The sequence below is a fragment of the Danio rerio genome, chromosome 21 (assembly GCF_049306965.1).
Source record: "Danio rerio strain Tuebingen ecotype United States chromosome 21, GRCz12tu, whole genome shotgun sequence".
NCBI classification, from domain to species: Eukaryota; Metazoa; Chordata; class Actinopteri; order Cypriniformes; family Danionidae; genus Danio; species Danio rerio.
Window position 1 is genome coordinate 44,863,901 of NC_133196.1, and position 68,600 is coordinate 44,932,500.

The following is a 68,600-nucleotide window of genomic DNA, read 5'->3' on the forward strand; positions in this document are numbered from 1 at the left end:
TATTATCAGCATTTTATAAAAAATATATGTAATTTTATTTAAAATTAATTTTAAATAAAACGAAAACTATATATATATATATATATATATATATATATATATATATATATATATATATATACATATAGTTTTAGTTTTATTTATAATTAATTTTGAATAAAATTACATTTATTTACATATAAATTATAGAAATATATAATTATATTTAAACCATATATATATATATATATATATATATATATATATATATATATATATATATATATATATATATATATATATATATATATATTTGGAATCCAGCTCTGTTGTGGTCAGTTTAATCATGACAGTTTCCATTTGTATAATGTTTTTATTAGTAGTTTAGATTTGTCCACCTCTCGGGTGTTGGAGATGTATTCATTACCATATGGGCCATAGAAATAGAATGAGTGTTTGGACATAACTCATTTCTTTGTTTGCTGGAATTTAGAACTGATTTGTTTTGAAACAAATCTTTGCGCTTAACAGATAAAATCATATAATTAAATATTTAGGCTAATGGATGTCTTCAGCGCAGTGCATGTAACACTGTTTCCTTACTCCACAAAAGTAAAGGAGTTAAGTAAAGGCAAAGCAAAGAGACCAAATGATGAAAGCTTGTTCTGTAGATGGTCTTTATCGTCACGCAGATGGTCTTTCACTGTTTTATTGTTAGTAAAGCATCCAGTTTTTCCACTTTGCGCCAATATCAAATGCGCCATGGCTTGATGCTACTGACTCATAAAGGGAAAAGGAGATGAGACTCTGATTGGTTTAATACATTGAGAAATAAAAAGAAAAATAATAATTTTTGAACAAGCAGTGAATTAAAAAAACATACATATTTAACAAATAGTCGTAAAAATTATGGATTCAGACAAATATATTCCTATTAAACATCATACTGTTTCAATAAAGATTAATAATCATGATTATTACTTTGATTATCAACTTTTATTCACTTGTGTACTCTTATTGCATTTTATAGCCACAAATAAACCAAAAAGAAAAAGAAAACCCATCTCTGGGTTGCACTGAGTTTTTGTTTGTTAGGTGGCAAGGCTTGTTCAGCAGTTTTAAAGTAGCTTCCTAAAGTCATTTTCTTCTTTGGAGCACTTCCAGCTTCAGCATCCTCCCTCTTGTGTTTTCATGCTGATTCTGGGGCTGGCACCTAAACACAGAAAAAGACAAGTAGAACAAACTAAAACTCAAAGCACTATATAAATTTCAGTGCAGCTCTTATTTTACTGCCATCACTACCACAGTCTGCATCTAAGCTTTCAGTCTGGACTGAACTGATGTTTTGTTGTAGTCAGCGTTGTATCTCATCTTAAAATGTGGATCCACAGTAGATGCTATGTCCAAAAGAGCTTGGATATCTGGGTCACTGGCTGTTTCTCAATTCCAAGAATGCTGAGACCATTCTTCCCTGGTCACCTCGGAAGAACGAACTCGGGAGACTCGAAAGAACAGAGCGCATCTTTTGGGAAATGATATGCTGTGTTCTTCCTGAAGGTCATGTGATTTTCACAGGTTTTTAACAGACAAATATTTAAACATTACAACATTCATACAACGATTTTGTCATGATCACCAGCTATCTACTACCAAAGATCTCATTCACATGAACTACAAATCTGACGGTTTATGGACTACAGATCCAGTCATGCAACACACACAGACACCTGCTCCAAGTCACCATTGATTAGACACTCCTATCGGACTGATTACTTCACTATATATACAGCACACTAACTCACAGTTATTGCTGAGTCTTGTTATCTGTTCTAGCTGCATATCAACGCGTTTTCTTGCTTTACCGTGTTTTTGATCCTTGCCTTGTTTATTTGTTTAATCCTGTTTGCTGCATGCCTCTGACCATCTGACTACCTATTGACTATAAATCTGGATTGACTTTATACATCTGTTTGCCCCTGTGTTGGCGATTGCTGGCATGACCTCGCCAATAAACCTGCATGTGGATCTGCACCTCTGTTGTCAGTGTCACTTCTCTTGCTTACAGATTTATTGATTATCCTTTTCAATATATACAACATTCACAAAAGCCTTACAAATATACTTTGCACAATACAAATAAAACAGATTTTAATATGCATTTCAGCAAATAAACGCCATTAAGGTGTTTGTGCTTTTATTAAGATTATTATATCTTTGAACTTTAATAATAAAAATGCTGCCCTTTCCACCTTTTTCATTCAGCTGCAATGACTTCTGGGACTTCTAGAGTGAGTTCTGTAGTCTGTTCACTGTAGTGAGGTCTGCATCAATGCATCCTCGATATTAAGAATGCTTCCGGGAACTTTTATGCGTCCCCCGTTCTTGTGGTCTTAAGTTTGGCGGTTGATGATGATGTTACACGAGAATACAAGGAAGCGAAAACGCTGTAGAATGTATATTGAGAAACAGCCACTGTGTTTTTAATTTAGGTAGTCCAGGATTTTAGATTTGATTGCTGTTGACAGGTCAGTATCCTCATCCTTAACTTTCAAGACTGACCAGTTAAAAGAGATGTAGAAGAAGAGGCTGGGGGAATTTGTTCATTGCCTCATGTACATTCTCCATGTCTGGTCATGTTGGGATAAGTTGTTGAGACTTTTTTCAGAAGACGCAATGTGCAGTGGCCTTTTGCTGCTCTATGATTCTCTTTATCATGGCCTGAGGTGATCCCCAACTTGTTGGACACTTTGTTTTTAGTGAGTCCTCTAGACGTTTCAGCTCATTTTGTGCAGCTAAAAACTCTTTCTTATGTTTCTAGCCAACCCAATATCAATCTGGCTGTACTCAGGTGACTGTCATGACTGTGTTTGTCCACCAGATGCCACTGTAGTTGGCCAGCAACCCCCAGCGGACTACAGTGGCTTTAGAACTACATTTCCATACATTCTTTCGCACACACACCCGGTCTGTCATCTACACTGATTTACAACCACAGCTGTCTCCGTTCTCCGTGATTACCTGGACTATATATTCAGTCATTCAACCACATTTTGTCATCGCGTCGTTTACTTTCTTGTTCCCAGTAAGTCTGATATTCCGAGTTGTTGTTCCTGACCTTGTTCTAGTATCCTGGTAAAGTCTAGTTCGTGTTTTTCTGTCATAGTTTCTTGTTTTGCTGTTTATTTGTTACTTTGCACTTTGGTATTTTGGATTTTTGTTTACATTTACATTTTACGTTTACATTTAGTCATTTAGCAGACGCTTTTATCCAAAGCGACTTACATATGAGGACAAGGAAGCAATTTACACAACTATAAGAGCAACAATGAATAAGTGCTATAGGCAAGTTTCAGGTCTGTTTACTGTCGCTGCACTATTTATTGTTAAAATCTGGGGTCCGTTCTTCGTACCTCGCTTAAATGATGTAAGATTATTTGGCAGATCCTGGATCTTTTAATCTTGATAACTGATCTCTCGCTAATTTGGTTCTTCAAACAAGTTCGTGAATCAGATTAGAATGTCTGGATGAACTGATCTGAGATCGCTGCGTGTGTTAAGAAAGACAGATCTATCGATCCTCGAAATCATGATCAGCAATGCAACGATTGGCTGACGGCACAGCAGCGTAATGACATCATCTGATTAATATTCAATTATCCATGTGAGCAAAATTACATCAAATTAGCAGTAAACGGTTTGTTAAATATGACACGCAATACCTTTCCACATTTGTTGTGAGCTGCAGGCTTTACACTTTCATTTGTCAAGACAAGAGTATTCATCATGTATTTCAATGCAAATCAGTGTATTTAGTTCTACATTTAGAAAAGATTTTCTTTATTATTGTAGCCGTTTTTTAATCGTTGTAAAGAATAACTGGTTGTTTACAAAAGCATTTTCATATTGATAAAGGTGTCTGCAACTTTTGTGAAGCATCAAATCACTGGCATATTAACTATCAAAACATGTTCATGACTGCTGACATGTATTATTGTTTTAAAAAGTCACATATTGTGCATTTCTATTATACACAATTTGTACTAAAGGTTTGACCTAGCAGAAATGTTGCCATGACAACAACTCTCGGATCAGCTTTGAAGAACGAAACGATCCTGGATCGTGTCAAATCGTCAATATCCAAATCCAGCTAACTGAGTAATCCACGTATGAAGAACGGACCCCTGTACTTGGATCCGCACCCTTTTGTTTCTCTGTTTTGATCACGCCTAACGTGACCGTGACATTGCGGAAGTTTCCCTCCATCCTCCCCATCACCACCACCAACACAAGGTCGGCCTCGTCTTCACTCAGGGGGTTGACTTCACCTTGCCTTCATCTTCAGGCAGGATCTGCCAGCTCATCCAGAGTTCCGCACTATAGACGGGGCTTACGCCAAAGGACTTTATGAAAGGACCGTAACGAACTGGCATTTATGCAAACAATTCACAATAAATGTTCAAACGTTTATCTGTTTCCTAAAGTCTTTCTGGTAGAACTGGTATTTGTCTAGTCCAGGGGTGCTCAATCCTGTTCCTGGAGATCTACCTTCCTGCAGATTTCAGTTGCTACCCATATCAAACACACCTGAATTAATTAGGACTTGAACACCACATGATAATTACAGGCAGGTGTGTTTGATATGGGTAGCAACTGAAATCTGCAGGAAGGTAGATCTCCAGGAACAGGATTGAGCACCCCTGGTCTAGACTTTCCATGTTAAAGCAGCTTAGACCATAAATTTAAGTCTTCTTACCTCATGATGAAAAGTATATAATTATTGTTATCATACAGTTTGTCATCCTACACTATCAGAAATAAAGGTACAGGAGCTGTCTCTGGGGCAGTACCTTTTCAAAAGATACATATTTGTACCCAAAGAGTCCACATTGGTACCTAAAAGGTGCTTATTAGTACCAAAATGTACCTAAAAAGTACTTTTGAAGTACCATTATGGACCCTTCAGGTACAAATATGTACCACTTAAAAAGATATTGCCCGAGTGACAGCTCCTGTACCTTTATTTCTAAGAGTGTACTAAACTGTAAGATTATTTTATTCTATGGAACATTAAAGGGCCATGAAACCCCCTCGTTTCAGCAGGGTGTTTTCACACCTCTACTTTCGAAAAAGTCAGAAAAGTGGGCGTGTCCAGCTCTGTTTAGGGGGGAGTGTCGGAGGAACTAAAGTGGGATGGTGTGGGAGTGTCTATTTGTGCACGCGCGAGTTTCAGAGTCAAAATACACACCCACACAGACAGGAGAAAGCGATGGTGTTTAACCTACATGGACATCTGTAGTCGAATTATTTGCTGAATTAGTAAATGTTGGACTTTAACTGCAGTTTGGCTCTTTCATTCAGGGAATTCATTCATGCCCCTCGCGACAAACGAGATATTTGATTCGAGGATCTGCTCTAAGCGTGTATTTTTCATGCAATGTTTGATACCGCACGGCGAATGAGAGAAAAAAAACTCCGCATTTCCCGGAAACTTAGATGCACATGGCAGGTAGCGTCAGAAAGCCGCGTGTGTTATTCCGGTCACTAAATGCGGTGCTAACATTTCTGCACTCAGTGCTATAGTTAACTTAATTCGATATGAACAAACTGAATAAACAAAGAGCACTGGTCGCTCACTTACCAAATCTGTAGAGACAGGACAATCACCAGCAACTAGAGCCGCGTCTTTATGGAGAGAATACTACAAGCAAATCCAGATTTCAGCGTTTGCAGATGAGAACAGCTCTCAGGTAAACAATAATCCTCCTTAGACACGTAAGTTATTGTTGTCGAGCGTCGCGTACACTGTTAATCCTCACGTGATCCAGATAAGCTCTCACAGAGAGAAAATGAAAACGAAACTTAACGGCAGCAAACTATAAAAGCAACACTTCACGCTTGTTTTGCCAACACAACGTGGCGTCTTTGTGGTGTAAACACGGTGACACAAATGAATATTAATGAAGTTGCACAATAGAGCGCGCTGATTGGTTTGAACCAAGCCTTACTCATGCATTAATGTATCACACTGTAAGACGTAATAAGACTCACTCAGGCACAGACGCCCAGTCTGCACGCTGGAATACACGCTATTATGTCATGACTGTGACGCAGCTTCAAAAATTCGTTTCAAACAGGAAGTACGAATTTGCTTGAAATAACGCAAAAACAACCAATTTACACTTTTTAGTGAAATATAGGTGTCCTAATAGTGTTTTTAGCAGTGTGGGACACATATACGACTGTCAACAGCTCAAAAAATGTGTTTTGGTGTTTCGTGACCCTTTAAAGCAGTCATTTTACTACAAAACCCATGGCTTTGAAAATGTTTACATCAGGAACGTTAAGATTTCAGGACGGCACACAATTGTGGAAATTGTACATTGGATGCTTATGTTTCCCCTCCACTTGTCAGATATATTTTGGAGTGCGAACAAGTTCTTTGAGGAGAGCTTGACAAGTGCATCTATGCTGTCATGTTGCCTGTCAAGTATTTTTAAGCACAGTGTACTTGCTCACAAGTCAAAAGTTGAGAGATGTGCACATACAGTATCTGCATTTGTGTACGAGCGAACAGTTTCTCTGTAGCTAGGTGAATCTTACTCTTGTTTACCTCCTAGGGAGAAGGTGTCACAGGATACAACGGTGCATATGAAATGAACTTGTACAGCAGCAAAGGAAAAGATGACATAGTATTAGTTAAATGTCAGATATCATAAGTCACCTATCTGCACACCCGCTGCAAATTGCTTTGGGGAATACATTGAACTTGATTCTCTTAAGCATGACAAGTGTAAATTAGGGGAATTGTAGTTGGTCGGCCTTCACTCTCAGTTGCCTAGCAGCGTAGTCTGATGCAAATTCAAAGTCACTTTGTTTCCTATTGTTGAGAGGCTCAGGGAAAAAATCCCTTCTGCATCAAAGCTTTTCATGAATACAAACAGAGAAGAGCAATACTCTATCCTCCCACACAAATTGGGCTTTTACATTTACATCACATTGTATTGTAATCGCGAAAGTGTTGTTGAAATGGAGCGCAGTTTAAGTGGCGTGTTTGGTGGTACGCGCACACACACACACACACACACACACACGTGGGTGGATTAATATCACCATAGTGATCACATTATGCTAGGCTTTTACAGATCTCAGAGAACAGGTGCTCTCTGAACAATTTAAGGGATTTTTTCCCATAATGTTCGCAAGATACATCCTGTCCAAGGGCTTGAGTTCATATTTCACATGTAGGTGCTAAAGAAAATAATAATAATAATAATAATAGAGATGATCAAAAGTTTTTCCTGTGTCCCTTTTGCATTTTTATTAAGTGTTAAAGAAATAAAAAGAGCATTCAAAGCAGAAGAAGGTGTGTTATATTATATATTAAAACCATTATATATAGATTTTATGTAACAAAACCATTGTAGAGATATTTGGTTGGTCTCACGTAGTACTTAAGTTGTTCCAAAACTTCATGAGTTTCGTTTTAGAAAAGAAGATATTATGAAGAATGTTGTAACCATTGTATATTATGAAAAACAAAAACTATGGAAGCCAATGTTTCAATCTAGGTTCATTGTTGATACACACCACTATATACATTTCTGGAGAGCGCCAAATATATCCCAGGAGCTACTTTTTTTGCAATTTCTGTTTTCACGAATTCGCCAGAGGTCGCTGTTTAAACTTGAGATTTCAAATTTCTAGCTCTTGTGCCATTCAGCTTGGTGTTCTCGCTTAAATCCACCAGAGGCCACTGATGACCGACTGACTGACTGACCAATACCTCTTCCCTAAACCCAACCGGTGCTTTTGTTTAAAATGCGATTTTATAACTCAGAATTCTGACTTTAAAACTGGGAATTTTGATTTTATTACAGGGAATTGTAACTCAATAACTGGGAATTGCAACTTCATGACTCAGAATTGTGACTTTATAACTCAAAATTGCGACTTTATAACTCGTAATTGCGACTTTATAACTTGGAATTGCGACTTTTAAAACTGGGAATTCTGACTTTAAAACTCGGAATTGTGACTTTATAACTTGAAATTGCGACTTTATAATTCGAAATTCTGACTTTACCACTCAGAATTTTGACTTTTTAAACTAGGAATTCTGACTATATCGCAATTGTGACTTTAATACTTGGAATTGTGACTATTGGAATTGCGTCTTTATTACTTAGAATTGAGACTTTATTACTCAGAATTAAGACTTTATAACTTGGAATTTTGACTATGTGGGAATTGTGACTTTACAACTTTGAATTTTGAGTTTATAACTTGGAATTGTGACTTTACAACTCGGAATTACAACTTTATAATTAGGAAGTGTGACTGTAAAATTCGCAATTCTGACTTTATTAGAATTGTGACTTTATAACTCGGAATTTTGACTATTACTCAGAATTGCAACTTTATAACTCAGAATTTTGACTTTAAAATTCTGAATTTTGACTATTGGAATTGTGACTATCACTTGGAATTGCAACTTTATAACTCGGAATTCTGACTTTATGGGAATTGTGATTTTACAATTTGGAATTCTGACTTTATCACTCGGAATTGTGACTTACTTGGAATTGCAACTTTATAACTCGGAATTCTGACTTTAAAATTCAGAATTCTGACTTTATTGGAATTGTAACGTTATAATTCGGAATTGTCACTATATCTGGGAATTCTGACTTTATAACTGAGAATTGTGACTCACTCAAAATTGTAACTTTATCACTCGGAATTGCGACTTTATAACTTGGAATTGCAACTCAGAATTTTTACTTTATGGGAATTGTGACTTTACAATTCGGAATTTTGACTTTATCACTTGGAATTTTGAATTTTTGTCACTCGGAATTGTGACTATTACTCTGAATTGCAACTTTATAACTCAGAATTCTGACTTTAAAATTCGAAATTTTGACTTTATTGGAATTCTGACTTTACAACTTGGAATTTTGACTTTATCACTCGGAATTGTGACTTTATAACTCAAAACTGTGGCGTCATAACTCCGAATTGGGACTTTATAAATTGGAACTCTGACTTTATCACTTGGAATTGCCACTTTTTAAACTTGGAATTCTGATTTGAAAACTCGGAACTCTGACTTTAAAACTTAGAATTCTGACTTTATTGAAATTGTGACTTTATAACTAGAAATTGTGACTTTATCACTCGGAATTCTGACATTATCACTCGGAAAAACACTAGCTGTGCATATACCCCATTGTACAATGTTTTCCACAAAGCATGGTGTGCTTATAAGAAAGTGTCTGATGCATATGGAGAGGAAAACAGTGTCACCTACAGATGGTTTGTCAAGCCCACTCACTTGTGTCAAGAACGCTAAGAATTGCTAGATGCTTTTCCAGAAGTGTTGGTAAGAAAGTGTCAGGTGCATACAGAGATGAGAGAGTGCACCGCCTATTCCTTTTGTGTTTATCTGTTTATTTCTGTGTCACTGGCATTGTCAAATGTATGTTGCGGTATAAAAAAGTAAACACTCCAAGCTTAAGGTTGCGTTTGCTGTAATGTTCTCTGGCAGTCTCCTTCTAAAGCTAAACAGCATTCCTCCTCTTCATTCCAGCAGCTCCATCTGTCCCAGCAGGAGGCTCGGGTCTGTCAAAATGATGGGAATCGGTGACAGAATTTATTCATGGTGGATTATGCCATGCTAATAATGATAGTCTCTGTTCTCTTTCATTTCAGATTTGCTTGTGTTATACATAATTGTCTCGGAGAAATGTCTCTGGATTGGCAGACTAATTACTTGTATTAGACCGAGGGAGGTCAGCACACAGGAGCATTATATTAATGTGGGATATGAGTTTGCCTTGCAGATGAAATGACAGTTTTTATGTGGTAAAGAAGTGAAATTACTCTGACTAATTTAAAAATACATATATTTTAAAAAGGGCACGGTGGCTCAGTCGATGGCTGGGTCAGTTGGCATATCTGTGTGGAGTTTGCATGCTCTCCCTGTGTTCACGTGGGTTTCCTCCAGGTACTCCAGTTTCCCCCACAGTCCAAAGACATGCGCTATAGGTAATTAGTAAGAGTATGTGTGTGAATGCGAGAGCGTGTGTGTTTCCCAATACCGGGTTGCGGCTGGAAGGGCATTTGCTGTGTAAAACATATGCTGGAATAGTTTTTGCGGTTCATCAAAATGAATGTATGAATGTATATTTTAAGAGAATAATTGTGAAATACTGCAAGCCATTTGCTACTCTGTTTTTTTTCCTTTTATGCTAAGATGCAGTATATTTGCTTGACCGCATGTGGAAGGATGTTTGTCACATATGGTTATAAATGCATTCTTGGTTTACCTTTGCAAAGCCAATAGAAAACAAAAAGAGTAATCTCAAGTCAGGGTTAGCATCCAATATTAGCATACCGACAATTAATTAGCTTCTTAGCTTGTCATATTCCACACTCAGTTTTTCATACTCCTTTTTAGTTAAACAATCCATTCATTTTCTTTTCAGCTTAGTCCCTTTATTAATCTGAGGTTGCCACAGTGGTATGAACCGCCAATTTATCCAGCATATGTTTTATGCAGCAGATGCCCTTCCATCTCTGGGAAACATTCATACCACTCATTAACACTCATACACTCTGGACAATTTTAGCCTACCCAATTCACTTATACTTTATGTCTTTGGACTGTGGGGGAAACAGGAGCACCCGGAGGAAACCCATGCGAATGCAGGCAGAACATGCAAACTCCACACAGAAATACCAATTGACCCCAGCTGTGGCAAGAAATATGGCAATTACCTAGTGATGAACTTTTTAGCACAGTTGCCTAATGTCGAGTTCAGACTGCATGATTTTCAAAGTAATCGTCTGTAACGGGGAAGTGACACTGACAAACCAAATGCAGGTTTATAGAGATAGAGATGGTCAGGAAAGCAATGATCAACACAGGAGCAAAGAAATGTATGAGGACAATCCAGAGTCATAGTCTAAATACCAGGCAGGTGGTCACAAGGCAGGCAGCAGACAGCTTAATACAAACAAGGCGAGGTGAGGGACAAAAACACGGCAAAGCCGTATATATGTGCGTGTAATCAGTATTTGAGCAGCATCAGCTGTTTGTTTGCAATCAGTCAGGATCCTGTTGTGTGTGTGTGTGTTGCATGACTGGGATTGTAGTCCATAACAAGGCGGATTTGTAGTTTATATGAATATGAGTGTTTACCAGCGATCTCTGGTTGTTAGATCGCTGCTGATCGAGACATTGTGTTACCGATGTTTTCACACTCCATGACTATCTGGGCTAGCGTTTTGTCTCTGCTTTGTTTACACTGCAAGATGGATCAGTGACAGGCTTTCACATTGCATGAATTTACAATAGGAAGAATCGCCGACAACTATGTCCAAAACATGTCTCACAACCAAAAACACATAGTGTATCTTTTTTTATTAACTACATAACGAAAAAGAAGCCTTTAATGGGGTAGAAAATTGACATATTTGCTCACCTGGATTTGAAGAGAATTAGCGATTTTTCCTCAACTTTTTGAACCGGTTGTGATATTTCTCACATGACATGTTAAACAGACACGAGTACTCCTGCCAATTTTCCACTAGTTTTTCCTCCTTTTCTTGGGTCCAAATAAACTGAAAATGAGCCCTTTTAACTTCTCCCTCAACCTCCCGCTGGCCTGCAGGTACCCACACTAGTGAATGCTGCTTTCTCATTGGCTGTTGGTAATTGCAGATGTTAATTTTAGTCAAAACTTATTTCACACGGCATGACAGCTCCAGATATTTAGTATGCCAAATATCTCACAGGCATCAGCGACTCATCTGCGATTCTCTCAGATTGCATCTTTGATAGTTCACATTGTATGATTATCACTCACGTGCACGAGCACCGATTTGCCTGTAATTGTGAATTTATCACTCGGAACTGTGACTATTTCTCTGAATTGCAACTTTATAATTTAGAATTCTGACTTTAAAATTCGGAATTGTGACTTTATTGGAATTGTGACTTTATAATTTGGAATTGTGACTTTATATCTCGGAATTCTGACTTTACAACTCAAAATTGTGGTGTAATAAGTTGGAATTCTGACTTTATCACTCGGAATTGCGACTTTTTAAACTTGGAATTCTGATTTTAAAACTCGGAACTCTGATTTTATTGAAATTGTGACTTTATAACTCGGAATTGTGACTTCATCATTCGGAATTCTGACATTATCACTCTGAAAAACACTAGCTGTGCATATACCCCATTGTACAATGTTTTCCACAAAGTATGGTGTGCTTATAAGAAAGTGTCTGATGCATATGGAGAGGAAAACAGTGTCACCTACAGATGGTTTGTCAAGCCCACTCACCAGTGTCAAGAACGCTAAGAATTGCTAAAATCATGCAGTCTAAACTCTGCATAACACCAAAAAGGTTGACCCACCCATAACTCATTAAGAGAATGAGCACAACCCTGTTAGACCTTATGCCAGGTTGCAGATCATATTTTACTTTCCTTAAAATACCAAAAGTGGATTCGAACATGGCCTTAATGCTTTTGCGCCATGAGCTTTAGACTTAAAAGTTTAGACTAAATTGTTAAAATAGAAGCCAAAATAAGATATTTTATAGAAATCTGAAAACCTGTAGCCATTGATAGGTTTTCAGCTTTTGTCAAAATATCTTCTTTTGTGTTCAATGAAAGAGACTTATAAAGGTTTGAAACCATTTGAGGGCGAGTAAGTGTTCATATTTGGGTGAACAACCCAGTTAGCTAATTAACAAACTGATTAATAAACAATTTTACGTCCCACTTTATATTAAGTGGTCTTAACTAATATGTACTTGCATAGTAATTAATAATTTGTTACAATGTACTTATTGTGTAAAATACATGTATTTACTATGTACTTATGCTTGATTAAATACAAATATGTCATTACATTTGTAATTAACTTTTGTAATTACATTTGTAAATACACTGTTGACCATCCCTTACACCTTAACCCACCCTTAAACCTACCCATACCACCAAACCTGTCCATAACCCAACCGCTATCCCAACTCAAAAGCACCACAAGTGTTCTCAAATACATTATAAACACTGTAAGTACATTGTATTTTTTTTTTTTTTTGATGTAAGTATATATTAGTCAAGGCCACTTAATATAAAGTGAGACCCAATTTTATTTTAGTATTGGATTGTCAGTTCATGTAAACTTTGGTTATAGTTAAATCTATTGCTAATAGAGTGCAATGTACAGACTGTGGTTGTGAAACTGTTGTGTGGGTGGTAGTTTCACGAATCATGAATGGCAGTATGACAGACAGAGGTGAAGGGGTCAGCAGAAGCGTAATGAGTCTAGAAGACAGACTGACACCTGGAAAATAGAGGTCAATTTGTCTATCTGCGGCAAAAGCTGGAAGCCTTCTCATATCTAGCACACACTTAAACTGTTGAAGATGAATGTAATATCCTTTCAGAGATCGGAAAGATTTTATATAACTCATTTTAAGTGAAGCAGAAGGTGTCTCCAGAAGCAGCATACAATAAATTATATGCTAAGTATAATCACAATCACAAAAAAAATGATAGTTTTAGGGTGGTTTTGATCTGGCATTTCTTAACAAAGCCCAGAAGCTGTCAGCAGCAGGTTGGCACACTGCATGTGAACATGGTGATGATGTAACTGTGAACAGGGTGCGGAGATACTGTATACAAATCTGCATAATTTGACAGTTTAAGCTGCCTATCGTAATGATTGGCCTGAATATTTTGATTGGACGAACAATTCATAGTCTTGTGCCTTACCCAGAACATTAAAAGACATAAACAAATTTAGATCACTTTAATGATTAACTATTAGAATTTTAAGAGACTTTCAACCAGCACCACAAATGTTTCTGAAGACAGACACCTATTGCGCATTTAAACCAGTGGCGTATCGCAAAATGCGGAGGCCCCCCTGCAGGGATCGCTGACGGGGCCCCCTGATGAAGTGGGGAGGGGATAGGTCATACGTCAATTTGCATATCACAGACGTCATCACGTTCTACCGTTTCTGTTTGTTTAACAGCCTATGGTTACTAAAGGGGTATTTATAATTGCACTACACTTTATATATGCATGTTTATTTAACTAAATTTATTGCTGTTTGAATACAGTATGTCATTATAGATGTGTAGTGAATGTGCAGTAATCTCTCATATGTAATAAACTCAGACAAGTTCAGAAACTGTCACTAATATCTGTGATTGTGAACAAGAAAAGAATAAACGGTCCAATTAAATTGTTAAAATAAAGCAGAAGTAGATCGGTTAGACTGTACAAGGGAAATACCTTCACACTGCCTGTGCTAAATCATTTGTCGTCGGTACACAGAGGGGTGATCTGCTCTCGGGCTGCAGGTGGGAGAGGCTGCTGTAGAGGACTGACTGGGCCGCCTGTCAGTGCTGTGAGGCGGGGGAGGGGTCGGCGGCATCACACGCAGCTCGTTGAGAAGAGTAGGGACGGTACAGTATGGACAAATGACAGTTAAAAAAAAAAAATCTCCAATAACACACAAAAAAGTCGCTAAATTTGTCGCAAGGGGTGTCTGAAAAGTCGCTAAATCTAGTGAAAAAATCGCTAAGTTGGCAACATAGGCGGCAAGCAATCAGAATGAAGTAGTCCACCGCTTGAGAGGTGTTCAGAGAACACAGACCTGTGAACTTTGGTTCCGATCACAGTTGTTCCCTAGAGTTTGATTATTGCGGTTGCCAGATTTTCAATTATTGAAAATTGCGACGACGCGGGGCCCCCTAATCAAGCGGGCCCCCCCGCGGTGCGTGCCCTGCGGGCCCGTCCGCTACGTCACTGATTTAAACGTGCTAATAGCATGTTAATTCTTGCTAAAGCATGTTGCCTACATGATTTACAAATTCATGCTAGCAAAATATAATTAACCAAAAATGTTAACAAATTGATATCAAAAGTGTGATTTGGGACATTTTCATGTAAAACTCATGTGATTTTATTTAAACAAATATGGACACATGGAAACTGACATCTCATATGTCAGTGTTCAACTGAGGTTAAATGTGTTTCACAAATGATTTTAACATGCGATTACACATGTACCTCATGTGAATTTCTGTTGGGAACATGCTAGAATGATGCTAGCAATATGCTAAAAACAGCTGAAATGTAACCATGTAACAAATTAATGTAGATCAGATACAATAAAGTGTTCCATTTAGCAGACGATAGCAAAATATCCCATAAACTGACCACACAAGGGCCTGTTATCTGATATACCAACACAATCTCATGGCAATTCATAACTTTTTGATTTAGTGGCTAATTCGGATGATATTCACACGATCTAATTATACAATTTGCTCATCACGCAATGGCGGTTGGGATTATGGGTGGGGTTGGGTGCCACGACTCCTTGTTAAAATCGTAAAAGTCTTGTTAAAGTCTCTGAGCCGTATGAAGACTTCGAAAGTCAAATATTAAATTTATCTTTTAGTATTTAGTTATATTGAGTGTGAAGTTAAAGAACAGTTCCAGTTCCAGCACAAGTTAAGTTATAGTAAGACATTTGTGATATAATATACTCTTGGATGAAAATGTAAAATTAACTATAACCAAATAAAAATTACAGGTACCAATTGTTTTTTTTTTTTTTGCTTGTTTGAAAACAAATAAACAAAAAAAAAACTTATATTTTAATTATTGGAAAAAACATTTACTTTTTTGTCTTAAGTAATAGAGAAATATACGCAACGTGGTGAATCTTCGTAATTATAAATATTTAAAAAAAGGCACTATCCAAACTACATAGTTGTTTTCTTGCCTAAATAGTACACTATGTTGTCCAACAGCTGCAATATATGTCAAATTGTATTGAGTCTGTATTGATCTGCTGTCACTCCATGTGGGCGAAGTAATACACAAGGCTGTACAGGCACTCTTATTGCAGAATATTGCACAGCTATCAGCCAATCAGATTCTAGAACCATACAAAACTGTTGTGTATATATATATATATATATATATATATATATATATATATATATATATATATATAAAATGAATCGCCAACTTATCCAGCATATGTTTTACGCCGCGGATGCCCTTCCTGCTGCAACCCATCACTGGGAAACATGCAAACACGCATATTTACACACATACACTGGGACAGTTTAGCTTACCCAATTTATCTGTACCGTATGTCTTTGGACTTGAGGGGGAAAACAGAGCACCTGGAGTAAACACACGCGAACACTGGGAGAACATAAAAACTTCACAAAGAAACGTCAACTGACCCAGCTAAGGCTCGAACCAGCGACCTTCTTACTGTGAGGTGAACATAATAGTAAACAGACTCGTGATAAGTTGAGTTTACTCGCTTCATTTGTGCATCAAATCCGCTTCATTCGCGCGTCAAATTCACTTCAGAACAGACGCGGATTCGCGTGATGGCCAGGGCTTCTGTCTGCCCGGTGACTCTAGCTTTGTTGCTGAATGGCTAACGTGGATTTTATTGAGAAAATAACTGTGTTTATGGGCTTTATGAAGGCTGAAAAATTTTCCCCCCGGGACACCAACAACAGGTGCTACGTCATAATCTCACAAGAGCAAGCTCCTGATTGGTTAACGCAGCGCAAATGTCCACTGAAGTTCAGATATTTCAACTTGAGCGATTCCCGCAAAACGCTCAATTTGCGCCGAGCCATTCGCGCATATCACACCATTTGCTATGCTTAATTTGCGCAAATCCCGTCATTTGCGCATATTATGCCACAGGACGTCTATTCGCACCTTTACATTAACTTAACATGTAAATCACTCGGACTAAACGCTTCTTCCGCATCTGGTGTGAACACAGGATTAGACCTTGCAAATCAAGTTACAAATCAAGCCACATTATAGTGTTATTTGTTAAATTCAGAATGTTACTTACGTTCAGTCCCATATACTTCACTTCAAAGTCGAAACCGCTTGTAAACGAAGCAATAGAAGGGTTGAGGCTCGCCATTCCCTGCAGTCACGATCTCTGTGTAGATCTAATCACCAAAAACAATCTTGCCAATGCCCATTCATCAAAAGGCTTGGAAAAAACAACCCTTTGGAGAATGGAAAGAACAAAAACCAAGCATTATGGCTGCAGAGGAAAGAAAAATCAAGACAAACACATTATTAGTTTATTTTTATGGATGAAAGAGAAAAGCCCTTCACTAACAGACTGGAATCATAGCCACTGGCTTCCACAGAAAAATGCCTTCAAATCTGGTGTCAAAGTAAAGTTTTTGAAAATGTAGCCATTATGATTAATTTATGGATATATAAACATGCATTGATGACTAAAACAATGCTGAACAGATGGACTGTATGTGTGATGGCATACAGTGTTTCATTATAAAAAAAAGAACCACCAACTACTGGCCTGGCATGCATACACAAGCACAGTGTTTTAGGCTACACGACCTCAGAAAGGTTTTGTCGCCTATCCAAGTTTTAGGAAAGACAAATAATAACTTGACTTGTAGTTGCTCATTTGGTATCAGAAGTGGCTTATATGAAAGGCAAAAGCCTCGAGATCAGCGGTTCTCAAACTTTTTTAATCAAGTACCACCTCAGAAAAAAATTATCTCTCCAAGTACCACAAAAATGAGCAGTATTGAAATACTCAAGCGAAGTAGGCCCAGTAAAGCAGCTACAACTCTGCACAGTTAAAAAACGTGGCATTACCTCAGAAATATAGGCTTTATGTCATATATGGCATATTGTACACATAATTTTTGGCAAATTTTGAAATGTGTGTAGCATGTTTTTTCCAGCATTAATAGACATGTGACCCAGACGGTGATGTCATCGGTATGTGAATTGAGCTTGATTTTTCAGTAGCGGCTGCCACCTGCCAGAGCTCAACGCTGGCATACACTCATCTCATATTTATTATATCAGTATAGTGTAAACTGTGTTTTAATATTATTCAGGCTCTTCAGGACTGAAATCCAAATTAATATAATAACTTCCTTTAGATTGTGGAGACAATATTCACACACACACATATACATATATATATATATATATATATATATATATATATATACATATATATATATATATATATATATATATATATATATATATGTATATGTATATGTATATATATTTACATATATATGTATATGTATATATATTTACATATATATATATATATATATACATATATATATATATATATATATATATATATATATATATATATATATATATATATATTTACATATATATATATATATATATATATATATTTACATATATATATATATATTTACAGTTACATTTAGTCATTTAGCAGACGCTTTTATCCAAAGCGACTTACAAATGAGGACAAGGAAGCAACTTACACAACTATGAGAGCAACAATGAATAAGTGCTATAGGCAAGTTTCAGGTCTGTAAAGTCTAAGAAGGAAAGTATTAGTATTTATTTATTTATTTTTTTCGGGTACAGTTAGTGTGATATCCAGAGAGGCAATTGCAGATTAGGAAGTGAAGTGGAGACTAAATAGTTGAGTTTTTAGTCGTTTCTTGAAGACAGCGAGTGACTCTGCCGTTCTGATGCAGTTAGGGAGTTCATTCCACCAACTGGGCAGATTGAGCGTGAGCGTTCGCGAAAGTGATTTCCTCCCTCTTTGGGATGGAACCACGAGGCGACGTTCATTTACAGAACGCAAGTTTCTGGAGGGCACATAGATCTGCAGAAGCGAGAGCAGATAAGAAGAAGCAAGGCCAGAAGTCACTTTGTAGAGCTTTGAATTTGATGCGAGCAGCAACTGGCAGCCAGTGCAAACGGACGAGCAGCGAAGTGACATGTGCTCGTTTAGGTTAATTGAAGACCACTCGTGCTGCTGCGTTCTGGAGCAGCTGAAGAGGCTTGATAGACGTACCACGGTTTGAGAACCACTGCTCTAGATTATTATTATTTTAGCAAAATAAATAATAAATATATGATCATGCCTTCATTTTGAATCATTTGATTTGGGCAGTAAGGTCTGATTTTGCTTATACAAAAGTCCTGTCATTTAACAGAAATAATGTACAGTTTAGAAATTAAAGTCATGGTGCAGTGGGAAAATAATTAATATAGTGTATGACTCATAAAATTGAAGGGCTGCATCCATACATCTCTGTAATGACTCAATTATCTTATTATTAAAGTCATCTGGAATGGCAAAGAAAGTGTTCTTGCAGGACTGTCCGGGTTCATCAACATTCTTTGGATTCATCTCCAGTGTTTTATTATTATTATTTACAAAAGAAGAAATAAATAGTATACATTAGCAGCAAATACATGAGCAAACAGTTCAGCTTATTAAAATTGATTATCAAATCTCATTAGTCGTTTCTTCACTGTAAAGCTTATACATTCTGAATAAAGAGCAGCAAATGTATCTCATTAATTTAGATTTTTTTGTTTGATTACATTAAATAACAGGTGTCACTTTAAAAATGCACACATCTAACGTTATAATAAAAGCATTTGTCTGCTTTTCTTTTTATGCTCATTTAGGACAAAATTAGTTGTGTTTGAAAAAAAATAAAACAAGATCGACATCTTTAGATATTAATATTATTAATTATGTTTATATGTCTGTTTAAGCACGCACCCAAAGTTCAGACTTTCACTCTGCTTCAAATCGCATGTACAGATTCCATTTGGGAAACAGCGTCTGTTCATCACTATGGAGCGCGTCAGCTCACAGGTCACGTACCTCTATATAAATGTTTTGAGAATTGCATATGAAGGGGAGGCGGCAACTGTAATGAAAAGAGGGTCCCGCCGTTTTTATACTTATTTCAAAGTGTTTTTATGCCTAAACAAAGCAAAAGCACAGAACACACTCACATTTAAGAGCAAGGGGCGGCCCTTGGTGGTTCGGCGGTATGGGTTGAGTATAGGGAGGCTAATTAGCTCTTTAATGTTCATTTGCCGAACTTCAGAGAAAGACTGAAATTACGGGAAAATACCTTTGGGATGATAGCGGGATAGAACTGTAAAATACGAGAGACTCCCAGGAAAAGTGGGAGGGTTGACAGGTATGCTCCTCTCCCATCTTACCCCAGCTCAGTAATGTTCATATCTGGAGACTGGGCTGGCCAATCCTGGAGCTCCTTGACATTCTTTGCTTTCAGGAACTCTAACATGGAGGCATAAGGAGCGCTATCATGCTGAATAATTGAGTGCATATGTCTTGATACCACAGGCTGTTGATGTTGCCATTCACTCTGCAGATGTCTCGCACGCCCCCATACTGAATGTAACCCCAAACCATGATTTTTCTTTCACCAAACTTAATAATACACCTTCTATAGTATTTCTATAATATTTGTGATGATTAGGATGCAGTTCAGCAGACGATTCATCAAAAACTCTACCTTCTGCCACTTTTCCAAGAGATCAACTAGAAGTCAAGTCATTATTTGTTGCTCTTACAACTGGGATAGAAGACAAGACTTTAGTGTTTTGATTGTTCATGTTAATGGAGATTTTAAAAATGCTGCATTCTGATGGCAAAGACATGAAGGAATAAAATAACAATGTTTCATATTCATGCCTAATCCCATTATCTATCCCTTTGGCCTTTAGAATGGGTAAGGGTGTTTTAATTGTCTTTAAGTTTGAGGTGCTTGAGAACGTGCCAGATAGCCCTTCATGCAAAGATTTTTCAAGACCACACTACAAATAAAGTTGTATGTGAGATTTTTCAAGACCCACAGATGCTCAAAAAAGGCATTAATAATATTAAATATAACATAGTTCTAAAACAAACAATGATTTACAGTCATGCTCCTCAAATAAATGTTTAAAACAGTCAATAGTCCCACAAATTATTTTCAATTCTCATACCTACAGTAATGACTTGATAGAATAGGCAACCCTGGTGGGAAATTAGCTTTTTACAGCACATCAGGGAAAACATTAATGTTGTTTTCTTGTGGTTACATCCTTGAATATGAGCACTGTACAAATACGCTGTACAGTTTTAGCATCTTGCTACATGTTCCACCAGTCAGAACAGGGATGCCAGGGGAAACCCAGAGGCTCATTCATTTTTGAGATGAAAACAAACAACACTTTCTAAAGTCCAAATACTGTGCAAAACAACTTTATGTGTGAGTAATATTTCAACAGTACTGTGCTTTCTGCAATTATGTAGGTGTAAAAGTGGGGACCTGCTTCTTAGAGGAATGTTTTTATCCCTAACCCTTCACACACTAGTTCAAGAGCCATGGGGAATAGGTAGGGGTAATACAATTGGGATTGGGCTGTGTAGATTATTATCATGTCAACGTACCCTCGCAGTAAAAAAACAAAAGGAATAACTCATTAATAATCATTAACAGCTCCATAAAACATGTACATGCACCAGCATCATTTTTGTTTGTCTTGTCATTTATAGTCTTTAAAGGGAATCTGTCAGTTCAACTAAATGTCAAGTCAAAGCTGTCAAAGTCAATTGTACAGTGGGGGAAAGTATTTGATCTCCTGCTGAGTTTGTATGTTTTGCCAATGACAAAGAAATGATCAGTCTAGAATTGTAATGTAGGTTTATTTTAACTGCAAGAGACAGAATAGCAGCAAAAAAAAAAAAATCCATAAAAATGCAAGTTATAACTATTTGACCCCTTCACAAAACACAGCTTCAAATCCTTAGTTTGCAAACAAAGAGGTCAAGCATTTCTTGTAGTTGGTAAATGCACATCTCAGGAGGAATTTTGTTCCACTCCTCTTGGAAAATCAAAGTCATTAAGTTTTTTTTTTTTTTTTGTGCAGTCTATAACAAAAAAAAAAAACACAATATCAATAATTTACTTTTTTTTTAACAGTAACTAAGGGTAAACAGGAACATTCAAAAACCATCAGTCCCCCTTTCATGATTACCAGTGATCGTCTTTCATAAGATTGCTGGATTTAACTAACTATAACCATGGACTACAAATCCGCCATTTCTGGACTACATGTTCATACATGCACTCCGCTCACACTCACACATGCTTCCTCATCTAGACTGATTACACTCACACCACCTGAGGACTGTCAGAGACTGATTGCACACACTTTTTAAGCCACACACACTCACTCATTCACTTTGCCGAGTCTTGTTTACTGTAAGTAGCACTACAATGCGTTTCCAAGTCTTGTTATCATGTGTACCGACCTTAGCCTTCTTAGCTTTCCTGTGTTAGTCTGCCGCCTGCCTTCTGACCTCTCAATTGTTATATTGCCAACGATTCTGGATTTGCCTTTATACATCTGTTTGCACCTGTGTTGACCATTGTTTGCCTTACCACTGAATAAACCTGCATGTGGATCCAACCTCAGTTGTTTGTGTCACTCCCCGACGTTACACCCACATCCCACCCCAAGGAGGAGAATTAAAAAAAACACAACAACAATAGCACCTACAAGAATCAAAGCAACTGAGTAAATATACATAAAATATACATGACACACGCACACATTAATAAAAAGAGCAGAGACGTTTCTTAAACGAAAAAAAAATATCGTATAAATCAGCGAAGAGGTGTGTTGTATTCCTGACAAAATTAATTAGAGGATCACAGTTTTCATAAGATTTTTCACTCAACGAGGGAGTATAAATCAGCCCAAAGTCATTAACGTCATCCTACTGTAAGCCAATGTATTCTTACTTTTCCAAACTTATTGCATTAAAGTCATAGTTTTCCAGTTAAACTGATGATGATAAAAGTCAAGACGTGTGTTTTTTTTTATCATCTTTATTATTTAATTTTATTTCTCTTAGAAGATTTTCTCTGCATTTTATTACTAATTAATTCTTTACACCTCATGAACTGCGTTTTAACAGTTAACTATAATGTAGACAGAGCACTTTTTCATTGTTTTTTATTATGAACACACTTGAAGGGTGTGCATGACCTTTATCTTTAAACACAAGAGTTCATGAGTTGTTAAGAATGAATTAATAATAACGTGACCCTCCAAGTAAAGTCATGACATAAAACATTAACAAGTTGTGAGCTCATGTTGCACTTGCACTTTGTGTGTCAGGTTGCACTTTTAATTAATATTCTTTTTCATGGAGCCAGTTATGTTTTGTGTTTGTGTTCCAGCTAAATTAACACATTATCTAACAAACACAAACTAAAAAGTAATTAAGCCAATATTCAAACATGAACTCATTTTGAAGGTAAAGATAGTTCTTGATTAGTGCATGCCTTAACGCCTCATGAGTTCATAATCAAGTAATGTTTAGTTTACACATTAGTACATCATTACTTATGTACTGTTATTGCTAAATGTTACAGACACATCTCAAATATGAGTATAGGATGAAATGAGAGTTCACCAGAAATGCCCAGGCTGACTATATCTGCCAAATGACTGCTCTGGTTATGTGTGCGCTTGCTTGAGTAAATTGGAGAGGACAAGTTTTGACTATGGGTTACCATAGTTGATCATTACTTCACTCATTTACACTCACAGTTTCACAATTTGTTTTGAAAGACGTTCACCTTTTTCAACAATTTGGTTGTTCGAGCCTCAAACTCCTAATGTTTTATAAATGAATGTATGAATGGTGTGTAAAGGCAACTTGCACTTCTTTAATTATGTTACCTGCAGCAATTTAAGAAATATTAAAAGCTCTTTTTTGACAACCAATAAAAATTAAATGTTAAGTACATTACTGTCACGATCACCAGTGATCTAATCCTTGCAGATTAGTGAAAAACTATACATCTGTCACTGAACTGGACTACAAATACCATAACGCACCTCACACACACCAGTTTCTGATTCCTCCTGATAACACACACACACAGCTGGTAACTTAACTTGGACGGATATCCTGGACTATGTATACACCACACTTGCACACACACAGGGATAAAGCCTGGTTTATACTTCTGCACCAAGTGACCGGCGTAACCCACAGCGCATGCAACGCGCGTAGCTGTGCATTTATACTTCTGCGCGCTGTCTCTGTTGGTCTGCATTAACACTTCCGAAACGCTAGTTGGCAGTGAGGTGTAAATGTTCCTCTGTGTTGAGTATCTTCGCTGCTGTTTTGCTTTTCCTGAACACTTCCTGGATGTAAAAGTGGCTCAAACTCGCTCATTTTAAGGCAGGAACTGGCGGACGTGCAACAACTTTAACTATGAGGTAAACACAAAACAAAACTTTCCATCCGGAGCTCCTTCACTGGACTCCACACTTGTAAACAATCCCTCCATCAGGGTCACACCATTCGCGCGGCTCTCGGTCCCGCCCAGACTCGTCAGCGCTACCAAGCCTACCAATCACAGAGCTTGTGCTATGCGTCGTTGTGACGTGTAGTTACATTTTTGAGAGGTGCACGTCAGCGAAGGGCTATGTGTCAATGCCATAGCATACGCGTGCGTTTGACGCAGAAGTATAAATCAGCCGTAAGTCTTGTTAAGCTGTAGCATTATGAAGCGTTTTTCTTTTGTCTAGTCTTTCCGTCCCTGTTGCCCTTTGCCTTGTTTTGTTTATGCTGTTTTCTGTTTGTACCAATCTCTTTTGCCTGTGACCCTGGTTACTATTCTAAATTGCCCTTTATGTTACCGTTTTACCATTGCGTGCCTGACTACTCTTGTTAATAAAGGTGCTGCATTTGGATCCTCAACTCCGTAGCCAAAATCGTGCGTTACAATTACATTTAATATTTCAGGATACTTAGCTTTTAAAAATTTTTTATGTAGTTTAAAACCTGTTAGCCAGCACTCACTTTTGGGTATTTAAACCTACCTAACTTTAAACAGTAACAGTTTCTGACTCCAGTAAGCTACAAACACAAATTATGCATCATTGGGAAGAAGACACTTTGAGCTTTACTGTGATAAAAGGGGAAATTACATGTTAAAAAATATTTTAAAAAGTTATACATTATGGAGTTGTGAGAAAAAAAATTAGTATTGTGTTCAATACTTGTTTTTCCATATACAAACACAGGAAAACATTAATGTAATGTCCTAGAAAAAAAAATTGACTTGAAAGCCAAGTGTTTCATGAGTTTATATTTTAAATTTGATTAAGATAGCATGCAAAATTAAATTTCTGTAAAAAGTTTTCTGAGACTATATCGGTGTCCTTCTTTCCGTCACCGCCAGAGACATTTTCTCAAAAATGACCTTCCCAAACTAAAACATTAACAGTTGCTGAATGATTTGGTCTACGTTCACAGTTTATGTATCACTGAAGACACTTTAGGCTTTATTTATAAATCTTTTATTGATTTTCCTTCGCCTTAGTCCCTTATTTATCAGGTGTCGCCACAATTACCAACTATTCCAGAATATATTTTACACAGCAGATGCCCTTCCTGCTGCAACCCAGTAAATCCATTCACATTCACACACACATACACTACGGCCAATTTTGCTTACCCTATTCACTTATACTGCATGTCTTTGGACTGTGGGGGAAACCGGAGCACTCCGAGGAAACCCACAAGAATAAAAGGAGAGCATGCAAACTCCACACAGAAATGCCAACTGGCCCAGCTGGGACTTGAACCAGCAACTTTCTTGCTGTGAGGCGACAGTGCTAACCACTGAGCCGCCGTGCTGCCAATTTCAAATTTCGTTTTTAATGTATTGTTAAGTAACTGATTTAATGTTTGATAAACTACATTATGATTTATGAGTCTTTCTACCAAGCCAAGAAATACCCACAACAGACTTTCGGTCAGTTCAACAGAAAGCCTAAGCAAGCAACCCTCTTCACATAGAGAACAATATAACTGAAGCCCAGCATTATGAGCAATGTTCACCAAAAGGTTACATTCACAAAATCAGCAGGGGCTGAGAAGATGAGGAAAATGAGAGTTTCTCTGTTTGCTCCATAGAGAGGTTTAATGCAAGCTTTATGAGTCAAAATCCATTATAAGAGACTCACTGAGGCTCAGAGGTAATTATGGCCACCTCTCCTTATTTTCACATTGTCTTTCTCTCTGTTGTAAATGGCTCTGCAAGCATGTCTGCCGCTGTGCATGTCATTTACAGCTTTGAAAGCTGGGTTCCTGCTGAAATCTCTCGCTGACCAATCTTCTGAGACAAACACACACACTCGAAGAGTGTGCTTTTTTTGTACAGCTTTATAATTCACACAATAAACAGGAATGCAGATGCAATTTCCATTAAAAAATCTAATCTCCAAACTTGAGGTGTCCATCTAAGTGTCTGCCAGCATTCCATACACCATCCATTCTTAATTCTGTCATTCCATTATTTAGTCTGTCAATAATCAGTGGGTATGTAACCTATAACATACAGTAAGAGCAGCAGAAAGGGTATGCAAGTCTTATTGTTGTAAGGTAAAGTGTTAGCACTGGGACACAACAAGCTGAGTAGAGCATTGGGCTTCGTTGGGCCGATACATTATAAGTAATTCATTCATTCATTTTCTTTTTGACTTAGTCCCTTTATTAATCAGAGGGCACCACTGCGGAATGAACTGCTAACTTATCCAGCATATGTTTTATGCAGCGGATCCCCTTCCAGCTGCAACCCATCACTGGGAAACATTCATACATGCTCATTCACGCATTACGGACAATTTAGCTTACCCAATTCACCTATACCACATGTTTTGGGACTTGTGGGGGAAACTGGAGCACCCAGAGGAAGTAGCAGTAAGTAGTGCTGTCGCTGGTTCGAACCTCGGCTCAGTTGGCGTTTCTGTGTGGAGTTTGCAGGTTCTCCCTGCGTTTGCGTGGGTTTCCTCCGAGTGCTCCAGTTTCCCCCACAGTCCAAAGACATGCGGTACAGGTGAATTGGGTAGGCTAAATTGTCCGTAGTGTATGTGTGTGGATGTTTCCCAGATATGGGTTGCGGCTGGAAGGGCATCCGCTGCATAAAAAATGTGCTGGATAAGTTGGCGGTTCATTCCGATGTGGTGACCCTGGATTAATAAAGGGACTAAGCTGACAAGAGAATGAATGAATGAATGGATTCTCTACTGCTATCTTACCTTAACCATCTTCATCTTGAAGAATCTCCCCTTCCAGCCCTACTCCTCCCATTTCCCCATCAGGGCCGCACAGAAGCCCAATGGTTAGCATCATTGCCTCACAGCAAGAACGTCACTGGCTCAGATCTTACCTGGCCAAGTCAGCATTTCTGTGTGGAGTTTGCATGTTCTCCCCGTGTTTGCGTGGGTTTTCCCCGGGCTCTCCGGTTTCCTCCCACAGTCCAAAAACATGTAACACAAGTAAATTGACAAAACTAAATTAACACCATAGACGAGCGTTGAATCCAGTATTCACACTCTATAGCATTTATAATCCACATCCACTAATATCAAGCAGGGGAGTTCTCGAGACCTACCTGAACTCATACTCCCCTCTCGCCCTACAAAGGGGGGGATCCCCGGGCTCGAGGATCTCATGACCTCAGGGCTCTCTCTCGGGACAGCTTGCCAAACAAGCTTTATATTAATCATCAGCTAAGGGCGAACTCTTGAAATTGTCCATGAATCTGGTGTCCATGAAAACGTGGGAACCCATGAATACAAAAGTAATCACAAAGCACCCTAATGCTGCATTCACACCGGACACGGAACACGCGTCAAGCGCAGGTGGTTTACATGTTAAGTCAATGAAAATGCGTGAATAGACATCCTGCGGTGCGATACGCGCGAATGGCGCAGCGCGAATGATGCGAATTGCGCGGATGGCGCGATATGCGCGAATGGCGTGGGGCGAATTGAGCGTTTTGCGCGTTTGACGTTCTTAACGCGGGAATCGCTCGAGTTCAAAAATCTGAACTTCAGGTGACATTCGCGCCGCGTTAACCTATCAGGAGCTTGCTCTTGTGGGGGCGTGATTGTGATGTATCGCCTGTTGTGGTTGCCCCAGGGGAAATCCTCCAGCCGACACCTACAAGAAGTTCATCAAACTGGGCTGGGCTCAGTCAGAAGCAAAGCTTAAAGCCTCAATCAGCCAGGTTAAGTTTCTGGAGGAGTTTAAGAGCTGAATGCATCTTTGACAGGATGTAGTGGACTCAGACACGACAATAAACATATCAACACTGATTTTCAGCCTTCATAAATCACATAAACACTGTTATTTTCTTCATAAAATCCATGTAAGCCATTTAGCTATGAAGCTAGAGTCACCGGGCAGACAGAAGCCCTGCCCCTCACGCGAATCCGCGCCTGTTCTGAAGTGATTTTGACGCGCGAATGAAACGGATTTGACGCACGAATGAAGCGAGTAAACTCAAATGTTCATGCAGCTATATACAGCTATTCGCGCATTTTGCGTCTGGTGTGAACGCAGCATAAGACCATAGGTAATTGTCCATAACCCTAAAACCTATTCCTATACTTAACCAGCCATTAAACCTACTTGAACCGCCAAATATACGCATTTCTGCAGAATCAAACAGAGTAGCTCTTAACTGGCTGACCGGAAGTCTACTTGATTGTAATGTTGGATAATTGTCAACCCTGCCACAGAGGCTTTATAATGCTTTCATTCCAAAATTGGTCACAGACAACTACGCATATGACAGGATGACTTCCATTCAAACACATTTCTCAGAGTCCACTTCAGACTAAAACACAGAATTGAACTTGTAGCATTTACTGAGCTGAACAGGCATGTTTAATAGATTGCAAAGGTCAGCTGTCATTGTATTTGGAATATACCGTACACATCGAGCTGCCCTGCTGATATAGCATGAAAAGTGCTAGCGCTCCGACTGCATCAACAATAACCTTAATCCCTCGCCATTTGCCATTTCTGGGGGATTTGTCGAGCCTGACCTCAATATTACAGCGTAATACGGGGTGCAAAAAGAACGTTCATTGTATTCTCAAGGATTTATTTTTTGTATTGTCATGCACTTGAATCAGGTTAAATTTTGTGCTTCTCCCTGCTGCGAAATTGACTACCTTTATTGCTTTTAGACCCATCAATTTATTAGACTATAATGAAAACGCTTGAATGAGAATTATCTATTATGCAAGCCCATGTCCTTGACATTTCTTATGACTGTAAATGTCGAGTGGCCTCGGTTTCACAATTAGCACGTTTAATTTGTCAATCACTTTCTTTTATGCTCCTCTGAAATCGCCCGGCTATCGTTTGTAACATCCATTTATTCTCTAGTAGGCAGGTGAACAAATGAGAGAGATCTCTCAGGAACTCCTCGTTTATTCAGGCCAAGGATCTTCTGGCCTGTGCTAGTTACACAAGGCTGACATTTTGCCAAGGTCTAACTGCTAACCTTTTCATGAGGCGAGAGCTCTTACCATTTAATGTCCTCTAATTGAGCACTCTTTCATTGCCAGGAAAACAGTGCCCTGGAGTTTGCCTCTCTGATGGGGATGTGATCATATCCATCAAAATACTACCTGCCATAAATAGAGATCTGGGTGAGATTACACCATCTAACATAATTTTTTTAATATGTGATATAATTGACTGCAGCTGGCCACCTATCTACACTCATTAGTTAGCCAATCAGATCTATCCTAACTCACTATAAGTAGCCTAGCTAGATATTACTCCCTTATCTTCGTTTTCCGAAGAAACCCCCTATCCACCCCCTTTCTCCTCCTTTTCTCCTTTACAAAAAAGGGGAGCTCTCGAAAACCACCTGATCTCGTACTCCCCTCACATGCTCTATGGACCTGGCGGGAGCCCTGGGCTCAACTATCTCCGAGCTCAGGGTTCTCTCCCGGGACAGCATGCCAAACCTGCTTACAGTTGTCAAGCAATATCTAAGTGTGAACTCTTGAAATGTGTGTTTATGTAAAACAATATAATGTGCACTCTAAAGAAGTTTGTCCACCCCGTTTAGAGCATCATTATGGACATTACGTTATAACTAGCATGGTTCAAACATTGGATGTGTAATAAAGCAACTATTATGGTTGTTCAGTCACAAGTTATGTTGTTGTTTGGGAAACGCACCCCTGATCACCTTCACACTAGCATACCAAGTAGCAGCTCGACATCAAATATATACAGAGATGTATAAAGTACTAGAGACCCAGACTTAAGTAAAAGTACAAGTGGCTCTATCGAAAAAGAAACTTGAGTAGAAGTTGAAGTCTTCTTTAAGCACTATACCTAAGTGGAAGTACTAAAGTATTCAATTTGTTTATTTTCAATATCTTTTTTTTGGGGGGGGGGGGGGGGGCATGTGATTAAGCAGAATGGAAAGAAACATGGCTTACGATACTGTTTTTGTCTCGCTTTTGAACCACAGATCTGACAGATTATAACAGTTTTAACACACACCTTTCAACGTTGTGTCACAAAAACACTTTGTAATCCACTCTTCAAGAGTTCACAGTTAGCTGATGATTGATAATGAAGCTAGTTTGGCGTGCTGTCCCGGGAGAGAGCACTGAGCTTATAAGATCCTCGAGCCCTGTGCTCCCTCCCGTTGCAAGGCGAGCGGGGAGTTTGAGCTCAGGCAGATCTCGATGACTCCCCCTCCTGCTTGTTGTAGCTAAGTGTCAGATATGGATGCTGAAAGGTGTACTCAGAGTTTAGCTAAAGTACTTGGATTAATTGTTTAGAGTTCTTGTTTTTGAACTGTGGGGGGAAACCGGAGGACCCGGGGAAAACCCACGCGACCACGGGGAGAACGAGCAAACTCCGCACAGAAATGCCGTCTGGTTTGGAAAGGAATTAAACCAGGGGCATTCTTGCTGTGAGGCAACAGCGCTAATCGCCGGCCACCGTGACGCCCGTTTGAAAGGAGGGAAAGTAGGGTTGGGTGGAGTGGGGGGTTTCTTCAAGACGAAGATATTGAGATGAAAAAAAATCTGGTATTTATAGTGAGTTAAGGATCGTCTGATAGGATAATCAGTCATTAGCTAAAGTTGGAACAGCTGTGAACAATCATAAGCACATGATCCTCTCGAAATTTGTTTAGAAATAAACTTCACAAAGCGCTACTGAAACCCATTTTCGGATCGCAAATTAGCAGTTGTAAACGCTGTAAACAGAAGTTTTAAACATTCTACTGGAAGACTCTGGTCACTATGGCATCCTCCATGCAGCAGCCAAGAAAAAGGTCTATAACTGTAACAATTAGGGGTGTGAATCTACACTGGTCTCATGGTTTGGTTCGGTTACGATAACCATGCCATCGGTTCCGTTTAATTCAATATCTTGGTGCATTGATGATGCTTTCCATACATAATTAGATTTTTTCTTTACAACAAAATAATTTTTCGTTACTAAAATGAATATATGTATGAATATATTAGTATTTATATATTCTTAGTAACACAATTTTGTTCTTTAATACAGCAGTCAGATATATGAACTGTACCCTTAATATGACCTGCTCAGAAAACACTCTTTCTGAAAGTATCAAACAAAACTCCAACACATGCACGGAAGACAGCATGAGCATTTACAGCAAATAAACTAATGTAACTATGATCCTACTTGCTGTTTGAGCACTTACACTGCTATGATTGGGGATGACCTGCTCAACAGAAAGGGCTGTGATCTGCTTTAGAAATAAAAGTGGTGTTGACCGATGGCGGGAAGAACAGCCACGGTTACAGTCTGTATGCGCATAATACGCTGTTATCAAAGGTAATCTGTAATAGACACAGTGGAAAAAACTTGCACCTCAGGATCCACAAGTATTGCTTTAACAGCTAAGAGGAGAGGAAAAGATACCTCACAAACAGGCCAGCGCAGCGGGTTAAATGTCCAAAGTGTAAGAGATAGAGGTTAAGATGGGAGTTTTACAGCATTTCTCCGTAGTAGTGAAATAGTTAATCGTGTGCTGTGTTGTCTTTATTGTAGTAAGAGCGTTATTCACTCGCCCTCGCCTCCTTCGCCATAGTATTATGACATCGTGTATAGGAGATAAATGACGTCAGTACATAATAACAGTTTATGATCTATTACTGAACCGATATCGATAATTTTGACACCCCTAGTAGCGAGTAACGATGCAGCACATAAAAAATCTATCAGAGTAAAAGTATTAAACTCATCGAAAATATGTACTGAAGTAAAAGTGGAAGTAGGAGAAAAAAACAATACTCCAGATACAGCCTTGTAGTACTTAAATACAGTAGTGAGGTAGTTCTACTTTGTTACTATACATCTCTGAATATATGTTTCATTTAGTCAAGAAACATGGATAGTCTAGTTTAATATTTGCTTTAAGCAGGGGCGCCTGCAGGATTTTATTCCAAGGTACGCACAAATCCATCACCGCCCCGCCCCTTTCATCCAATCATGTCAAGAAACACTGATGCTTACTGTCAAAGGCTTCATTATTTAAGGGCATTTCTTACGAAATAATTTGTTTCCTTTTTAATTTTAAAATTTTGTTCAAATCTAAATGTAAAAGCACATCAGCGGAAAAATGTGGAAGTAAAGGAAAAATCTGACACAAGATGTAATCTTTAAAATTATGACATGTTAAAAAAAATTGCAAAAATATATGACAGAAGATTGTGATACAATAGTGAGGCATTAATTAAATCCTTACTTTCCATTGACCGAAAATCATCCAACCGCACAATTGGGCTCAAAGTACTAAAATATAATTTGTGTATTTTTCTTGGAAAAAATATATTTTTGAAAGGTTTTCGTACATAGTTTGTCTCTTTAAAAGCCGCTTTTCCACTAAAGTGCTGGACCGTCTTTTATGCAGAACTGCCCACATTCCGTGCCAAATCGGGCGAGACAGCAAATCACTTTTATTTGGAGGGAAAATTACCAAAATGTAACGTGATAATTGAAAATGATTGGAGGGAAAATAAATATATTTAAAACCTCCATATATAACAGAGAATTAAAAAATGATAATGCAACAATAATAGCGCATTTGTATAAGTGGCAGAAATATATTTTTTGACAGGCCTTGTGAAAAGTGAGCGGGCACTTTCTCTAACAAAAAAATATAGCACTTAAATTATTTAATTTTTAACACAGCGGTTTTATATCAAAAGTTGATAATGATATAAAATATACATTTTGATGGTAAAATAACAATTTAAACATTGTCTGTTATTTTTTTCAGTATTCAAACATTAAATAACTAATGCACAAGTGAAATGAAAACGAATATGAAACAACAGCATATCAGGATATAAAGCATATTTATATCAAAGCATATCAATTCCTGCTTGACATTTTAGAAAATATTTTGTGTACATTAAAGAAAACTAAAACACAGAAACATGTTACATGGCCCCTTATATGTCCAACTTATATTCGAATCGTAAAAATGTTGAAAATTGCTCATTTTATTTATATTGTTTTTGTTTTTTTGAGTAAAAACAATATCGACATTTAGGAATCCATATTTATTGTATTTATTCATTTATGCATTCCCTTTCCTTGTTTATTGGTGCATATAGGCTATAATTTAAATTAAACAACATATTAATTATTGTTACGATAACCAGCGATCGCTCTCCGGAGATCGCTGGTTTGCATTATAACTATGGACTACACTTCCGCCTTCCTCTGGACTACATATGCATACATGCACTTCTCCCAGACACTCACACCTGCTCACTCATCTAGACTGATTACACTCGCATCACCTGAGGACTTTCAGAGACTGATTAGACACCCTTCATAAGCCACTCATTCACTCATCCAGTTTGACGAGTCTTGTTTGCTTCCAGTGACATTACAACGTGTTTCTCCTTGTCTTGTTTTCTCCGTTTTTAGATCCTAGCCTTGTTTACCCTTGTTATCCTGTTTAGGCGCCTGCCTTCTGACCTTCTGCCTGTTTACTGACTACGATTCTGGACTGCCCACATATACCTGTTCACACCTGATTTGACCATTGCTTGCTTGACGTTGAATAAACCTGCATGTTGGATCTTACCCTCCTCCAGTTGTGTGTGTCACCCCCGGCGTTACAATTATAGCCTATTCAAGTCAATAAAATAATAACTTAAATAAATAAAATATGTTCGTACGAATGTGGTGGGCCACTGAAAAGCAGCTGTAGTGTATACTAATTAATAATCAATTTAAACTAGGTCGTGAATAAATAAATAAATAAAATAGCAGCATTAATTCCCGCCCTCTCATGGTAGGTGCGTACAGCTCATAGACTGTAAAATATATAGACGTAGTATCCGTGACGTCACCCATAGGTTTCTGAAGAGCGCAAAAGAAGCCACAAGTAGGCGCGGCCAACCGTCGCCATTTTGGTCACGCGTCATCACACCCACGGCGGGATACCAAACAAGGGCAAAGAGGCGGAGAGTGAGCGGAGCTACAGACACCTGCTAGCATTTAGCTTGGACCTGGTTCAGACACACTTTACTTTGGGAGAAATGCTTAATACTTTATCACTTGTGACTCGTTTGTATTCTGACCACTTGTGCTTGGTTGTATACTATATCAATAAAGTGTTTAGTCTTTTAAAAACACTGCTGTAATACATTGAGCCACTAAACATTGTTCTTATGACGTTTTTAAACAGGAGGAAAACGCAAATTACTTACAAACACTTCAGATAGAGTCTGTGTTAGTTAATGCAAGACTATTAATAAAATCCAGCATAACACTGTATGACAACGCTTTAGATGACTGTTCTAGAGCCTACAGTTAATCAATCTGACAGATTCTGGAGAGCATTACAGCTCTAAATATAAATATAAACGATAAATGATCTTAAATAAAACAAATACATGTATAGAGATGGTATATAAGTATATAACTTTACTCACATGGGAAACGGAGGCCACGTGAATGGTTTGTGAGCACAATTAAGTGCCCTCAGCATGCCATGCCATCTAATAATTGTGGGAAACAAGTCCAAAAGGCAGATGAATGTGTAAAGCCACATAAAACAACACAGAAATACGATAAATATGCCGAGTTCAGTCGCTAATCTGCAGAGGTGACGTGACGGTGACCAGCGAGACCTAACTGTCACTCAAGTGGCCACTCCCTTAATTATGCAAACTTAATATAACTTAATATGAAGGAAACGGATGAGTTATAAAAAAATTCACCCCCCTCACAGTTGCCATGAAGGGTAATATTAGCTGTATTAACCAAAATCGTTTTTTGTACCAGGCTGTAAACACCATTTTTTCTGCTGTAAAGTTGGCCATTCTAACAGTGGACTCAATTGAAATTTGCTCTGTTTTGGAGCCAGGAGCGGCCAGGACTAGCGGAATTTCGGATAAATTGCAGTTTTAGTTACTTCCGTATTGGCTTCCTGAGGGAGAGCGGGAGGTTGCCGCTTGGTACAGCTATACGGCTGCAGGCGCCACTGGCTTTAAGCACACTATAGTCCATTTGAAACTGACATACAAGCAGACATCCCAAGTTGAGAACAGTCACTTGGGATGTCTCTGACTTCTTATATCATATCCATCAACATGCTAAACTCAGGGAGTTGTTATGACTGACTTTATGTGAGTTAAGTCGAGCAACCCTGTTAAAAACAAATGAAAGAACACATGGAACTCTCAACATCATTTACGCTGAGCATACGCCAAGGACATATTTCCCAGAGTTGTCTGATTCTTATCCACCAGCGGCTGTGGGATATAAAAAGACTGCAGTGTGAGTGTGTGAAGCAGACTTGGAGGTGAGATGCGCTGCTGAGGAGTGTTAGGTGACAAGCAGAAGGTGAAAACTTGTGAGCAGGATTTTTCCATGAATAGCTACAGATTTCACGGCATGCCTACGTTTACATTTACATGTGGTTCTATGAAAAAATGCTAGACACATATCTGGGGCCTCATGTATCAACGCTGCGTACGCACAAAAACTTTGCATACGCCAGGTTTCACGCTCAGAATCGCTCACGTTTGGATTTACTAACGATGAACTGAACGTGGGAATGTGCGCAGCTCCACGCCAGCTTCATGGCAGGCGTATGCACATTTTTTGTGCGTGTCTGTTTTATTTCCATTGGCGACTCCTAGAGGCAGTTGTGTTAAATTGCACTCTACAAAGTGTCTGAGTCTTGCAATGGCAGCTGTATGAGACGGGTTCATCTAGCAGGTATATAAGATTTCCATACCATGCAGTTGACCAGCCAAACATTAAAGCGCAATTTGCAGCGGTCGCCTGTTTTCCCAATGTAATCTGAGCAATCTACTGCACACACATTGCTCTAAAGACACTATCTGAAGATGAATTTGCATGCGTGAATCAGAAACATTTCCATTCAATAAATGTGCAAATAAAATATGATGCACAGACTTATTAATGATTCCTACTTGTCTTTCTCGTGATAAATAGTAGGCAAAATCTGATATGTAGCGGGGGAAAAAAAGAAGAAAGAGTTCATCAGACGCTGGATTCGAACCAAGTTCATGCTTGAACGTGTCATCATTCGTTTTACGAGCTGCGCCACTGAGACTGTTCAGGATACTACAACATTTTACACCTATAAATCCCACTATTTCTCTTTTAACTCCACAGTGCGATGTTCAGACCCAACTGTGTTAACCGCATCAGCTAAGCTCTCCCCACTCTATTTTTTTCTTTTGTTGTTAATTCCGGAGGACAAACTTGCAAATAACACTGTTTTCATTAAATTTCAAATCTTTTCATTGAATTTTTGGATTTATTTTCCCCCATGCTCTGCCACTCATGTCTGCTCTCCCCGTTAGAAGGAAGTGACAGACTTGGCACCCTGCCAAAACACCCTGATAGTCATGCTGTTCGCTGGAGACAAACAGACTTTGTTCAAATTTGTGCATTTGATATGTCACTGCAAATAAAAAAGACAGGCATAAAATCTGTTATTTGTCTAGCATTCTGATCTTTTCATGCTGGATGAAAAACATTAACAGATGGACGGATCACAGTGTTAGATGACAAGCCCGGCATGCTGGATCAGTGGCACATATTAACCTGCCCAGATAGACAGACGACCTGCCACTGACCTCAGCCTTGTAAAAAGTAGCACATTTACTATAATTTCTGAACGTGCACTTGTAATGTACTATAAACATTTAAAGTGTTTTGTATAAATATTGTAAGTATATTTGTATTGTGGTTTGAGAATCAGCGCAGCTTCTAAAGAAGCTAATCTTTTTGCTGTGTGTGTGTGTGTGTCTGTCAATCACAGCACCGGTGTGAATATTGCACTTTGGAGTCTGAGATTTTTTTTTGTTTTGACAGATTGAGTAAGAATTTTCCTGAGAGAATGTCACCTAAAGTATGTCTGCCCAACATGTTCATCAAATGATAGCTAATTAAGAACATCTGACCATGCAAATTATTATTGTCACACATTATGAAACTAATTTGGAGTTACATTTAGATCTGTATTGACATTTGCGGATATTTGATCATTCAAAATATTATGTAAATGAACACTAGAGCTAATGCGATATGGGAATATCATACAGTCCCCAAATTTCAAGAGTTCACATTTAGCTGATGAATGATTTTAAATCTTGTTTAGCATGGTTTATGAAGTCCAGGCATAACACTTTATGCCAACGCTTCAGATGACTGTTCTACAGGGTGGGCCATTTATATGGATACACCTTAATAAATGGGAATGGTTGATGAAATTAACGTCCTGTTAGTGGCACATTAGTATATGTGAGGGGGTTAAGGTTTCCATTGATGAAGAACGGCCCCACTATCTTTGTTGTCTATGGTGTGAAGATACAAGATGTGCAGCACCTGAAACTACGGATACTGGAAGCCTGTGCTGGCATTTCTCCTGCGGTGTTGTTATCAGTGTGTGAAGAGTGGGAGAAGAGGCTTGCACTGACAATCCAACACAATGGGCAGCACATTTTATAAGTGGTCAGAAACTTGTAAATAACTCATGAAAGAAGAAAGTTACCAAGCACACCATTGTTTTTCTTGTGAAATTCCCAAGAAGTTTGATGTGTCACATGACCCTCTTCCTATTGAAAAAACAAAAGTTGGATCCAAGATGGCCGACTTCTAAATGGCCACTATGGTCACCACCCATCTTGAAAAGTTTGCCCCCTCACATATACTAATGTGTCACAAATGAAATGTTAATATCACCAACTATTTCCATTTTATTAAGGTGAATCCATATAAATGGCCCACTCTGTATAGCCTACGGCTAATCAATCCGTCAGATTCTGGAGTGGATTCAAGTTCTATAGAAAATGATAAATGATCCTAAATCAGCAGAGGTGATGGCAACCAGCGAGATCTAGCTGTCACTCAAGTGGCCACACCCTTAATTATGCAGACTTAAAATAATAATAATAAAAATAATAATAATAATATAACTTAATATAAACAAAACGGATGAGTTTCACCCTCTCACAGTTGTCATGAATAGTAATATTAGCTAAATGAACCAAAATCTTTCTTTGTAGCAGGTTGTAAAAACATTTTTTTTTTCTGCTGTAAAGTTAGCGATTTTAACAGTTCGGTCAATTGAAATCTGCTTAATTATGGAGCCAGGATTAGCGGAATTTCGATAAATTGCAGTTTCAGATACTTCCGTATTTGCTTCACTAGGGAGAAGGTTGCCGCTTGGTTTTCCTATTGTATATGTTGATATTGTACCTGTTGTCATCTGTACATTCCAAAAAATCCCTGTTATTTGCAGTCTCTAATTGGATAAATGCAACATGCAACCATTATTACTGTAAATCCTCTGATTCTAAAAGTACTGTATTATATAGCTTTTGTCAACAGTTTAAAAAAAATTCCTGGATGGACAATAAATGAATGAATATTCAAATGCTGAAAGGAGTCAAAGTATGTAAATATGGGGCACATGATCATCTGCCACTTACTAAGCATCTAGCAGTAACATTCTAACACTGTATTGTTTCACACTGTTTGGAACTGCAATGTGAGGGTAACACTGCATAAGTGATGCTAACCCTTCTCCAAGGTTTTGTAAAAAAAAAAAAAAAAAAATGGTCCTAACTCCACATCTAAAATAAACATGTAAAACATTCCTTTACCCAGGGTTCAGGTGGTGACTTTTTAAATGTAGCAGGTAGGATATATGTCATGTTTTGATAATGGTACGACTCACTCAGAGCCTCAGCCAAGGTGGTACTAAATGAAACATTACCTGGTACTAGATACACAATGCAATGGAAACGCCCCCAAAAGTGAACCACGTCAAATTAAACCACACTACCATGCAATGTAAAAGCGCCCCAATAGTGACAAGAATTTGTCTAAATTTACAATGAACATTACATATATTTAGACACTGAGACGATAGTGTAGAATCTAAGAATGCTAAAATTATGAATAAACATGGATTTTTCTGTTTGTGTCTTTCCAATCGTGTTAGGCCTGCATGATCAACCATTTTAAAACCAAACATTGCAATTTAAAAGGGAGCAATTTTAAATCACAAAAGCTGCAATTATTACGATGCACTTACAACATATAGTTTTTAAAAAACATAGTTTTTAAAAGTTCTGACAGTCTGTAAGCAAATTTGAAACAATATGAAAAATGTAACACAATATAAAGGTAAAGGTTTTAAATATCTTTAGAAGATTGTTAATATGATTAATTAAATTTAATTTAAAATGTTGTAGTTATTTTCTTAATTTGTCACGACAACCAACAAACTTTACTTGGAAAAAAAAGGTGCAGCTCTGCACAGTTTAGCTTTAGTCCTAATTTAACACACCTGATCAAACTAATTGAGTCCCTTAGGCTTGTTTGAAACAGGTAAAGCTGCGGTCACACTAGAGCAGGGGTCACCAAACTTGTTCCTGGAGGGCCGGTGTCCTGCAGATTTTAGCTCCAACCCTAATTAAACACAACTGAACAAGCTAATCAAGGTCTTACTAGGTATACTCAAAACACCCAGGCAGGTGTGTTGAGGCAAGTTGGAGCTAAACCCTGCAGGGACACCGGCCCTCCAGGACCAAGATTGGTGACCCCTGCACTAGAGTTTGAGCTTGTGAAACTTTATAGTATGGCTCTTCGAAAAGAGGTGGGATTAAACGAGATGATTAGACATTTTAAAAATCATGTGATTGGTCCATATGTTAAACTTCTATCCGGAGAGGTCATGTTCTGATCTTTGATTGGTTTCACGCAGTCAAGTGATGTGATTTTGCAGGTCAGAGTTCACCAAGCTTGAACTTGCAACGCAAGGCACTGCGAAACTTGTTACACAAGATGTAACACAAGGCATGTGGAATTCACACAAAATGTGAAAAAATAAATAAATAAATAAAATAATATATATATATATATATATATATATATATATATATATATATATATATATATATATATATATATATATATATATATATATATATATATATTGTTTTTTAGCATGCCAAAGTGAATTTTATGCTTATTAAAAATATTGGAAAAAATAAAAGAAAAAATGGTGTATTTGCTAGTAATGTTGGATAACTATTAGCCACAGTAGCTGATGATCAAAACAGTTAATGTCAAGCCCTGATAATAACGTGTGCGTGATTATTAAGTGCTTCTGACATCCGATCCTCTCCGAAATGGACAAACGCCAGAATGAAGCAGGAACTCAAAGGAGCAAATGATTCTTACAGCAACCTAAAACATGAAAAAAAATGGCATGTTTACCAGTTAACATCACCTTTAAGACTATTATGAACTCAGAATGACAGAAGTGTTCTCTAACAAGAGGTTACATGTGCTGGCGAATATTAAAGATAAACTGTAGATGAGAGGTTTGCTCGGACTGTATGTTGCGTGTTGCTTTTAAACCCAAATAAGGACTAAATGTATGCTGTGTGTGGTTTTTCTGTCATTGGTAACATATCGGAGACTGTAAGGGACAGTATGTGTTCATACATGTTGCATTTATTTATTTATTTTATATAATCGCAGACATTACAGTAGGTAGATGTCTGCATCAGTTGTGTTTCCAACCCCAATATGTGAGTTATGTGGTGTGTAGTTTTCTAAAAATGTCTTTTATTAACTTCTGAAACTTAGATGTCATATTTAAAAGCATATACTGTATAACCCTGACTTATCCGAGCAATAACCTTGCCCGTTTCAATAGTAAAAGCAGCTCTTTGTTCACATCTCAATGAAAGGGCTGCTCACACTGCACCATCTCTATTGAATTTGACCGGAATGTTGAACTGTTCTCTTGTGCCTAGAGGTGGGTGGAAAGAAGAAGGTTTCATTTACAGCTATTTTAATTGCTAATTGACTATGCTAATTAATGAGAATGGAGCAAGACTATGAAGAGCTGACACAAAGACTACTGCTGCAGTTCAGCCACTGAGATGAACCGATGTCTCAGAATAGATTCAGTGTGTGAGAGCTGTACTGGTGATTGTTCTCCCACTAGATTTGGTTTAATAGCCTTCCTAGGCTCTGATAGGGCAATTGAGGTTGGAAAAAAGTGCAAAGCCCACTGATCTGTATTGCTGTCTGATGTCTACTGCTACATGCAGCAGTTTTCTATTCTATCAATACCAACGTTCCATTAAAACGTATGATTTCATTGGCTGCTAATCTGTGCAGAGTTAGAACACCTACTGTACCTACTATATTTTAATATCTATCCAATGTGACAATATATTTATAAAGATTTGGTCTTTATTTTCAAGTACTTAAAAGGATTGTTCACAGATTTGCTGTATTTTACTCTCCCTCGAGGCATCCGAAATAAAACTGACTTTTTTCTCTCTCAGAAAAACATGAAAGAGGATTTTAGCTGAAACCATTGTGATGTAAAGAAGCAAGTCAATGGTTACCACCTCATACAGTATACTGCACATATTGCACACATCTGTGTAGGGGTGTCAGTGTACTGTGCTCACGTGTTTGTGTTTAAGAGGCCTTTTAATTCATGAATATCTTCTTCATGTACATTTTTTTTAAATATTAAGATTTGAAATAGTCTACAAGTTTGGATACACTGTATGTCATGGTTCATATTTCCATGTTCTCCTCTTGTTGTTATGTCTGTCGCATGACTGTGTTTGTTTACCCTTTCTTGACAGCACGCGCTCCAGTCAGCTGACTAATGAAGTAGCTGTCATTGATCATGTCTTTCGTATTCATAGCCTCCCAAAAGATGTAGTCTCTGATAGAAGACCAAATTTTGGAAAGAATTGTCACCTTTTAGGGGCCACGGTCGGGTCTGTCTTTTGGTCAGAGTAATGGTCAGACAGAGAGAGCCAATCAGGATTTTGAGCGTACATTACGATGTTTAGTTTCCCAGAATCGGGCTTCCTGGAGCCAGCAACTCTCTTAGGTGGAGTACGCACATAACTCATTGCCAGGATCTGCCACGGGCCTATCTTCGTTTGAGTGTAGCTTAGGTTATCAGCCACCAGTGTTTCCTAGTCTGGAATTCGAAGTCGAGGTCTTCTCTGCTCACGCATTTTGTCCAGAGGTGCCATCACACTTGGAGATGGGCCAGATTATGCCTTCTCCGGGTGGGTGATCGCACCCAGGCTAAAGCCGATTGCCACCGGTCTAAGCCTCCTGTTTACATTGTCGGTAAAAAAGTGTGGCTTTTAATCTGCACCATTTGTAATAAAGTTGCTCCTAAATATATTGGTATGTTTTTTTGTCACTAAAATCATTAGTCCAGTGGCAGTCCACCTCAAATTGCCTCCAGCATACAGGAGAGTTTATCCCGTGTTTCATGTTTCCAAATTAAAGCTTGTTTTTCATACGGCAAATAAACTGCCTTCTCTGGTTCTCACCCACCACGTCTCATAGATGAGGAAACCGTGTATTCGGTTAAGTCCATTCTGGAGTCTAGAAAAAGGGGGCGTGGATTTCAGTACTTGGTGGACTAGGAAGGTTACGGTGTAGAGGAGAGAAGTTGGGTATTTGCGAGAGACATATTGGCTTGCTCTCTTATTGATGATTACAATTGCCAGGTAAGATCTTCTGTGAGCGTCAGGAGATGCTTTTAAAAGAAGAGGTACTGTCACGGTTCATATTTTTGTGTTCTCCTCTTGTTGTTATGTCTGTCGCATGACTGTGTTTGTTTACCTTTTCTTGACAGCACGTGTTCCAGTCAGCTGACTAATGAAGTAGCTGTCATTGATCATGTCTTTCGTATTCATAGCCTCCCAAAAGATGTAGTCTCTGATAGAAGACCAAATTTTGGAAAGAATTGTCACCTTTTAGGGGCCACGGTCAGTCTGTCTTTTGGTCAGAGTAATGGTCAGACAGAGAGAGCCAATCAGGATTTTGAGCGTACATTACGATGTTTAGTTTCCCAGAATCTGGCTTCCTGGAGCTAGCAACTCTCTTGGGTGGAGTACGCACATAACTCATTGCCAGTATCTGCCACGGGCCTATCTCCGTTTGAGTGTAGCTTAGATTATCAGCCACCAGTGTTTCCCAGTCTGGAAATGGAAGTCGAGGTCCTCTCTGCTCACGCATTTTGTCCAGAGGTGCCATCACACTTGGAGATGGGCCAGATTATGCCTTCTCCGGGTGGGTGATCGCACCAAGGCTAAAGCCGATTGCCACCGGTCTAAGCCTCCTGTTTACATCGTCGGTAAAAAAGTGTGGCTTTTATTCTGCACCATTTGTAATAAAGTTGCTCCTAAATTTATTGGTCTGTTTTTTGTCATTAAAATCATTAGTCCAGTGGCAGTCCACCTCAAATTGCCTCCAGCATACAGGAGAGTTTATCCCGTGTTTCATGTTTCCAAATTAAAGCTTGTTTTTCATACGGCAAATAAACTGCCTTCTCTGGTTCTCACCCACCACATCTCATAGATGAGGAAACCGTGTATTCGGTTAAGTCCATTCTGGACTCTAGAAAAAGGGGGCGTGGATTTCAGTACTTGGTGGACTAGGAAGGTTACGGTGTAGAGGAGAGAAGTTGGGTATTTGTGAAAGTTAATTGGCTTGCTCTCTTATTGATGATTACAATTGCCAGGTAAGATCTCCTGTGAGCGTCAGGAGATGCTTTTAAAAGAAGAGGTACTGTCACGGTTCATATTTTTGTGTTCTCCTCTTGTTGTTATGTCTGTCGCATGACTGTGTTTGTTTACCTTTTCTTGACAGCACGTGTTCCAGTCAGCTGACTAATCAGTGGAGCCACCTGCAATCTATTATCACGACCTATTTAAGGACTCTTTTTCTCTCCCTTTGACAACCTATCTCCCTTGATTATTGTACCAAGCATTCAGCTAATAAACTTTTACTTGCAATTGGATCGTTTAAACCTCCTTCTTGTGACAGAATAAACCAATAGTATCTGGATGCAGCCTTTATGATGCAAGCTGAGATTGCATCACTCAGCGATGCAAGGTTAGACACAATGCAAATGGAGCTGGTGACGTCACTGTGAGGGGTAGGGTTAGGGGTGGGGTTAGGTGAGCGCATTAAAAAGCATTGGATGCAGCTCAAATTGCACTGCACCAGGTCTGCATCCAGACCCCTCTCGAAATAAGCACACTTCTTTTTTTCTGTTAATTTTCTTTATATATATATATATATATATATATATATATATATATATATATATATATATATATATATATATATATATATATATATATATATATATATAAACAGTACTGTGCAAAGTAGGTTGATGTAGGATTTGTTAGGATAGGAGGTAGGTTATGATAGAGTTTAAATTATTTTGGTTTAATTGTTTAAGACATGTCAAAGACCATGTTGGAGAGAGGCTGTTTGTTTTGGTTTGAGCCACATTTCTACCAGTGTTGTTAGCAATATTGTCTGAATTTGTGGAATTGTGTATGTTGAAAAGTACAGATTGGTTTTAATCTATTACGCTATTCTTTCTGGAAAGGACTTGAGTGGTAAAGTTTTCATTTTCAGCATGATAATGATCCACTAATTGCAGTGAAATCCTATTTGAAGAACGAAAAGAGCTGATGGAACATGAAATGGTGCACACAGGGTCCAGTTCTGAATATTATAGGAGATCACCTGGGCAGAAAAAGAAAGATATGACACTTTAAAGCTAAAGAAGAAGAACTAGAAAGTGCTAAAAGAAGCTTGCGTACACAACATATTATTTCAGAAAATGTCAGGACAATAAAACTAAACAGCTCAAGCTGTGCTTGATGACAAGGTAGGCCACATTAAACAGATTTTAGCTTGAAGACTAGTTTTTTGTGTCTTTCTTTGTTGTACACTTTTTTTGTACATATTTGTTTGGATTTAAGAGACTGATTTCTTATATGTTGTGCCAAAGACCAATAAAGCTGACATAGTGCTTAGGATTTTTGCACAGTACTGTATATATTTAAATTTTGCTCATTGATCACCCCATTTCATGCTGAAATATGGCATTATAGTAGTTTTGGGTTGTGAATGCCATCTCATGTTGACTTCATTATTTGTGCCTGAAACGCCTGTAGCGTTTGTCAAGTTCTGACTTTGTAAAGTGAAAGATCTCGTGCTACAGTTGAGCGCCAAACTACACTGTTGCCTAAAATGAGGTGACAGATGTCACAATCAGAAATCTGTTGGGACCCTGTTGGGGGGGCTCTGCATCAGCAGGCTCCTGATGAGATGAGTCATCTGTGTAAAAAAAAAAAAAAAACTAAACTTGCTGTTGTGGAGCTTTGCTTTCAGGAAGTTTGTGCTGTTTTGTGATTTTGTTTTAACCTTGTTTACTTTATTTAGTCTTGACAGATGACCTGCTACCTTTCTCCTTGTGGCCAGGCAACAGCTTTTGGGTGACAGGAACACAGCGGGACACCATTAAAACACATACACTCACATGCACGCACGTTTCGTGTGGGACTTCCCATAGATTTTATACTGTATCCTCTCAGCCCTCACATTTTGCATTTTTACATTTTTAAAAGATTTATGAGCCTTTTTCCTCATGGGGAACAAAACGTACCCTCACAAGGTCAATAATTACTGGTATTACTATAGTTGTGTGGATTTTGGTCTCCACAATGTGGTGAAAATCCTATGAAAATAATGTTGTTAAGATGGTGTTATATTTAGATTTTCGCCTGAATTTTCCCAACACAAATTTAAAAGCTTCCCAAATCCACATGCAGAGGTGTAAATGCAAAAATTTGGTATCATTTTAAAGAAAACCCTTTGAATTTTCATAAAAACTATTGAAAGTGTTTAAAATAACTGTATATGTTGTCTGTGTTATAATAAACACCTAAAAAAAGAGGCACTTTTTGTATTTTTTTTATTAACTTAAATTTGAAAGTGTATCTTTTAGGTTCTGTGTGGTCTAGCTTGCTGTAATTAATTTAGGTGGACATACACATGTCTGTAATCATAGGAAACAAGAAAAATGTCTCTACCATAATCTATGCAAAAGTTATTGTATTCCAACTGATGAGAGGTGCTGTACAAGCCCAGGGATCGATCATTGTTTTCATATTTCACTTATATCACAAGCGCACAGCATAAGGTAAGAGATGACAGCTGTCTGTGGTATCTGGGGCTGCTTATTGATCATAAATGTATTGTTTTCACTTCTGCGCCATGGAAACACCGCGATTAATTTGGCAACTGTTTGATATGTGAATATAATTCATTAAAAAGAATGTTAGAACTGTATGAGCACCAGCAAGAGCTTTCATTTGAGCTATAACTTGTACATGTGTCATATGAAAAATATGAAAATGAACCAATGTAAAATACCTAGCTCGGGTATTCAAAATACTGTGTATTTAAGTGTAAATAACTTTAGTACAGTAGAATAAAAACCAAAGAGATGCATATGTGCATACAATATAAATTCTACACTTTCAAATGAAACCACTTAAGGGGGTCTGGTGCAATGCTAGCCCTTTAAATCTTAAAGCGAAAGTCGATGACGTCACAGTACCGGGTCTGCGGAGTTTAACTGGTTAAGTAAAACTATAGTAACTATAAAACATACCATGGTTTTACTGCAGCATTTAAAGTAAAACCATAGTAACTACAACATGAAGCATATATTTACTATAGCATCAGTGCTTTATCACCAATTACTTCTTTCTAAATTTGTAGTTGAGTTTTTTTGATGTCTGAATCATACTAGTACACATTTTTACACATATTCTCTTTCAAATAATTTACTATATAATCACTTTAGCTTTACTGCAGTACCGATCATGAAATAGTACTATAGCAAAAGCATGTTTTTTAAACCAGGGTTACTACAGTCATGGTGTTATCAGTGTTGGGGAGGTAAATTTGGAAATGTAATAGATTACAGATTACAAATTACCCTATTTAGAATATAATAAGTAGTGTACCTTTCCAATTACTTTATAAAAGTAAAGTAACTGATTACATCTGATTACTTTTCTAATACTTTTAAGTTTCTAATAAACATTTTCAACTGAATCATTTTCAACCATTTATATCGAGCAGGTGTGACGTTACAGTAGCTCGGTTTACTGTTAGCATTTCAAAATCTTTCATCACTTAAATTAAGATTAATTTAATTTTAAAGTTCAGCCACCACAAAACCAGACCTTATAGCTATTTACTATTTACTGTTGTTACAAAATCAGAACTTTGCATATTGTATGGTAACACTTTATAATAACTACACACTATAAATCATTTATTAAGCATTAGCAAATAGTGAACTCATTATCTGTTAAGCATTTACTCTACATTAATAAGCGTTAGTAAGCAGCTTATAACTGCAGCTACAAATGCTCCATTCTTGACTTATAAGCACCTATATAATGTGTTTAATGATTGTATTTTCATACTTAGTTAATGATTTATTTTTCATTACTAAATTAAGTATTGAATTATTTACAAACTGTTTGTATTTAAGAGTAGTTGAAGGTTTTTAGGATCATTCAGAATGAGTTGGTAAATGATTTATAAACTATTGAAATCAACGTTTATATGTCTTATTATTCAGGCCTATATTAATGGTTACTATATATGTTAATAAATGCTTTATTAACTCAACTTCATGCAGTTTTGTGACCTAATCTAAAGTGAGGACTACTCATGCTTTATAAATCCCTTTTTTTTTTAGATTTAACCCCATTTGTAATCTTTAACATTCAACTGTAATTTAATTACACATTTTTTAGTAACTGTAATGAATTACTGTTACATTTATTTTGTAATTAAATTACGTAACACTGTTACTGTCAGGGTTCTGCCACTCTGGTCTTTTAAATTCTTGTTTTGGTGGCAGAGCTCGGACACTACCCAGGTCTGGTCCTGTTTCTGTCTCTCTGCGTCCCTCAGACGCGTGCGCTCTTGTACTCGTGATTGTGTTTTCGTCTGTCAGCAGCGTGGTGTTTCATTCCCAGCGTCTCAGTCTTGTTGGTTTCGGTTTTGGTCGGCGCTGGGATGAAGCATGCACGCTGCGTGTGTGAGCGCACGGTGAGTGTTTTCATTCATCGTGTGCTCGTGTCTTGCGTCTTTTGTCAAAGCACGTGGCTCGGTGTTTACATTGTGGTCACGTGCTTTTGTCGTGTGCTTCAGTGTTGTGCTCGTCTTGTCATGAACATGCGGTTGATGAGTTCTCTCATTGGCCGCATGTTCTTGTCCTGTGTCATGTGAGCGCATGGCTTGTGTTGTCTCTCTGTGTCATGCGCTCTCCCGTCTATTGTCTAGTCCCACCCTCCTTGTTAACCCATTATTAGTTAATTATGTTCATCTGTTTTTTTGTTAATTTCCTACAGTTTATAAACCCCTTATGTCTGCTGTCCTGTGCGAGTTCGTCATCATATGTTGTCGATGTTTACCTGTCCTGCTGTGTCCAGTCCTGCCTTGTCCTGCCTGCCCAGTCAAGTTTGTTTGTTTGATTTATTGTTTGCTGTAGTAGTGTTTTCCCCCTCGGGGTTGTTTATTTTTGCCTTTTATTTTATTTTATTAATGATAAATCCTACTTCACTCTGCGCTTGGGTCCTCGCTCCTTTTTCCCTTTACCGGAACGTGACAGTTACATGTAACTACTATTCCTTAACACTGGGTGTTATCATAGGGTTACCACAAAAATACAATATTAAAACCATGATTTCAAAAACATTTTTTTAAAACAACAGTAGGAACCAATGGTTACTACAGTCATATTTACTATAGCAATGTTTGTAAGGGCACACACACACATTTTGTAACCTTGTGAGAGAGCCAATCCATTTTTTAATCCATAGCTTCTGCGGGCATAATATGACAAATTCATCTTCTTATGCAAATGAAAGTGACATTTATCATGACATGCATACTTGCAAAGCTCAGTCCGACTAGAAGACTCAATAAGTCCAACCGGATCTGTCACAGTGCTTAAGTACGGATGAGAACCAGTAGGGCAGCATTATTACTATTTCTCGGCACTACAGATTACAAGCACCATTATGAAATTGCCTGTGAAAACGGTCGTGAAAGACATATCTCTGTCCTATGCTGTTAGATTTTGTTTCTTTATCCTACAAAAAAAGAGTGATTTACACTGAGGTACTTTTTTGGTTTTGTCACTTAGTGTTAATTAATGAACTTACAAGTACTGATGTGTTGTTTTTCCACTTTGCTTTTGCGTCACAAGTGCATTGCCACAGGTTGTGGTGAGACATGAAAGCTCTGTGCTTCAGCTGCCTCCATAGCAACAGTGAAACATCACAATTTGCTAAACCTTAATTTAAGCGGACTGGCTTCTCCAGGCACTTTCAGGCTCTTGTGTTTTCTCCTCGCTGTGTTCTGCTGAAAACTGGCTAACAGTGGTAGTTTGTATATCGTTATGGCTTTGCATTTCTCGGTTATGTTAAGTCATTCATTTATGCTTGTTGTTTTGTCCACCCTAAACTGGTCACCAGTGGTGTAGTCCTTGCTATACGCACGTATACTCAGTATGCTTACTTTTTTCTACGAGCTGTTTGGGTATTACCACTTCTGAGGATCAATAATTGAGTATACCCTCGGTGTACTCACATGTTTTTCTGATTAAAATTCCCTAATTTACGTGTATTTGCGTCCACTTTAACTGCATACCAAACGGGTTTTTTTTAACTCACAACTTAATTTGTTAAGATGTGTCCATTTCTTACAATTCTTACTTAAAAATATACATTTACATTTACATTTAGTCATTTAGCAGACGCTTTTATCCAAAGCAACTTACAAATGAGGACAAGGAAGCAATTTACACAACCAAGAGCAACAATGAATAAGTGCTATAAGCAAGTTTCAGGTCTGTAAAGTCTAAGAAGGGAAGTATTAGTATTTTTTTTTTTTTTTTTTTGTACAGTTAGTGTGATATTCAGAGAGGCAATTACAGATTAGGAAGTGTAGTGGAGACTAAATAGTTGAGTTTTTAGTCGTTTCTTGAAAGTAGCGAGTGACTCTGCTGTTCTGATGCAGTTAGGGAGTTCATTCCACCAACTGGGCAGATTGAGCGTGAGCGTTCGCGAAAGTGATTTCTTCCCTCTTTGGGATGGAACCACGAGGCGACGTTCATTCACTGAACGCAAGTTTCTGGAGGGCACATAGATCTGCAGAAGCGAGCGCAGATAAGAAGGAGCAAGGCCAGAAGTCACTTTGTAGGCAAACATCAGAGCTTTGAATTTGATGCGAGCAGCAACTGGCAGCCAGTGCAAACGGACTAGCAGCGGAGTGACATGTGCTCGTTTAGGTTCATTGAAGACCACTCGTGCTGCTGCATTCTGGAGCAGTTGAAGAGGCTTGATAGAGTTAGCTGGAACTGATATATGACACAATTTTCTTAGTTTACCCCAAAATGATCTGATCCACCCTAAAATGAAAATCGTAAAATCGCCCCTGTAAAACAGTGCATTTTATGTTCTAAATAATGCTGTTCAAACGATAGATCTGCGACAGAGAAATTACGGGTTTTGGGTCACGACATCGTTGTTTTCCCAAACAATGCATCGTACTATAGTTCAGCCGTGAGTTACGTTGTTGTTTGGGAAACACACCCCTAAACGTCTTCAATATTTCTCTAAAAACTGCTTGGGGGATTGTGAGTAAACTTCAAAAGTCATCTCTTTATTTAAATACTCTTTTATTATTAATACCTTTTGTAATTCATGTGTTTATTTAATAAAAAGTTGATCTATGATTTCTTTCTTCAAAATGTATATTTGTGACTGCTAAATATTCAGTTTTACTACACGAGTAATTCTTGATTTTTTTTCAAATGCTTCCAGGTCGACATTTATTTATATATTTTTATTTGTGAGTTTTAATGTAATACGATCATGTTGTGTGTATTTTGTTTTCTCTGACTGTTCTACCGAGGTTAGGCTAATGTTCTGTTACCATAGATGATTATCTAATTGAGTTGCTTATTATATTGTTTCCCTGTTTATATAATCCTGTCTTCACATGCTATCGGAAATTCCCAATTTCCTACTTCCCACTAACACAGTCATAACTACAAGATCACATTCCAACTCCTTGATTTCAGAAAGTATAGGAGCCACATGGGTTATTCTAGCTTAGTTTTACACCCAAACATATTTTCAGATATTTACTTTTAAAACATTTAGCATCCCATTTATCACTCTTTTCACAAAGTTGTGCTTTTATAGTTTGCATAGAGATGACAAGAGAATCATAATCAAATACTTGCACTTTGAAACCCATCTTTAAAGCTTGAGACTCACACAAAAGCTCTTGTAAGCGCACATGATTTATAATTTTTTATGTGTGTGTGTGTGTGTGTGTGTGTGTGTGTGTGTTTAGCTGTGTAATGTAGATGTATCCTAAATAAGGTCAATTGTGTTCTACAGTATTCTAATGGAGATTTTTTTAATGCTGTGCTAATGTTTAGCCAAGGCTTTTTTTTCCATCTGTGGTTGACTTGAAACTATAACCTCACTCTTCTTGTCCTTGAGAGGCTTTTTGAATGTGCCTGCTTCCTTCCACCTTTTCGGTAATTCTTGGCTCCTTATTTTGTCTTTAGGGACTCCAGCAGGACACAGTCATGGCTTGTGTGTAATTTTGGCTTGCCCTACTTTTCCAGGGATGTTTAATTGCTTGTCTGTCCGCCTTCCTCCCCATAGGCATTGTGTTCACCGGTAGTATTTGGGCCCACCGTTAAAGTCTCATCCATTCGTTATTCAAAATAAGAGGAAAGCTTATTAATATTGTGATTCTTTTTAAGGATGTGTTTGTATAAGGGTTTTTATTCTGAATATTATTGTAAAAGAAGTCTGTATTTTGAAAAGGGGGACAGTGGAACAAATGTAAAATATTTTAAGGTTTGGTTGTTTGATAGTGATTAAGAAAATACTGCATTTACAGTGCATCCAGAAAGTTTTCATAGCGCTTTACTTTTTCCACATGTTTTTATGTTACATTCATTCATTTATTTCCTCCAAATTCTACATACAATACCTCATAATGAGTTTTTGAAATTGTTGTAAATTTATTCAAAATAACAAAACCTGACAAATCACATGTACCTCAGTATTCACAGCTTTTGTTCAATACTTTGTTGATGCACCTTTGGCAGCAATTACAGCCTCAAGTCTTTTTGAATATGATGCCACAAGCTTGGCACACCTGTCTTTGGGAATTTTTGCCCATTCCTCTATCAGGTTGGATGGGAAGCGACGGTGTACAGCCATTTACAGATCTCTCCAAAGATGTTCAATAGGATTTAGGTCTGGGCTCTGGCCGGGTTACTCAAGGACATTCACAGAGCTGTTGTGAAGCCACTCCATTGACATTTTTGTCCTGCTGGAAGAGGAACCGTCGCCCCAGTCTGAGGTCAAGAGCACTCTGAAGCAGGCTTTTATTCAGGATGTCTCTGTACATTGCTGCATTCATCTTTCCCTCTGTCCTGACTAGTCTTCCAGTCCCTGCTGCTGAAAAACATCCCCACAGCATGATTCTGCCACCACCATGCTTCACTGTAGGGATGGTATTAGCCTGGTAATGAGCGGTGCCTGGTTTTCTCCAAATGTAATGCCTGGAATTCACTTCAAAGAGTTCAATTTTAGTCTCATCAGACCAGAGAATTTAGTTTCTTATGGTCTGAGAGTTCTTCAGATGCCTGTTGGCAAATTCCAGGCAGAGAGTGGCTTCTGTCTGACCACTCTACCATACAGGCCTGATTGGTGGATTGCAGCACAGATGGTTGTCCTTCTGTAAGGTTCTCCTCTCTCCACAGAATAACACTAGAGCTCAGACAGAGTGACCATTGTGTTATTGATCACCTGACTAAGGCCCTTCTTAGCCTTAGATTAGATGGCCGGCCAGCTCTAGGAAGAGTTCTGGTGGTTCTAAACATCTTCCACTTATAGATGATGGAGGCCGCTGTGCTCATTGGAACTTTCAGAGCAGCAGAAACATTTCTGTAACCTTCCCCAGCCTTGTGCCTCGAGACAATCCTGTCTCTGAGGTCTACAGACCATTCCTTTGTTCTTCATGTACCCCCCATGCTGGTTTCACTAACACGACTTCCGGGAGCAACCTAGCTTAACTCCCATGTGGCCTCCCATCCAGGTACTGACCGGGAACAGCCCTGCTTAGCTTCAGTGGACAATCGTGTGAGAGCTGCAGAGAGCTAGCTGCTGGATAGTTCACCCAAAAAGAAAGTTAATCACTGTTTATTTCCCCTCAAGTGATTTCAAACCTTTATTAGCATATTCACAAACAAGACATTTTGAAGAAAACTAAAAACCTGTGACCAGTGACTTCCACAGTGAGAAAAACATTTTCAACATATGCTTTATGTTCAACAGAAGAAAGAAAGTCAAACAGGCTTGGAGCAAGTAAAGGGTGAGCAGATTATTATAGAATGTTCAGTTTTTGTGTGAACTACCCCTTTAATTCTTTAGGTGGCACACGATAAAGCTAAAAACTTGCTTTATAAAAGTACGACTTGGATGTAAATGAACATAAAACTTAAGTAATATGTTCTTGCTTTGCAATACAAACCTTAACACTCAATGGTGTGAAAGTGTTCAAATATCTGCCATTAAACTGAAGTGGTATAACTGAGTTCCAGGTATTAGCATGTCAGCTTTAACAAACTCACACAGCAAGATTGAAATCAAGATCTGCTAGAAAGAAGACAACCTATAAGAAATCTCTCAAGGATCATTTTTACATTAGCAGGCCTTTTGACAGTGTGGAGAATAAATGCTGTGACATGTTATAAATTGCACCTGACGCAGTTCAAAAGCAATCATGAAATTGAGCTTGATAGCTGAAAGCCTCATTCAAATGATGCAGTAACAATTGAAAACGTTTTTTTCTGATGCATTTTTGAATGTTTTGCATATAAATGACAACACTGTCAAAATCCCTGATTACACAGATCTGTCTTGTAGTACACCAGAATTAATACACATTGCTATAGGCTGAATAAGAACATGCATACACTGTAAAAATAATTAACAGTGTGTTTTGTGATTCACTAGTGTTTTCCTCTTTTTATGGGTTTAAATTGCATTTTGGGATTTTGATCTCTGCTCTGTCCACTTTGGATGTTGAAAACTGAACTCCAACAGTGAATTTTATTGACATTTTGCTATTTTTAAATAATATAATAAGAAACAATATAGAGAGAAATAAGCCTATAAAATAACAGAAAATGTCAACCCAGGCTCATTCTGAAAACGTAGTCCCGTGGACGTTTCTGGAGACCGCGAAATACGTCCCGGGAGGCACATATTTGTGCAGTTTTTGTTTTCGCATCTCAAACTTCTCTGGCAAGAGAAGGCTCATCTCAAACCTACCGAGAGCATCTAAGTTACCAAGAAACGCGGAGGGGTTCTCTCATTCGCAAACATTCCGTTAAAAATGCACGCTTCCAGCAGTTCCACGAATCAAATATCTTGTTTGTCACGAGGGGCATGAATGAAATGTTCCTGAGTGAAAGTGCCAAACAACAGGTAAAGTCCACCATTTGATAATTTGGCAAATAATTTGACTACTGATGTCCATATAAACACAGTCACTGTTTTTCTCCCCTGCGTCTGTTTGTTTTGTCTCTGTGAAAATCAGCGCGTGCTCCCATTTTAATGCACCTTCCCTCTTTACCTTCTCCAACACTCCCCCTTAAACAGAGTTGGACACACCCACTTTCGTGACTTATTCCAAACTAGAGGTGTGAAAACACCCTGCTGAAACAGGGGGGGTTCGTGGCCCTTTAACAAAAGGTGCGTTCGACATGAAGCACAGCTGCAGTCGGTGATCAACGAGATTAGCTGAGCGCAGGTGGGGGCGGAGTTGAAAACGGAGCTGTCAAGCCGGACAGCTAGACACTTCGGTACTCAAAGTTGCTGCTGTCATGATGACCGATCACACTGCTTCATCATAATTTTTTATTTATAACAACAAAACATTTTCAAATAAAACAGAATACAGTCTCTTCAAACTATAGTTGTACAATTTTGAACAATAAGGGAGAATTATGATTAAAATATATAACAAATGCTTTCGGAATTTGTCCAATAATAAACCCGAAACACACGTGTTTGTTGTCATGTGAGGAACTCGGCCAATCGTGTAATATCGGTGTCGTCATCAGAGCTCCTGCAGCCGCTCTTCAGATGCTGCACGGTCTGAGTCTGCCGCCTGATCTCGGAGCACTGTCGCGGTACTTTGATGCCACATGTGACAGTCACGTGGCTTCGGCACAGCATCAATCCGGACAAGATTTCTAACCAGCATGCACTGTTGTAAGACAGATTTCGATCGATCTGCGCAGCGCTGCATGAAGTCGAACGCACCTAAAGTTACTGCATTGTTCATACTTGCTCATGGTTTTGGATTTAGGCTTGCAAATCAAAATGTACTCGTGGTTTATTTGTATATAGTAGTGCTTGTTATAAACAATGTATCTTCATTATTTTGTTAAAATTAATTTGCCCTCAGAATATCTAATACAATTTCATAACCTTCTTGCTCCCCTTGAAATGACTTTTCATCACTTCTGGTCACATGGAATGCATTTGGGGCGGGGCTATCAGTGCGTGTCTCGTTGCTGGCCTGCCTTCATCCATTCATCAATATCCCTCCATTTTGTTAGCTACATCCATCTTCCAACAATTCAATTCCCAACAGACAAAAATCATGCGGTTCTATACTTCCTAAACTTGTTTAATGCCGACTTTAAAAAAATACATCCATTTTCTGCTCCATGAAAATATTTGTTATTTTGATACGACTTCGCCCAATGCTCAGTACTTATATAAAAAGTGTTTAAATGGTCTTCATTTTCCTCAAGTATTTGTAGTTCATTGATTATAGAGCAGTTGTCCATGGCGGTTGATTTCAGTAGGTATCTTGACATTCAGTCTTCTCAGCAGGAGAGAATGGGAGATGGAGCAGAGCGATGAACAGACGAGACCAACAGGCCTGCTAATTATCCAAGCAGAAATAAACCAGCTGTCAGTCTAATGCACGACTGCTGTGCTTCACTCAAATGAGACTCCAGCCCACCCAAGAGACACAAAACGGTGGGCTCTTGAGTCAGCAGAATGACTTCTGGCAGATTTGTCAAGTCATTCGGCATGGTTTTAAGCAGATAAGTGAGGTATTTCTGAAATAGTTTATGGGGTTGCCATTATATTTAATGAATTACGCAGTTATCAGATATGACAGACTGTATTACAGTCCTACTAGGCAACTCAAAAATAACTAATTTTGCATTCTATAACGTTAAAATTTAAAAATAAAAAGTTCCTGAATTCCTAGTTAAACTTTACAATAAGTTATAGTTACAATAGGTAATGTTATGAATAATGAGTGTTATTCAAATGAGTGTTATTCAGATCTTATACAATACTTCTACAAACCCAAATAAGAAAATGTTGGGACAGAATAAAAAAAGGGAAATAAAAAAGGAAAGCGATTTCTAAATGTACTTTGACGTATTTCATTGCAGACAATACAACAAACATTATATAATTTTAGTTCTTGCAACACATTTCCAAAAAAAGCTGGAACAGTAAAACATTTACCACTTCGTCATGTTGCCATTCCTTTTCACAACACTTAAAAGACATTTAGGGACTGAAGACACCAAGTGATCAAGTGTTTCAGGTGTAATTTTGTCCCATTCTTCCTGCAAACAAGCCTTAAGATGTGAAACCGTACGGGGTATTCATTGTCCAATTTTGTGCTTCGAAATGTGCCACACATTCTCAATTGGAGACAAGTCGGGACAGCAGACAGGCAAGTCAAAAATACTTTACTCATCTTCCTTTGCAGCCAGGACTTTGTAATGTGGTTTTGCATTGCCTTATTGAAATATGCATTGGTATCCTTGGAAAAGAAGGGATATTGTGCTCCAAAATCTCTATGTACTTTTCAGCATTAATACTAATACTAATAAGTTACCATTGCCAAGGGCACTGACACAAGCCTACACCATGACAGACCCTTGCTTTAGTCTTGTAGCTGGAAACAGTCTGGATGATCCTTTTCTTCTTTAGTCCGGAGTACATGGTGTCCATTCCTTCCCAAAAATACCTGGAAAGACACCTGATCGTCTGATCACAGCAAAAGTTTCCACCGTGTGATGGTCCATCCAAGATGCCTCCGAGCATAAAGAAGTTGACATGCTTTTGGACATTGTTAACATAGGGCTTTTTTGGCACAGTACAGTTTTAAATGGCATTTGTGAATGTAACTACATATTGTAGTTGACAAACGTTTGCCAAAGGAGTTCTGAGCCCATGTGGTGATATTATAGATCAATGACGATTCCTGATGCAGTGCCACCTGAGGGATCGGAGATCACGGTAGTTCAGCTTAGGCTTACTCCCTTGTCCTTTACACACTGAAATTCCTCCAGATTCCTTGAACCTTTTAATGATTTTATGCACTATGTTGAAGGTGAAATATCCAAATGTCTTCCTATCTTCTTTGAGGAACATTGTTTTTAAACATTTCAATAATTTTCTCAGGTATTTTCTTGGCAAACTAGTGATCATCGGACTAGACCTTTCATCCTCACTATGGTCTGAGTTTGTGTATTATTTTAATTAGCTTATTCCAGTGGTGTCCAAACTTGGTCCTAAAAGGTCCAAGCTGTCCCGACTTGTCTCCATTTGAGAATGTGTGGCACATTTTGAAGCACAAAATTGGACAATGAATACCCCGCACTGCTTCACACCTTAAGGCTTGTTTGCAGGAAGAATGGGACAAAATTACACCTGAAACACTTCATCACTTGGTGTCTTCAGTCCCTAAACGACTTTTAAGTGTTGTGAAAAGGAATGGCAACATGACGTAGTGGTAAATGTTTTACTGTTTTACTCTAAATTACTAGACCTTTCATTCTCACTATGGTCTGAGTTTGTGTATTATTTTAATTAGCTTATTCCAGTGGTGTTCAAACTTGGTCCTGGAAGGCTGGTGTCCTGCATATTTTAGTTCCAACCCCAACACACCTGAACCAACTAATCAAGCTCTTTCCATGTATACTAGACTTCCAGACAGGTGTGTTGGAGGAAGTTGGAGCTAACCTATGCAGGACACCGGCCCTCCAGGACTGAGTTTGGACACCCCTGGTTTATTCAAACACACACATTTGGTGACTTACCCATAGATGTAATGATTTTTTGACATTGCAGGCTTTATATTTTCTACCCTTCCCGCTAACCCTCAAAGAAAACATTCTCCAGTTTTACATTTTCAAATCACATCATTCTGGACGAAAAACATGTGGTCCCCACAGTTTAGTGAATACCAGCAACACACACAAACAAGTACGCAAACAAACACACACAGCTTGTGCAAACACCCAACCAAATAACCAAAAAGAAGAACCAAATAACACAACAGTTGAACACCTTGTATATTTTTATTATTTTCAACCTAAAGAATACACAATTCGAAAATACTCAAGGCTTTGCTACATCTCAACTAACAACACCACAAGATTCCAAAGTTCCATTTTCTGACAACAAATATAAAAATGGAAAAAACAGCAGACCTGTGACCAAACAGAGCAGGAAAAAAAAAATCAAGCTTTGGCAGGAATTCGGATGAAACATTTCACCAGATCATCTCAAAAGAGTCCAAGGTTTGGGCCCTGGTTAAATGCAAGCGTAAACACCAGCTAAAGCGAGTCGCGAAGCTCTAAACACCTCCATCCATTGAGAAACAGTGTGAATGTAACAACGTGTCTAGACGGAGAAACACACCATATAAGGTAATTGCTCTCATGACTTATTTACATTGAGGTTCAAAGTAGGAACCATACCATTCTGTACATGTAGAATATGTTCTTTTGCCACTTTAGTGCTGGCCTATAACCTTATTTTTCTTAGTATGTTGTAATAGGTCGTACATAAAAATGAGGTTAACAGGTAGGGTTTCTGTTTTCATATTCTAATAAGAGAGCATCTATATTTTCTTCTGTTTTAGAGATAAATGCACAAAACTCCCAGTGTTTTATCATGCCTGATCGCTGTAACCTAACTACTAAGGGGCTTATGGGGTATTTCTGAATCCATTATGGGTCATTGACACTCACAGACATCGATTGTGGGGGAAACCGCTGGACAAGATTGCAGAGTCATGCCTTTGTACAAACAATAGCTGAATAATAAATACGAAATCAAATGTACAACGAAAATAAATAGTAATGGATAACAGAAAGGAGTAAGATTAAAACTACACAGCTAAAAACGTAAACGTCAGACTCAAAGAAACGAATGAAATGTTGGGGAATTGGGGGACTGAGTTGGACGTGATGAAAACCCTTTAGAAAGCGGCAGATTCTCATTGGCTGTCTGTGTTGGGGGGCTTGACGTCATGTTGGGCGCTTCCAGCCGGGAGCCATGGGGAAAGCGAGCGCGAGGTGGTCTGCTTGGCCATGCTGTAGTGGCTGATGACGGTGTAAAATCGCCCACGGCTGTTGCCGTCCTGGGCAGTGTAATAGGCCTCCAGCGAGGCAGGGATGCAGCGTTTGTGCTGTTGGGAAAGGTGGAAATTACAAATCGATGTCAGTTTTCATTCTAAAGCCAACATGTCCTCCTTATGTGACACATAATGATTGTTCTGTACTGTCTTGTGTTAAAACTACTTGTATAGCATGTCTTAGGTTATGTGTATAGTTAACTATTCAGAGTATGTATTGATAGATTACTCCTCCTGTATGCTAGTTATGGATAGGTTTAAAATAGCCCTTTCTGTCCAGTATCTTTGTCATGATGACAGTAAATAATATTTGACTAGATATTTTTCAACACACTTCTATACAGCTTAATTAGGAATGTTAGGGTAATTAGGCAAGTAACAATGGTTTCTTCAGTAGACAGTCGAAAAAAAAGGGGCTAATAATTTTTACCTTAAAATTACTTTTAAAAAATGTAAAACTGCTTTTATTCTAGCCGAAATAAAACAAATAAGAAGAAAAAATATTATCAGACATACTGTGAAAATTTCCTTGCTCTGTTAAACATCATTTGGGAAATATTTAAAAAAGAAAAAAGAAATCAAAGGGGGGCTAATAATTCTGACTTCAACTGTACGTGTTAAGTATACTTTTAATATTGGTTTATTTTTGTGACATGCACCAAAACAAGTTCAAATTAACATATTGTAGCAATGTTGTCCAGCAGTCAGATCTTGTATGAAACTTATCCTGTTTAAACTAGATTCAAAAGTGTTTTTTCTGCAAAAGTAGTTGTTGAAACAAACACCACTAGTAGATGAGCGGAGAGGACTTATGTGGTGTTCTGGCAGAGCAGAAGTGTGTGTGTACTGGTTTTGGTGGTTTACAAGGACAGTTTTTAATATAATGACATGCATATGGCATAGCTTTGCTCTTGTTACGATGGTTTATGACTAACTGTAATTTAATCATTCATTTTACTTCAGCTTAGTCCTTTATTAATCAGGGGTCGCCACAGCGGAATAAACCGCCAACTCTTCCAGCATATGTTTTACACAGCGGATGCCCTTCCAGCTGCAACCCAGTACTGGGAAACACCCATACACACTTATTCATTATGGCCAATTTTGTTTATCCAATTCTGAAAGATATTGTGAAGATATTAGGGAAACCAGAGCACCGGGAAACTCACGCGAACACGGGGAACTAGCAAACTCCAGATAAATGCCAACAGGCCCAGCAGGGACTCAATCCAGCAACCTTCTTCTTTTGAGGCGACAATGCTAACCACTGAGCCACCATGCCGCCTTTAACTGTAATTCAAAACACTTCAAAATCATGCTTAATGGTGTCTTTTGACATTAAAATTTTGCCTGATTTAGGTAGGAATGGTGCAGGGCCATATAATAAGTGTTTATTTCTGTACAAAATACATTACGCCAATGGAAAGTCCCTGTAAACCACCAAAGTTCCTAAGTGTGTGCGTACAACTATGACATTGAGTTGTTCAACAAGTACAGTAGCTTTCTAACTGGCAACATGTCTGATCTTTCTAAATGTCAGTAATTAAGATTTATGTAACATTTATTGTGCTCAAAACAAAAAAAACATTGTGAGTATTGTGATCTTCCACTTACCTTATACACAAAGCCGTCAGGGCAGGTGTGGTCATAGGTGAAGGCTTTGTACACCACCAGGAACACTATGCAGGCCAGGAAGGCTAAGGCCAGAACAATAAGGATGGTGACCTGTATGTGGAAAAAGAAAAACATTTTAGGATCAAATAATGTGAAGTATTGTTTTACCCACACTCGAAGTTGGTCCTCACCATCTGACCCATCCAAGCGCCCACACACACACAGACACGTTATAAGAGAGAAATGAGTTCACACACACATACAAAAACAAACACTGTAAGAATAGACCTGAAGCAGTGGGCAGCCATTTCCTCCAGCACCTGGGGAACCATGGAGTTAATCCACCTGACTTTTAGTTTTGAAAAATTGAACAGTCTTATCTTAATAGAATAGTTTTGAAAACAGGAAGTTTTATCGGTGGCTAAAAAAACACTGGTAAATACAGGTTATTAAGGGTGACTTGTTCAAGGGCCTCTGACTTAGTTGAGAGCGCCGTTCATTCACTATCCTCACCGGGAATAGAATCTGTGACCTTTGGATTCTGACTCCTTAACCACTAGATCTCAACTGCCCCTACAACCGTTAGGCCACAACAAAGAGTGAATGACATCGATAGCCAGGGCTTAAATATTGCTGTGGTTGTCCAAGGATGAATGCCTGTAGACTTACCTTGGACATTCATTCATTCATTCATTCATTCATTCATTTTCCTTCAGCTAAGTCCATTATTTATTAGGGGTCACCACAGTGGAATAAACCATCAACTATTCAGGCATAAGTTTAATGCTGTGTTCACACCAGACGCGGAACGCGCAGATAAATCGCGCTATTCACGCGTAAATAGCTGCGTGAACATTTGAGTTTACTCGCTTCATTCGCGCGTCAAATCTGCTTCATTCGCGTGTCAAATTCACTTCAGAACAGACGCGGATTCCCGTGAGGGGCAGGGCTTCTGTCTGCCCGGTGACTCTAGCTTCGTAGCTAAATAGCTAACATGGATTTTATGAAGAAAATAACAGTGTTTATGTGCTTTATGAAGGCTGAAAAACAGTGTTGATACGTTTAGGGTCGTGTCTGAGTCCACTACATGCTTTCAAAGGTGCATCCAGCTCTATGAGCTCATAAACTCCTCCAGAAACTGAGCCTGGATGACGGAGGCTTTCAGCGGTGCTTCTGACTGAGCCAAGCCCAGTTTGATGACTTGTTGTCGGACTCGGTGTTGGCTGGAAGATTTCCCCCGGGACACCATTAACAGGTTCTACGTCACAATCACGGCCCACAAGAGCAAGCTCCTGATTGGTTAACGCGAAGTAACGTGAAGGTCAGGTTTTCGAACTCGAGCGATTCGCGCGTCAAACGGGCAAAATGCTCTATTCGCGCCGCGCCATTCGCGCAACTCGCATCATTCACGAATCAAACCGCAGGATGTCTATTCGCGTGTTTGCATTGACTTAACATGTAAATCACTCGCACTTGACGCGCGTTCCACGTCTGGTGTGAACGCAGCATTAGGCAACGGATGCCCTTCCAGCCACAACCCAGTACTGGGAAACACCCATACAGTCTCACATTCACAAACACACACTCATACACTATGGTCAAATTAGTTTGTTCAAATCACCTACAGCACATGTCTTGACGTAAGAAAATGTACGATTTTAAAAAGGATGCGTGGCACCTGACGCCACCCCTAAACCCAACCGTCATTGGGTGATACGCAAATCGTACTAAAATGTACGAATTAGATCGTACGAATTTGTACGAATTAGCCACTAAATGAAAAAGTTACGAATTGCCGTGAGATTGTGTTGAGCAAGTCATATCTCTCAGGCCCTTCGTTTTGGATGCTTTTCATGAACCGGCCCCCATAGCAAACTAATTTAATATCCCTGCTCCTGGTATATGTGAAAGGGTTAAACCTACCCATACTCCGAAACAAACTCTTCAGTTTCCCAAAACCACTAAACCTGTCACTAAATAAAATCAGCCATGTTCATATATTATAGTAAATCGGCCACAAAACAACTGCATGAACAGATATAATACAACTAATGTAAAACAAGTCCTAGTTTAATGGTCTTCTCCGCTTGCGCTCTCTAAATTTCAACCAAGCCTAAACTAAAACTAAACAGTCCACTGCGGACAACAGTGTGATCGCATCTCTGTTGTCTTCTTTCCCAGCAGCACTTTTTTTTCACATCCCTGTCATCTTCAAGCGCGTTCACCTCACAGGATGCAGTTCAATCTGTCACACTATATTTGTCTTGACAAAGCAGCTCATACAATAAATCTATGAGAACCAAACTCGAAATCCGCAGCTTAACGAAGGCAATTCTCAGCCAGACCAAAGTAATTTGTCAGGGGCGATTAGTTCTGTGAAACGGCAGGCCACTTTAGCGTTTTGGTCCCAGAAACAGCAAATGGATCTTTCTGAGGACTGGCTAATTAGAATTATGCAAATGAAGATGGAAGATAAATGAGAGAAAGCCAGTTGACATCTGAACATTTCAGAGCTCTTCCAGATATTGAGAAATGTCTGTGCTGTCAAAATGCTGCAACCTTTCTGTTATATCAATGAAATTAGCTATTATGTTAAAATGACCAGTAACAAGCACTATAAATCATTCATTTATGACACCAGAGCTGTCACTGGAAAAAGAAAACTGTATAATGAAATGGAGTTTTGGAGTGAATTTTAGATGAAAATAAAAGTTTCTAAAGGGATAGTTCACCCCACCCCTTTTGTTTCCTACTATGGAAGTTAATGAGTCCCAGAAACCAGCATTCTTCAACAAAAGAAAGAAACCCATAAAGGTTTAAAACCCCACGAGAGTGTACATTTTCATTTATTTATTTTTCTTTAGCTTAGTCCCTTATTTATCAGGGGTCAACACAGTGTAATGAACCGCCAACTATTCCAGCATATGTTTTACGCAGCCAATGCCTGTATCCTCCCATTAGGGAGAAATTATATCGTTTCAGCATCGATATCGCAATGTGATCATTGGAAGTAGTGCCCTATCATGCACCAGACACAATAAGGCTCAAGACGTATTTTCCAGTTGTTACTATTTTCAGACCAGTGCAGCTTTTGTATTATGTTATTATTACTAGTAGTAGTATTTATTATATGCATATTTATATTTGTTTTATTAAAAACAAGCTTAGATTTGTCCAACTGTCAGGTTTTGGACCATATAGGGCATAGGAAAGTGTGTTTGGATATACTTTTACATTGGACAGTTTTTTGATCACACTTCATTATTTTTGTACATTTATTCGTTTGCTGGAAAATAGAACTGAACTTAGAAATAATTTTAAAAGAAATCTTTGCACTTAACAACCAAATCTAAATATGTAGGCTAATGGATGTCTTCAGTAGAGTGCATACAACTGTGTTTCCTTATCTACTAAAGACAAAAGTAAAGAGGCCGAATGGAGGAGGCTCGTTCTTTATCCTCGCGCTGCAGATGCTCTGTTTAACCGTTTTCTCGCTAGTGAAGCATTGCACCTAAAAAGTCCGTCATGTAAATAGCAAATGTCCCATGCCGCAACTCGACTGACTCTTAAAGGGTATGGGAGATGAGACTTTGATTGGTTTATTCTCAAAACACACCAATAACTCATTAAGAGAACAACCACAACCCTGTTAGACGACGCGTCAAGGCGCAGAGCGTATTTTTTCCATCCTTAAAATAGAAAAAAGTGAACTCAGACATGTCCTTAATTTTGCACCATGCGCTTTAGACTTTGCGCCGAGATCATTAAAATAATGCCCTTTATTTCAATTGTATCTTTTTTTTGATTGTATTTATATATTGTTATGCATGAACAAATAATTAGCTCCCCTATGAATTTGGAAATGTTCTCAGTATGTCTGATAATATTTTTTTTTATTTTGGAGAAAGTCTTATTTGTTTTATTTCGGCTAGAATAAAAGCATTTTTTTATTTTTTAAAAACCATTTTAAGGTCAAAATTATTAGCCCCTTTAAGCTATATTTTTTTCAGATTGTCTACAGAACAAAGCATCGTTATACCTGTACAATAACTTGCCTAATTACCCTAACCTGCCTAGTTAACCTGATTAACCTACTTAATACAGCTTAAATGTCACTTTAAGCTGTATAGAAGTGTCTTGAAAAATATCTAGTAAAATATTGTTTACTGTCATCATGACAAAGATAAAATGAATCAGTTATTATAAATAAGCTATTAAAACTATTATGTTTAGAAATGAGTTAAAACAATTATTTTTGTTAAACATAAATTGGAAAAAAAAATAAAAAGGAGGGCGAATCCAGGGGGGGCTAAATATTCTTACTTATATATATATATTTTATATATATATATACGTTTTGCCATGGGTTTCCGCCGGGTACTCTGGTTAACCCCACAGTCTTAAAAACATACGCTATAGATGAATTGGAGGAACTAAATTGGCCGTAGTGTATGAGTGCATGTGTGAAGCCGAGAGTATATGGCTGTTTCCCAGTTCTGGGTTGCAGCTGGAAGGGCATCCGCTGCATAAAGCATATGCTGGATAAGTTGGCGGTTCATTACGTTGTGGCGACCCCTGACAAATAAAGGGACTAAGCCAAAGGAAAATAAATTAATTTATGACTCTTTTTAAGTCGTAAAGATCTCTATATAGATTCACTTGACATTTAATCAATATTTATATTTGACATCTCTAGTATGATATCATTAGAGATGACTGATGAGAACTACCAATGAAGAGTAGGTAAAATGTGAAATTCAGTATCAGCTGGATTCCTTTCATCTAACCATTATCTGATTTTTTTTCTCCCATTATCCACTCACTCACCACAGGTTAAACAAGCCTGATGTCCTTGCCCAAAATTGGCTCGTTTTGAACCATGTTGCTAAGCGGTGGGACTACTGCCAAAATGGCTGGGTGCCTTTCACGCTCTGAGTAGCATTTAGTTGAACCACTTTAGTGTTTTAAACCTGCCCCTAAAGGGATGCTTTTTAAAAAGTATGCTGTTTTTATATAACAATGTATAAAATCTGGCTATGATATGCAGAATAATGTCTTGCGTGGCTTCAATCTGAACACCTGCTGTTGTTGCCAGGATAAAATAAGTATTAAATATCAATTCATTTTTGTTTTTATAATATTAATGCTTAGGAGTCTCTGTAAACATTCACATTGTCTTTTTTTACATCCCCAACAAAAGGAAGACTTCAAAATAAGCTTCAATCAGGCAAATCAAATCTAGACCGGGGACAGAGTTGGCATAAAACCAGGTCACTCCAATTCAAATGTCTATGAGTTTGTGGCACACAAGACACAGTGCCATCTGCTTTGCTGTTTGTTTTCCCATCACCCCCAAAAAGTGTATTAATCATTATGGTGCCCTACAGATAAGCCTCAAGGTTGTAGGGCCGTTTTGTTGTTGTTGTTTTTCTTGGTCGCCAATGTTGTTGTTTTTTTGGTGGGGTCAGAATAATCTCTGTTCAGAAAACCATAATCCCCGGGGTGGATTTATTCAGTAGCTCATCTTTTTTGGAGTGCTGCTGATATTAATGCTTTTTGCTGATTCTGCGTGTACTATGGACATATATGAATAAAAATAAAATACTGCAAGTGGTACCAAAACTGGCTTGAAACTCACAAGCAAATGTTTGCATTTCCCTTTGTATTCTGCCTGGATTAGCAGAATTGTTACAACATTATTCCCCAAAACAAGAAACATTACGGTGAAAAAAAAAGGTAGAGCTGCCTCTGAAAATATAATACAACAAGACAATATTTTGTCCAGTGACATTTGGAAAAATATATATTTGTGATCCTAACACAGTGTCTACAATGAACACAAAAAAATTATCAAATTTATGTCTCAATTAAAGGCTGATTTATACTTATGTGTCAAGCGCACGCGTATGGTCTGGCGCGGCCTTCGCACAATCACATGCCGGCAGCTAGCTCTCTGCAACTCTCGCATGGTCGTCCACTGAAGCTAAGCAGGGCTGTGCCTGGTCAGTACCTAGATGGGAGACCACATGGGAAAGCTAGATTGCTGCCGGAAGTGGTGTCAGTGATGCCAGCAGGGGACGCCCAACCTGCGGTCTGTGTGGGTCCTAATGCCCCAGTATAGTGACGGGGACGCTATACTGCTCAGTGAGCGCCGTCTAATGGATGAGACGTTTAACCGAGGTCCCGACTCTCTGTGGTCGTTAAAAAAAACCTTCGAAAAAGAGTAGGGGTTTAACCCCGGCATCCTGGCCACTCCCCACTGCCCTTTGTCCATCATGGCCTCCTAATCATCCCCATATTCCAACTGGCTTCATCTCTGTCCAATCAGCTGGTGTGGTGTGCGGTCTGGCGCATAATGGCTGCCGTCGCGTCATCCAGGTGGATGCTGCACACTGGTGGTGGATGAGGAGATTCCCCCGCCCATTGTGTAAAGAGATTTGAAAGCCCAGAAAAGCGCTATATAAATGTAAGGAATTATTATTATTATTACATAGCCTTCGCTATGGCTGACACTGATGCATACCTCTCAAAAAATGTAACTACATGTTGCAGCGAAGGGCGGCACAAGCTCTGGGATTGGTCGGCTTGGTAGTGGTGACGAGCGAGGGCTGTGCTGACAGCCGCAAGCCCGGTGGAGTGAGTGTGTGGAGGAGCTCCAAATAGACTTTTGTTTTGTGTTTACCTTATGAAGAAAGTTGTTGCACGTCCGCTGGTTCCCACCTCTGAATGAGTGAGTTTTAGCTACTTGTAGTGTTCAGAAAAAAACAAAACTCCCACAAAGGAACTCGGAAGTGTTATTGCAGAGCAACACAAGCAGCATGCAGAGGTATGATACATGAATGTGCCCCACGCAGATTTCTGCATCTCGTTTATATATACTATGAACAGCAGCTACGCTAATTATTCTCTTTTAGGGCTGTGCAATTAATCGAAAATCCCATTTCGATTTCGATTATGGCTTCTAACGATTATGAAAAACCATTAATCGAGATAAACGATTATTGCATCATATACCAAAAGCGCGAAAGCACGCGGTCAGCATTCGGTCTCATTCGCACACTGAGACGAGCAGAGGAGCGCATCTAAAGTAATCTTAACATGAGCGCTTTAATGGTCAAATAGGTGTCAAAACGCGGGGATTAGTGATTATTCATATTAACCCTCATTTGCGTAATAAACAAACGAGTTGAGAATCAACAGACACGTCAAAGAGAAACCATTAAAGTGACAGTGTGAAATGCTGCCGCCTGTTTTATCATT

General features: G+C 38.4%; 1 protein-coding gene and 1 long non-coding RNA gene across 2 annotated transcripts in view; both read right to left on the reverse strand.

The window, feature by feature from the left end:
* Nucleotides 1–639: 639 nt before the first annotated feature.
* LOC141379916 (uncharacterized) lies at nucleotides 640–27,206 on the reverse strand. The gene is made up of 2 exons (XR_012396938.1): nucleotides 27,127–27,206; nucleotides 640–1,192 (listed from the first exon to the last, which is right to left on the reverse strand). It is a non-coding gene; the product is annotated as an uncharacterized lncRNA (long non-coding RNA).
* A 31,440-nt stretch (nucleotides 27,207–58,646) lies between these two features.
* Nucleotides 58,647–68,600, reverse strand: part of nsg2 (neuronal vesicle trafficking associated 2) — a 49,788-nt gene continuing 39,834 nt past the window's right edge. Inside the window, 2 exon segments of the mRNA NM_200873.2 lie at nucleotides 58,647–59,780; nucleotides 61,341–61,451. Of these exon segments, the coding sequence (NP_957167.1) occupies nucleotides 59,589–59,780; nucleotides 61,341–61,451 (303 nt within the window). The 3' untranslated portion in view covers nucleotides 58,647–59,588.